Source organism: Chaetodon trifascialis, chromosome 3, assembly GCF_039877785.1.
Source record: "Chaetodon trifascialis isolate fChaTrf1 chromosome 3, fChaTrf1.hap1, whole genome shotgun sequence".
Classification (NCBI taxonomy): Eukaryota; Metazoa; Chordata; class Actinopteri; order Chaetodontiformes; family Chaetodontidae; genus Chaetodon; species Chaetodon trifascialis.
In genome coordinates this window covers 32,506,175-32,578,263 of record NC_092058.1, presented here as the reverse complement: position 1 = coordinate 32,578,263, position 72,089 = coordinate 32,506,175, and the positions used below count along the sequence as shown (strand labels likewise).

The window sequence follows — 72,089 nt, the reverse complement described above, 5'->3', positions numbered from 1 at the left end:
GAGCTGATATTGGACAGTGATTATTCAGGAACTGGATTTCGACGGCGTCGGTGACAGGCGAGGAATGGCTTTGGATGGTTATCTGACCCGGACCAGTGGGTTAGCAGCAGGCTGCAGGGCTTTAGCTTGGTTGGTAACCGCGAAGCAAGACTTTAGATTTAACAATAATAAGATTGATAACCTCTTTGATGGCCAGTTGAAAAGTGTCTCCAAAATTATTATTACTTGACGAGAATTTACTGAAGACAAAACAAATCATGCGGCTTAGCGTGGCGAGTAAAATTAAAGTTTCAAAGAGAGTAAACTAGAAAAGTACATCTTCTGGAGAATGAAATCAGTACGAGAGACTTAGAAAACGACGGAACAAAACCAAAACAAAACAAAAACACAGACAAAAAGGACAACTAGACAAGAAGAAACAAAAAGACAACTAAAACTAACTGAGTAACGCGCACTGCCTTCTTGCTGCGTCTGCAGTCGTTTAAATCTCGCTCCGGGGCGGCTTAATCATTAGACCGTCCTTCACAAGATGGTTTGTAGATGCGCAATTTCATTTTATGAGGCGAGGAGTCACTAATGATTTACACAAGAGGCTCATCTGCTTCTCACTATGGTCAATCACGTATATCTCAAACGGACGATTTCAATGGCATTTTAACACTGTTTATAACAGGCATTAGGCAGCTCTTATGAGTGGATAACAATCTTCAACAATAATCAAGACAACAATTTCTAACACTTATTGTAATACGTGTATGATTGTTCAAGGGATAATTATCATAGCATATTAATGAAATTATAGAAAGACTACATTTGGCCGAAATGATTATCACCATTATGACTACTCCTTAAGACATGTCTCATAAAGCACAATCAACTTAAACACTACGAACCCTAAGATGACAGGATGGCTGCGTGGTGGAACCTCAGACAAATTTTGTAAGAAAGTAAAAATCACAGCTTTGTCATTTTATAAGCTACAAACACGGGAAAAGCATTGATATTATACAGATTATGCTCTTAGTAATGTGAAAACATCCAAAGTTAAGTCAAATATAGAGATTCAGTTATTCTGGTATGCTAGAAGACAAGGCACCCAGATCTACAAACAGTTTGTTTCAGGGCTATCCAATTTACAACCCATCAGCATGATCTGGTTTGTGGATTCCTCTGAGGCCTGGCCTTTGTTCTGCCGGTCAGTTTTATTGTCCGTATGTTGGCCATCATGAGGGAGCCTTATGATCCTCATGACAAACATTGTGAGCAAGGTAGTCTTTGATGTGAAGGTGTTGGTAATTTCCCTTCTTGGTAATAGCATTGGTAAGATGTCTCTGACCCAGACATCCTGTTTCCTTTTAATAACCTCTACTTGTGGACATTCCAGATGGTAAATGATTCTAACAAGTTAGTCTGTTTTAGTCTGTTTTACAATTACATTTGTCCTGAGAAATGCAGAGAGGAGAGAAGGTCAGTTAGAGGCCAGTTCAGCTACACTTGTCACCAGGACAGTGGGTATGGGAAACCAAAGCGAAGGTATCTGGAACTGTACTCCAGCACCACACCACTCCGAGGTCATACTTGGTGGGTTAACCTCAGGGGGTGGTGAGACAAAACCGTCAGCACCTAATACCTCCACACACACCTGCACAAAACAGAGGTTCACCACTGCCACAGCAGATGCCAGAGCCATCTCCAACACAGGCATCCTGGTCACCTGCTGTGGTACCCCAAGTCTCACCTGCAGAGACTCCTGCTCCCAGAAACAGGTCTGGGAGAGCCATCATTAAACCTATTAAGCTTAACTTATGAACTGACATGCACCAAAAAGGACAATTTGAAACCTGAAACTAGGAAATTTTGAGAAAAAGAAAGAAACCCCTATTTTATTTTATGTTATGGACATTTTATGTCGATTTGAGGTGGTTTTGAGCACTTTTAAGTTAATACCTGAGAATTAAAGAAACGGTAATTGTTTGATTACATTAGATTGGATAACCACGAAAGAGTCTATGTTTACAGTGTTCTTCTGTTCAGGATTTAGACAGGAACAGACCTTTCTCCAAAGGAGGCAGAATAATCCTCTGAGTTCTGATGAGCCAAAGGTAGTCTACCCTTTGTTCTCTAGAAAGGGGAGATGTGGTATGATTGTATGTTGATTCATAGTATGGTTTATTGCTATGGGAGTTCTTGAGTCATGTTGGTCTGATGAGCTTCTTACTTTTTTAATTCTGCTTTAAGAACACGGCATATTCAACAGCTACTTACTCGATAAAATTTGGTAAAATTATCTCTTAGTTGCTAGTAGGTAATACCTGATAATTACTAATAAAAGCTAATATCAGTTAGTGACCATTACTTATTCAGATAAGGTAAGATCCCCCCCCCCCAAAAAAAAAAAGACGTTCAGATGGTTATCATCTCAATGTTTTTAATTCATAAAATCATCAAAAAAAAAAAAAAAAAACAGAGTAAAGTGCAACACAACAGCTTCACACAACATTTCAAGTAATGAACCTGTTTTATAACTCACAAAATTAACAGCTTCAAATGTTGTTTGAACATATCTTCCTGTTTTAGGACATCGAGATTGCTTGATAAGAAAAAGGAGTAATGAGGAGATCAGAGAGAAGAGGAGAAGTGAGGAGAGAAGAGAAGAGGAAATGAAAGAAGAAGTGAGGAGATCAGAGCAGAGCTCCAAGGGATGTCCAATCACATGATTTTCTTGTATCCAAACTCTTACTTCAGTCTCTTCAGCTTTACACAACAGTGACTGACCAAATCTGCAGTCCAGGTGCATTTATACAACAAATAACTGAATCGCCTTGTTTACACGCAGCAATGATCCACCAAATGATCAAAAACACAGAATAAAGTGCAATACAACAGCTTCACACAACATTTCAAGGAATTAACCTGTTTTATAACTCACTAAGCTAACAGCTTCAAATGGTGTTTCTGGATAATTGACTAATGCACACACGCAAACTCTACAAGGTCATTCCTGTGTATGTACAGTATCGAACATCTGTATAAGGATAGAATGAAGATGAACACCAACATTCTTTAGTTTCTGTGCTTGCTCTCACTCTCAGAGATAGGATGAGAAAAAAAGAAACAAACAAATGGGGAGGGGAAGAGGAGCGTATAGAGGGAGAGATCAAATTTCTTTAGGCTACACTCATGGTATTGACCAGACTGGCCACTTTCTATCGGTGTTCCCTTTCTGTCTGAATCTGGGGAAATCAGAGAGCAATGGAGTGGGCTGAGAGAGGCTGTGACATACGTATCCATCTGTACATATATATTTATATACACTCACAGAAATTAATCATGGTAGAGTTTTATTTTTAAGCATATAAATCTATTTGATTTTATTTAAATACTCATATTGTTCAAATTTATGTATTGAAATTAATTATAATCTGTATAATTCTTTCAATTCTAAAATATATTAAATGTAATTACTTAATACATATTAACATGGTTTAAATAATCAAAGCTGTGAAACAAACAAGATTCTTTTATTTAAAATGTATGTGATTGGTTTACAAACAACTTAGGGGAAGTGAAATCGGGAAACTGGAAATGACATCATTATTTTCCACTGGACACTTTGGGTGCTTTCCATTACGTTGAATTGTGCCTCCTCGTCTCCTCTCTCCGTCAACCCGGAAGTCGTTTCCCCTCCGCCATGATGAAGGATCTTCCAATTGCTTAAATGCACCTGAAGGAGACGAGGAGCGAGGAGAGAGGAGGCTTCTGAAGGAGATCAGAGTGAGGATACACCGGTGTAGCCTACGCTGAAGTCTTTAATTATTTAAGGGGCGTGTCGTATGTGGCACACGTTTGAATCATGGCGGGAGCAGGTCTTCACAAATGTAATCTTGATTCTTGTTTCAACTGTGTCCTTTTAACAATTGTATCTGTCACCAAGAAATTAATGAAAATTCTTGGTATATCACGGTTTTTTAAAGCATGCCTCTAACAGCATATAATTGAAACCTCATCAATAGCAATCAGGAGTAGAACACTCTGACTGCAGATCTGACCATAATATCACGTTTTACAGCTTTTACAGCTGTGCAAACGTCATCAGTAATTGACGTCGCTTCGGACTGACGCTGTGGAGCGAGGATTTTTTTTTTTTTTTAAACTTTATTAACAAGAACAATGACACTCAGACGTATACATAAGTACATCAAATTGAGAGAACAATCACACCTCCTATAAAATTGAGATTGCATAGAGGGAAAGGAAATAAATAAATAAATAAATAAATATAAAAAAATAAAAGATGAATGAGGGAAAAAATAAAGAAAGAAAGAATGAATGAAAAATGAGTACTTAGATAAATGATGAATAAGGAAGGAAAATCATATTGACAAGTACAAGTAGGGGTTCAGGATAAATTGACAGTTGTAATCAGAGTATACAATTTGACTGCAAGGGGAGTATTGATGTGTTTTAGACACTGTTGAAATAAGGAGATTTCATTTTTAAGAGCAGTCCATGAAGGGGGGGATTTTTAAGAATTAAGAACTTAAGAATTAAGAGTTAAGAAGTTAAGAATTACACCAACTTGAATGTTTTGAAAAGACCATGAATCTATGTTGATGGAGCTGGACGATATTAAATCATGGAGAGACTTCCATATATCTTGAATGATCTCACATCCAAAAAATAGGTGCTCTATCATTTCTACATTCGGTTTGCAAATATAACAGTTATCTACAACTAATTTAAATCTTTTGTTAATAAATTCATTTGAGGGATAAATGTTGTTGATGGTCTTAAAATGTATTTCTTTACATTTGGGAGGAACTGGGAATTTTAGATATTTTGTACGAATCAGAATCAGAATCAGAATTCCTTTATTGATCCCCGAGGGGAAATTGTTTTTTGTACAGTGCTCCACACATAACAGAATTACAGATTAGAATAAAAAAGAGAGAAAGAACAGGAAGGAATAAATATAAAGGCAATATTAAGAAACAGAATATTAATACTCAAGATATATGTAAATAAGAAATATACAACACAAATTAAGAAATATACAACACAAAATATGCAACACAATGAAATGTACAGTAATAAAAATAAGTAATGTACTGAGTATATTGGATGTGCACAAAAAATGTGCAAAATGGAATCAGATGTGCAAAGTGAGATTGTAAAATATTCAACAGAACAGACCAGACAGTGACAGTGAAGTCCAAGGGCCATTCAGAGGGAGGAGTTGTACAGGTTAATGGCCACAGGCAGGAATGATTTCCTATATCGTTCAGTCCTCAGTTTTGGTGGTATTAGTCTCTTACTGAACGTACTCCTGTGCCTGGCCAGCACATCGTGAAGTGGGTGTGAGACATTGTCCATGATAGTCCTTAGCTTATTCAGCATCCTCCTCTCTGACACCACCGTCAGAGAGTCACACTCCATCCCCACAATGTCACTGGCCTTGCGGATCAGTTTGTTGAGTCTGTTGGCGTCTGCCATCCTCAGCCTGTTGCCCCAGCACGCAACAGCATAGAGAATTGCACTTGCCACCACAGACTCATTAAAAATCCTGAGCATAGTCCGGCAGATGTTGAAGGACCTCAGTCGCCTCAGGAAATAGAGACGACTCTGGCCCCTCCTGTAGAGAGCGTCAGTGTTCTTTGCCCAGTCCAGATTATTGTCAATATGAACCCCCAGGTACTTATAATCCTCCACTATGTCCACAACGACCCCCTGGATGGAAACAGGAGTCACAGGTGCCTTGGTTCTCCTCAGGTCCACTACCAGTTCCTTAGTCTTTGCCACATTTAGTTGCAGATGGTTCTGCTCACACCACGTGACAAAGTTGTCCACAGCAGCCCTGTACTCATCCTCATCGCCCTTGCTGATACATCCAACTATTGCAGAGTCATCAGGAAACTTCTGAAGGTGGCAGGTCTCTGTGCAATAGCTGAAGTCTGTGGTGTAGAGGGTGAAGAGGAAGGGAGAGAGAGAACAGTCCCCTGCGGGGCCCCAGTGTTGCTGACCACTCTGTCTGACACACAGTGTTGCAGGCGCACATACTGTGGTCTGCCAGTCAGGTATTCCACAATCCAGGACACCAGGGGGGCGTCCACCTGCATCGCTGTCAGCTTGTCACCCAGTAGAGCTGGACGAATGGTGTTGAATGCACTGGAGAAGTCAAAAAACATGACTCTCACAGCGCTCGCCGGCTTGTCCAGGTGGGCATAGACACGGTTGAGCAGGTAGATGATGGCGTCCTCAACTCCAAGTCGGGGCTGATAGGCGAACTGGAGGGGGTCCAACAGTGGCTTGACCAGGGGCCGGAGCTGTTCCAGGATGAGTCTCTCCAGAGTCTTCATAATGTGTGAGGTCAATGCCACAGGTCTGTAATCCTTTGAGTCCCTGGGCCGTGATGTCTTTGGCACAGGAACGAGGCACGATGTCTTCCGCAGCATGGGGACCCTCTGGAGACTTAGGCTCATATTGAAGACATGTTGAATAACTCCACACAGCTGGGGGGCACAGGCTTTGAGCACCCTGGGGCTGACACCATCAGGGCCTGGAGCTTTGTTAGAGTGGAGTCTCATCAGCTGTCTTCTCACCTGGTCAGCAGTGAAGCACACTGTGGAGGTGACAGGTAGGGGAGGTGTGGTGTAATCCTCTGGTCTGTGAGTGAGGATAGTCTGGCAGTTTGAGGAGGTGTGAAGAGGGCTCACACAGGAAGATGGGGGGGTGTGAGAAGGAGGAGAAGGAGGAGGGGGAGGGGGAGAAGGAGGGGGGGAGAGGGGAGTGGTTGATGATGGTCGTCCAGGACAGACAGCAGCGGAGTCAGAGGCAGCATGAGCCAGGCCTGAAGTGTCGAATCTATTAAAAAACAAATTCAGCTCGTTTGCCTTGTCAATGCTGCCTTCAACTCCTCTGCTGCCTGTCCCGAAGCCAGTAATGGTCCTCATACCACTCCAGACCTCTCTCAAGTTGTTTTGCTGGAGTTTCCACTCCAGCTTCCTCCTGTATTTCTCCTTAGCCTCCCTGATTCTCACTTTTAGTTCCTTCTGTATCGTTCATACAGAATAGCTGATATTTTTGATTTATCATAATCTTTGAGAGTAAGTGTGCTTTTGGCTATACTTGGATAGAAGGTATTAACTAAGTACTGCCTTAGAAATTTATTATTACATTTGTCATTAACAAGGTCCATATCCTCTATTTTAATTTTGTGTAGATTGGGAGTTGGTATGTTTAACATGTTCTTTATTGAATGAAGGAGGACTTTTGGGATATTTTGTGTGACTTTCTTGTAGATCTCAATGGAGCAATTAGTGTTATATTTTGCATTAAAATCATCCAATACAAGTATTTCTCCAGTCCCATCCATTAGATGTGTAATTGACCAAATTTGTTTTACCATCCAGTCTTCCATGAACATAGACCTCCTTCTGCTCAGTATTGCTCTGTTGTTCCACAGTGGGACATTATGAGGGCTGAAGTTATGTTTGAACATCATTTTCCATTGTAGTAAAACCTGCTGGTGAAATTTAGAAAGTTTCATGGGTAGTTTGGATATTTCAAAATCACAATACCTCCAAAAATCAATACCTCCAACTTTGTTGAAAATAAGATTGGTAAGGAAAACCATATCTCATCACCATTTTTCAAAAAGGATCGGAGCCAGTTAATCTTTAACATTCCATTCATAATTTCAAAATCAATTGCTTTTATGCCACCGTCCTGATAGTCCTTCACCAAGTCTCCAATTTTGATATAGTGATGTTTATTTTTCCATATGAAATTAAAATTTATTCTATTTATTTCTTTTATAATCCTTGGTGGGATTGCTAGAGAGTATGCTGGATAGATTAACCTGGATAATGATTCAATTTTGGTTAATATTGTTCTTCCAAACAACGTTAAGTCCCTTTGCAGCCAGTTGTTTAAGATTTTTTTACATTTATCAATCGTATTTTGAATATTCTCTTTTTCACTAGTGTCAGAACATTTGGTTACCCAAATTCCTAAATACTTCATCTTTTTAACAGGCATATCATACGGTGAAAGGTCAGAACAGTTATGTATACTCATGAGTTCACACTTGTCCAGATTCAGATGCAGACCTGAGGCTTGGGAGAACAGTTTAATTGTTTCTAAGGCCAATGGAATTTGTTCTTTGTTTTTAAGAAAGATTGTCGTGTCGTCAGCAAGCTGACTTATAATTCATTTGTGGTTGTTTATGTCTAATCCTTTAATGTTAGAATTTACAACAGTTATAGCTAGTAATTCTGTGGCGGCAATAAATAAAAGAGGTGAGATGCTGCATCCCTGCCTGATGCCTCTTTCTACTCTGAATCTGGAACATGTACCTTCTGAGAGGGAAACACAGCTGTTGATATCAGTATACAACATGGCAATCATATCAAGAAATGCGTCATCAAACCCAAAATGTTTAAATGTATTAATAATAAAAGCATGTTCGATTGAATCAAATGCTTTGTGAAAGTCCAGAAACAACATGAAACCATCATCTTTGATTAAGTGATTGTAATCAATGAGATCCAGAACCAGGTGGATATTATTATGAATTGACCTTCCTTTAAGAAATCCTGATTGTGTTGAACTAATTATTTTAGAGATCCCTGTTTTTAATCTAGTTGCCAGGACTTTTGTAAAGATCTTGTAGTCCGTGTTTAAAAGTGTTATAGGTCTTAGGTTACTGAGAATTTTCTTATCTTTTCCAGGTTTTGGTATCAGTTTTATTACACCTTGTTTCATTGTTTCCATTAGTTCTTTTTGATTAATGCATTCAATTAAAGCTTGGAATAACAGGAGTTTTATATCTTCCCAAAAATGTTTATAGAAATTTGTTGTTAATCCATCTGGCCCTGGTGAGCGGTCAGATGCCATGTTTTTAATTGGACAGTCAAATTCTGCAATTAATAACTCCTCGTCACAAGCTTCTTTAAAATTATCATTAATTATCGGAATCAAGTTACTGATTTTATCAAAGAAGGCTGTGACATTTTGTTCTGAATATGAAGATTTATATAATTTACTGTAAAATTCAAAGACTTCTTTCTTTATGCGTTTGGGATCTGTACATTCCTCTCTGTTAATTAGTAGACTACATATTGAATTATATTCTTGTCTGCGTTTTTCTAAATTGCAGAAATAAGCCGTGTTTTTTTCCCCTTCTTCTATCCACCTGGCTCTAGACCTCACATATGCACCCTTGGCCTTATTCAGATACATTACATCAAGTTTGGATTGCAAGTTATTAATTTTTTCTTTTTCTACCTCAGTCCAGTTCAATCTGCTGTAAAGATCCATTAGTTCTTTAACTACATTTGTTTCTTCTGCTCTCCTTTCCTTTTCCATCTTTTTACCAAATGCAATTGAGTATTTTCTGACACTAAATTTTAGATATTCCCATTTTAATATCGATGTACTTATTGTGATGTCATTTTTAATATCCAAAATTAATGTTTTAATAGAGTTACAGTATTTCACATTCTTTAATAACTGAGAGTTAAATTTCCAATAATCTTTAAAGTTATTATTTTTATCCATTTTTCTTAGTTTCAAATTAATGGTACAGTGATCACTTAAGGGAGAATTAGAGATCGCTGTTTCCGCAACGTATTCTGAGATTGATCTTGAAATCAACCAATAATCAATACGTGATCTGACTTGACCATTAGGTTTGTGACAATTGTCTAGCATCTTTGTTCAAGGTTCTCCCGATATCCATTAATTTATTGTTGTTAATAAAATTTTCCATTAATGGGTCCCTGAATTCCCCTGAAAGTCTTGAGGGCCATCTATCCATCCACTCATCAGGAGTTTTGAAATCACCACCAATCACCATATAATCAGTGGGGAATTTTGCCTGTAGTTCTTTTATAATCAACGAAATTTGATGTAACGTGCTCCTATTTTTTGGTTCACTGTTTTACCCATAAATGTTGACCAGGATAATAACAACGTTGTCAATATTCAATTCAATTCAATTCAATTCAATTCAATTCAATTCAATTCAATTCAATTCAATTCAATTCAATTTTATTTGTATAGCGCCAAATCACAACAGAAGTTGTCTCAGGACACTTTCCATATAGAGCTGGTACAGACCAAGCTCTTTTATCTACAAAGAAACCAACAATTCCCCCATGAGCAAGCACTTGGCGACAGTGGCGAGGAAAAACTTCCTTTTAACAGGCAGAAACCTCGAGCAGAACCAGACTCTGGGTGGGCGGCCATCTGCCTCGACCGGTTGGGTGAGAGAGGAAGAGCAAGAGAGGGAGAGTGAGACAGACAGACAGACAGACAGACAGACAGACAGACAGACAGACAGACAGACAGACAGACAGAAAAGCAGTCAGAGAGAGAGAGAGAGACAGAGACAGAGACAGAGACAGAGAGACAGACATGCAGTCACAGTAACAGTGACAGTGGATGTAATAACAGCAGTAGCAGTTGCAGTGGATGTCAGGCAGGGCCAAGGCAGGAGATGCAGCTGAAATCCACAATCCAGATTCAGCCACTGTCCATGGGAACCTGCAAGACGACAAAGCACAGAGACTCCGGGGAAGGAGCTAAGTTAGTAACACGCCGTGGTAGGACATGAGAGCGTGCGGATGGAGAGGGACAGAAGGACGGAGGAGCTCGGTGTATCTTTGGATGTCCCCCGACAGTCTAATCCTATAGCAGCATAACTAGGGGCTGGTCCAGGACAAGCCTGAGCCAGCCCTAACTATAAGCTTTATCAAAAAGGAAAGTTTTAAGCCTACTCTTAAATGTAGAGACAGTGTCTGCCTCCCGGACAAAGACTGGAAGATGGTTCCACAGGAGAGGAGCTTGATAGCTAAATGCTCTGACTCCTGTTCTGCTTTTTGAGACTTTAGGAACCATAAGTAGACCTGCATTCTGGGAACGCAGTGTTCGAGTAGGGCAATAAGGTACTATGAGCTCTTTAAGATAAGAAGGTGCCTGGCCATTTATGGCTTTGTAAGTAAGGAGGAGAATTTTAAACTCTATTCTAAACTTTACAGGGAGCCAGTGCAAAGTGGCGAGTATTGGAGAAATATGATCTCGCTTCCTGGTTTTTGTCAGAACACGTGCTGCAGCGTTCTGGAGCAACTGGAGAATATTCAGCAACGAATTTGGGCAGCCTGATAGTAAAGAATTGCAATAATCCAGCCTGGAAGTTACGAATGCATGGACTAGTTTTTCTGCATCATTTTGAGACAAAATATGCAATATTCAAAGCGCAAGCAACCCAATGTCCATTTTCATCTGCCTTATTACACAGTATTTTACCAGGACATCTGTTGAAACAGATGGCAACTCCAGCCGAACAATTTGTCCCATGACTGAAAAGATTTTTGTCCCCGCATTGCTGTGACCAGAACTTAACATCAGAGTCATCAGAAGAAAGATGCAATGTGCTTGCTGTCCCTTGCAATACAAAAAAACAGCTTTGCGCTTGACAGAGTCTTTAAGTCCTTTAAGATTTATGAAAAAGTTCTGGGAGGTGGAGTAGAAAAACCTTTGAGTGGGTGGTCCCATATCCAGAACTGTTCCACTATGTATTCCTTCCCAGAATCAAAATTCAGTCCATACCTGGAGTCTTTTCCACAATGCGCTTGCCTTCAATGAAAGCAAATGGGCCTCTGAAGCCTGCAGCCTTGCCCTCCTTTCTAGCCTGGTCGATTTTTGGCCATAATGCTTGTCTGGACCGCCAGTCCTCCTGAATCAGGTCTTCAGCAAAGCAGATCCCTTCTTCTTTACATACCGGTGAACCCCTCGTGCGTCTCCAGATGTCATCTCTCACTATGCGTCTTGCAAATAGGATGATGATTTGTCGATGTTTGTTTTCCATTGCTCTCCCAACTCTATGGACCACATCGACCGCTTCGTTCATCTTTTCCTTTAGGTCTGGAGCAATTTTTCCCAGGAGCTCCACCACTTCTGCTCTGATGTTCTCATTAACTCTGTCTTTTTTCCCTTTAATGCGGAGGCACCATCGTCGCTTGTATCTTTCTTGGTTCAATAGACGATCCTTGATGTCATCATTTTCTTTCTTGAGTGAGTCGATTTGTTTTTCCATGTCTTTAATTTTTGTTTTGCATTCTTTTAGCTCCTCTGAGTTAAGCTGCACTGACTTAGCGATGGTGGACAGCATGGTGCTATGTTGTTGCATCTGTCTGCTAACTTCTTCCATGCGGTCGTCGACACGTTTTCCGAGGGAGTCAATGGCTTTCAATATAGCGTCGGTTGATGTGATGCAGTCTTCTTCTTGAGACATACCTTTCGGTTTCTTATGCATGTGAGTTTTTTCAGGAGTGTTGGCCGGACTTGTCCCCCCTCTGTCTCGTTTGTTGCCACTAGCATTAGCGTTAGCCGTTCTCGTCGAGTAGTCGTGCTCGTTTGCGTTCAAACGATTTGTGAACGGGAGGTTTTTCGCTACCACAGGTTTCGTATGGTTGATTTTGCTCATTTTCGGGCCTTTTTCACCGATTTCTTTCTTTTCCTGTTTATAAAAGTGGACTATGTAACTTTAAATACTTTCAACTTCGGGACCTTATGCGGAGCTCAGACGGATGCGACTGCGCAGATCGCCATCTTCGCCAGAACTCCCGGAGCGAGGATTTTTCATTTCGGAGTTTCGTTTCCTCCATCCTCACGTCCCTTCCTCGCATCCCTCTTTCATGTCCTCGCTGGGCGGAGCTAAGACGCGAGGAGAGGAAGCGAGTGGAGGAGATGAGGAGACCAATTTATGGAAAAAGCACCCCATGTTGATCATCCAACAGCCTGTGGTGCCTCAGGTTTAATGGTCAGTAATCCGAGTCATCCTTTGTCTATCCACCTGTTTATTATTCGTGCATTTTTTTTAACATATTGCATTAATATCAATTTATTGATGATCAAATCTACGTAGTTTGTGATGCTTGTAAGCAGTTTTATCTTTACTACGTCGTGTGTACTGATGCTCGCAAGCTAACGTTAGTTAGCAATTCACTAAACCATTAGCAGCTGCCCACAGCTCTGTCTGCGTTGGCAAAAAAAAAAAAAAAACTTGTTCGGTGGTCTCAACAGTCAGAATATGTAAGCTAAATGCAGTCAGCTAAATACAACCAGCTACCTTGCTAGCTTGCTGCCTTTCTACATGGACATTGGACAAAGTTCCACACAGTATTGTTTGTCATGCCATTAGTCAGAGTAACATTGGCTAGCTGCCTTGTTCATCTTGATGTGTAGTGGTGGGTAGCTTTTGTTAAATAGCTGGCTAGCTAGCAAGCTAATGTTATTCTGAAAATGATATATCAAAAGTCAAAAGTTAGCTAGCTAGATGGCTGCCTTGTCATGTGTACAATACCAGCCAAATACACAACTGGATATAGCTTTGCTTCTAACTTATCTTTTCTTTTTCAAATACCCAACACTAATTATTCTTTTCATGCTTCTCCTGTGTTCTCACCCTTGTCGGTCAACCTCTTAGATTTAGTGAGTATAGCCTAAGTTACAAAGATGCACTCTCCAAAATGTAGTACAATTAAAATGTGGTTCATATTGACTGACAGTTCATGTGATTTTAAAATTGCTTAAGATATCAAGGCTAAAGTTTCAGTGGGACTACATAAATACATTGATAACAGAAAATTCAAATGGACTAATATTTCATTTCTAATCTTGCAGAAGGTTGGATGTGTGGGTTTTTCAGTAGTGTTGTAGATTATACATGCACTTTGACAACTGATGTTTCTGTAGCCAGCAGTGGCTAAATGGGGAGCTTGTTGTGTGTGTTACTAATAACATGACTGATTTATTGTTCTTTGTATTCATTCACAGGTGCTGTGTGAATGTGGCCATGCAAATTGTGTGACAGTTTACTATCTTCCAGGTATAAGTTGATTAAAGATTTTAGGCCAAGACATTTTCACCATGGCCGTACATGCCAGTATCCATGTGTATATGTAGAGTGTCCTTGCACATTCAGAACCTGGAAGAACCTTTTGAGTCACATATATCAAACACACAGAAAGTTAGAAACAGCAAGTGCTCAGTCAACTACGTTCACATGTCAGACGTGGGTGTGAAGAACTTTCAACTGAGAAGGATTACTTTAGCCATACTTATCAACATCTCAGACAGTATGAAAATGTAACTTGTTTGGGGGATGTGCATTTCAGACAAAAATATATGGTACTTTTAAGTCACATAAAAATCAGAAACATAATCCCCACAGTCTCAGATCAGATTTTAAGGCAGGTGTAGTTAAGGTCACTGTTCTGTGGCTAGTACTAATGATGGGCTCTGGTTTTATAGAGAGCTTTTCTGGGCCATATATTTGTCGATTTTGTACTGCCCAGAAAGTAGAGATACAGTCAAAGGATGTTCATTCAGGTGCTTTTTCTCTACAAACCAAAGAAATACATGACGTACATCTGAAGATTGCACAGGATACTGAAACGAGTTGCTGTGAAGTGAAGAGAGCTTGCCCTTTAACTGAACATCTTCAACATTTTCACGTCTACTCGTTTTATCAGGAGTTGTACAGTTCAGAAAATAATTTTGATAAACATATTTGCAATAGTTTTTTAAATTACATTAAACTATCTCGCCTTAGTGAAGATGACTCAGCAAAACTGGATGACCTTATTACATTACAGGAGTGTGAAGCAGCTGTTAAAGACTTGGACTGCCTGGAATGGCCCTTCCTATGGTCAGTCCCTTACAGAAAAACCACAAAAATGTCTTCCGGGGAAAGGGTGTGTGTGTGTGTGTGTGTGTGTGTGTGTGTGTGTGTGTGTGTGTGTGTGTGTGTGTGTGTGTGTGTGTGTGTGTGTATTGTGTGTATTGTGTGTTTGTGTTGTCTCAGTCCTCTGGGTATCCTCTAGCAGGCTCCCTGTTTTGGGATTGAAAGACAAAATCAGATTAGGGCAGTACAAACACCAGACTATTCTATCAAAGTAAAGGTTAATTTCTTTTCTATCTGGATTACAGGATTGGTTCTGTTATTTTCAAGTGATGACTGGTCTATGTAGAGTAGTCAAATATATAAACAAGCACAGATCCTGTGCAGACCCACAGCAGGCCGCTTAGAAGCCATCCAAACTCGATTCTACGAATCAAAGTATCATCAACAGTATCATATACAGTATAAATAGGTTACCCTGTTTCCCTCTCAGCTCGTCTCCTGGTGTCTTTTAATTTTTGTGCCACGCAGGCTTTGATTTCAATTGTGTCCAATGGCTCCGTGAACTTTTTTGACATGGTCTGTAAGAAATGAAATGCTACTAAATTTACTCGGGGTTCACCAATTAATTCATGTTGTGTAAGATAGGTGTCAGTGAGGATGCTAATGAAAATAAGGATGCATCAATGAGGATGCTAATGAAAATAATTGAAAAAGATTATGTTTGCATCCCACATGTGCAATGTGTAGGTGTAAAGCCTAAATTAGCAGCTAGCTATTACTGAGTTTCTAATAAGCAGTCTCAAAAATACAGGAATTATTTGAAATCATCATTTTGGCACAAATAGTCTATGTAGTATTGCTGCGTGGTGATGAATGAGTGTGCTCAGTCTATTCAAAACAGGGTTAGAATTTATCTATATTTTAAATATAACTAAATGTTGTTTCTAGAGCAGCAACAGTAATGTTTACAACAGCAAAGTTAAAACTGCATATTTAGATAACGCAAAGCCTCGTTGTAAACATGTAATATGTAAATATGTGGATTGAAGGGCATCGTATATTTCACTATGAACTCTGCTGTCGCCGGGGTCATTTCACGGTGTTGTTTTGAATCTCATTCAAAACACTGCATGAAAAGTCACATTTCCGTCAATTTCCGTCACTGTAAATTGCCGTGGAAGTTCTCCCTCAGCCACTGAGACCATGAGGTGTTAAAATGCAAATATAAATGCTGCAAGGCCATACAAATGCAAATTGGGATTTTGTGTTTGTGTGTGTGTGTGTGTGTGTGTGTGTGTGTGTGTGTGTGTGTGTGTGTGTGTGTTCTGTGCCTACAGAATACAAAGATTTTTTTTTTCATGAGGATTTAAAAGTGTGTTTAAATAATTTTATAGGTTACATACAGGATAAGTGTCCTGACTCTCAAAGGTCTTTAATTTTCCACTTAAATTGCTAAATCAAAATTGTGAAAATTAAAGCATCTACAGTTCTTGGACACTGGTCACAATTTTTTGCATTTTGCCACCTCAACACCAGATGAACAATGCTTGTGTGATTAGCTTGCAAAATTCCAGCAAAGTCCACTGATGATTCTTTAAGTAGGGATAAAAAGGGAACACACCAAAGTAACTTTTCTTTTTTTTTATTTTTGATGATGTCACTTTAGAAAATCAATTTAGACAATCAAAGTACCTAACAAAATCACAGCATGTTTTTCATTTACGCAACAAAAATGGTCTCGCGAGAAATTCCGAGAGCGCGACCTCGCATATGATTGGACGCCTCCTCTGACGCAATGACGTCGGCAGAAAACAACCTCGGCGCGTCTGTGAATTGAGCTTGGATTAGATAGTTACGTTTCGGGTCCTGCTGAACTTTAACTCTGTTCATACAATGGCCGGACGTCGTCTTCAGTTCTTCCCAGAAGGCACTCCTCTGCGACGAGTGGACGGCCTGGCTGCGGAGCGACCATATCCAGAAAGTCCAAACAATTTAGAGAAGAAACTGCTGAGCGTCTTCAGTGGATTGTCTCGGCTGCTAACGCAGCTGATCGCGCAGTTGGCGAGGAGAATGACCGTGACAAAAGCCAGACTGCTCGCTTTGGAGGAGCAGCCCCGACCGAACTGCAGCTGCGGAGACGAAGAGACGGGTGTGTAAGTTACGTAAGTGACGTTAGCATTTAGTACCACATTGTGCAGTTTTTATGGCGTCAAACCCTTATTATTCTTATTGCACTACGTTCCGAATGTTTGGTAATCGTTCACGTTACATTTAACATTACAATGTATTTTGTATTTTAAAGGAAAAGGTGCGACGTCTGCACAATAGTGACGGAAACGACAGGCGATATGAACCTGAGCAGGGGTAAATTAATAAAATACACAGGAAATATTCTGCAGAATATAAGTAAACGTAAATGTTGCATGACCTGTACTTTTTGTGTTTTACAGACTAAACTCGCCCCACAACGAAACGGTGACGTCATATTTGATGGCGACTTTAACTGGGAGTCCAGACATGGATGGTGTGGACAGCAGTCTTTTAAACCCTTTCTGTTGTTTCTTGTTGTTGTTTTTACTGAAGTCTGTCTTAATTATTTCAAACCAATATATATTTTCTTCCAATGGCCTGTAAGACATATTATGAGATGGTGTGAAGGAGCTTCAGGTATGCCCAGCCAGCTATTTCAGTTCAGGCAGCGACTGTGAAGATTTCAGCTCGCAGCAGACAAAGAAGGAAGCGGGTAAGAGTCCCATGAATGCCACTTTATTTTCACAACAATGTAAAAATGGGCTGAATTTTATTTATTATCTGCATTGTTTTTGACAAGCATGCTCACATATGTTATCATGTGTTATTGTTTCTTAGCAGTACTAATATTATATTAACACCTGTATGTACAGCTGCTGGAAGCAAGAAGGAGTGTCCTAGCTCTCCAAACTCTGCCAGACACTGCAAGAGTGGCGACACACAGCAAGAGGCTTCGCATCGAGTCCCCTTCAAAGCGACAGGCGCCAACTCAGTATGACCCAGGGGCAGCAAAGAAGCATTTCCAAAGGCCTTAGACTCTTTTTCATGCACCATGGACCAGCGGCATGGCCCAACCCAGAGTCTCTTATCAGTGAACCCCTCTGCACATTTCCTTGCTTTTTTCCCCCAGTAGTCACTGAATTTCCTTGGTTGATCCTTGTTAATGTGTGTGTCACAATTTCATTAAAGACTTTTTTTCAAAATGTTTCTGTCAACTGTGTTGTTTGTGTTCTACTGTGTGGTAGTGTAGAAGGTGGATCGCCAAATAAATCAATGAATCATCAATCAAATAAAATATATGTCATTTATATTTTACATATACATAAATAAAACAATATAATAACTATTTTTAATCTATTAATTTATTATATAATATATGAATTTAATATATATTTATTATTATTATATTATTTGTGGCGCACAGATGACCAATAGCAGCAGAGTTGTCATCCAATCACATGATCACTCACTCATGTGATTGGAGTTGCTATCCAATCACATGATGGTTTCCTTTTAAAATGCCTGTGGAATCATCCAATGGTTGTTTGTGAAGTCAGCAGGCCACTGAGTAGATCAACGTCGGTAGCATTCATGTGCTAATTAGAGCTATTCGCACCTTCGCGAAGGCGCGATTAACCACGCCCCCCACCGACAGATGGTTAGTTTCAGACGATTTTCCGAGCCGGCGAAGTTCCCCGTAAACTTGCCGTAAATCGCCAAAAATCAACGAACTTCGTGGGGATTTATGGGTCGAAAATGTGGTATTTCATGCAGTGAAAGGAGTTCTGCTCTCTAACATTTCTGTAAAGATGGGTTTTTAGCAATGCAATCGACACACATGGCCTTGTGATACTTTTTAAAGCTACAGTAGAAAGGGCCGTTCTACACAATACGTGACTGTCAAAACAGGTCCAGACAACCATACTGTTCCTCTTTGACACTAAAGTCACCTCTGGCTCGGTGTTCAGTTCTGGGGGGGAGGGGAGCTGGCAACTAGCATGCCATCACCAAACATTCATTAGAAGAAATGAAAAGACAGCAGAATTTAAGTAAAGATGATCAATTCATTGCTTACAAGAGGATTTGGGCAGGCCAAATGTAATGAATGTATGAGAAACACTGCATGGTCCACAAATGAAATCACTTCTCCTGACTATGTAAGTGATACCTTTGTCTCTCCTATTTGGTTGTGAAGAGGGGCTGGGTGGCTGCTAGAAGGCACCAGGTGGCTGGGGGCAGGCTGAGCTGCCTGTATAGCATCTTTCACAGTTTTTGTGATTGTATCTGCTGGCCCTACATATAAATCAGAGGGAACACTTACCTATTCAAAATCACTAATTGAGTTGTCACTTAATATAGTTGTAGTATTATTATTATAATATTGTCATGGAAATAGGTTGCAAGGGCTCCCCTCCATACTTACCCTCTTGCATTTGAAGGTTCAACCTTCGCAACTGCCTGATCTCCTTATCCTTGTCATTTATCCACTCCTCAAACTCCTTTAGGTCATTTTTGTAGTCCCTCTATCAGGTGTGAAAGAGAAGATAAAGAAAGAAGAGGCTTAAATGGATGGAGAACTTTGGTAGTATCTCGTGATATACTGTAAGCCCATAATCTGTGATGCTCTGTTATCTGTTGCTCTGGTTGGTACAAGTGGAGAAGGTGCGTTGTAATCCTGCTGAAATGTTTTCAAGCGAATTGCTTTCTCTATGTCATTAAACAAACAAGTGCAACACCAAAATCAGGTGTGAAAAATTGCACACTTGTTCATTCAAACTGAATGGAGTGAATATACTAATATTTTTGGAATCTGCAGACTTCAGAGGATGTGCAACATGTTTGTGTTGGGCTGGGACCACTTATGGCACCACCAATTAATTTAATAAGTATCAATGATAACAGGCAGAAAATCAGTAAGTAAACATTTTTTGGTTTTCCCTTAATTGCTGATTCTGCCTTTATTTGCTGCCTAGTTTGCTGCCTAGCCACAGCATGACTGAGATCTCTGACAACAATCAGTTGGGTGCTGCAGCCTATTTTACACACTGTTTCTACTGTCTTAAAAAATAAATAAATGAGTAAAATAAACAACTACACACAAAAAACGCTTAGTTGTACTTTTAATAAGATGAACTGTTACATTTACCTTTGGTCTTTTTGGAGTCCTGTATGGGTCCTCCTGAAAAGTCTGAAAAACAAGTGTGGGGGAAGGGTGTAAAAGGTCAGCAGTTATGGTGATGAGTATAAGACTGAATAGTAACATGTGTACTGCCCAAAAGTTGTATACTCAGGTTTGTAAAAGCATAATGATAAATGTATGACATAGACAACAAATCATCAGTAAATTATGTCACAAATGAAGTAATCCAAATAATTTAAATAAAAGGTAACTGAAAAAAAAGTAACAAGAACATGAACATATGTTTGTACAGCATTTCTGTACCTTCTGGCGTTGAGGTGTGTCATCCTCATCATCAGTGACCACTGAACTTTTGCTAATGCTCACGTAATGCTAATGTTAGCTGGCCTGTGGGACGACAACTGCCGTTGACATTACACGTACGTCCTGGACAGCTTCCACGCCAACATCATTCACCAATATGTCCCGAGTATCGTTACTAGTAACACTAACGTTACTATTACTAACTAGCTAATCGACTTGATTTCTCTAAATTCTCTCACATCAACTCACAGCATCACTCGACTGACAGCTCACCCAACAGCTGAGCTGTGATTGGTGCCTTGAGCTTCACATTGCATGCAGGGAGTAGTAGTTTTTTTTTGCATGTCTGAAAGCCATGAAACAAAACGATACAGTTTTCTTAAAGAACTGCGAATATTGATATAACGTTATGGTAGCATCGCCTGCAATCTGAGCGATCACCTGTGCGAGGAGGGTTTTTTCCATTTCGCATACATTTTTAATCGCCCTCAACATGCTCGTTCCGCGTCCTGGACAAGCCCTGTTGATGTATTTTTTTGTTCGAAAGGAACTTCTCCAGATTAGGAAACTGACTTCACAACTATTCCAGTTTGGATTTCTACAACATATGGAAGGTAAGGAATCACCTTTTTGTATATCAGAAGAGTTCACCCTAAAAAAAAAAAAAACAGGAGGTGCGTTGAAATTCGAGGTGTTTGAAAGATTTTATATGCCGAATTTAATAAAACACCCTACCACTTAATCATATATATATGTTTATATGTATATATGTGTGTGTGAGTACACACACACACACACACACACACACACACACACACACACACACACACACACACACATATATATATGTAGTGTGTAGGGGAACTACCTTGATTTGATGTTGCATTCGTTGATGAAATGACGGGGCACCACCTTCCTCAGCTAAGAAGGACTGCAGAAATTAACTGCTATAACGCTGATAAAATACTAACGAATGGACTAACAGTAAACCAGTCTGATAATCTGAAGTGTAAACTCTGGATACAGGGATCGTATATATTCAGTTCAAAAGGACACCGTCTAACCAGGACTTATATCAAAATATCATTTATTAAGCAGAATTATGGATAATGAGTGATGTATCAGGAATAATAAGACAGAAGATGGTAGGTAATATGACAGAACACACAAGAAACTTATGGCAACACAATGGTAAATAAATTGGTGAGAAGTAGTTAGAAGGGAATAATGGGGACGCGAACATAAAGTTAAGGGAATAAACAATTAATGGAGAGAATTTGGACGAATTGACCGTCTCTTAACCTCACGGACCAACTCTTATTCAAACCCGCTTAGCGTGCCTACTTGATTGCTGGCGTCCCGTTGTGCTCTGCTCCACACTAACTCGAAGACGTTCCAGATGTTCGTCTGTGGCTCGATCTGCTTGGTGGTCTGGTGGAAGGCCCAGGCACCAAGGTGAAGAGCTGATGTTGAACGGGGGCGACTCTGGAACTGGTTCTGCGGTGTCGGTTACAGATGTGGGACGGCTCCGGATGGTTGTTAACTGGACCAAGGATCAACAGCTGGCTGCAGGGTTTGGTTCGGTTGAGTCGTGACGGATTATTTTAGACTGATAGTACAAATTAAGAGTCTCTTCGATGGCCGGTCGAAGAAGGCTACAAAATTAGTATTACTTGCCTAAATTTACTGATGTTAAAACAAAACGTTTGGCTAAATAGAAAGTTAACTTGAAAGCTTACGGCAATTATAAGAATACGTCTTCTGAAGATAACTTAAGCTACACGGAATGGCTTTGAGTAGCTCGAAGACGAAAAACTTAAAGAGCAAAACGACTGTGCAAAACTTAAGACAAAGAAGTAAGAAAAAGAATTCAGCTGAGAGTAACTAGACGTAGAAAAGAAGAAGAAAAAAAAAAACAGAACTGAATTGAACTGGACTACACGCAGTTTTTAAAGGTCGCTCCGGGGCGTGTCAAAAGGGCAGGCCATCGAACACGTGAGACGGTTTGTGACGCGCGATGTAATCTTGCCTCATGGAGCTGGAATTAATCAATGATTCATACGAGGGGCTCATCTGCTTCTCACTATGGTCAATCACACATAATTTCAATGACAAAATTTTCAATGACATTTCAACATTGTTAAAATTAGGCACGCATTAGGCACTTACTATGGTTGGGTGACAACATTAAATGGTAATCATGGTACAGTTTCATCCCAACATGTATAATGACTCAATGTATAACTAATACAAAAATAAAGATAAAGGAATAAAGAAAGGCAGACTATATTTGCCAAAAATGATTATCACGATTACGATTACTTATCAATAAATGTGCCAAGTCAAGCATATTCAATCTGACGGTTAGGAACCTCTGGATGGCAGTATGGTTTTGTGGTGACAATTCAGACAAACTTTTATAAAACCGTTAAAATCACAACTTGGTCATACTTCAGGTGAGAGATACTGGGAAAACACCAATATTATGCGTACAATGAGTCCTGTAGGGTGAAAACATCAAAAGTTAAGTTTAACATAGAAGTTTGGTTATCCTGGAGTATTGAGAAAAAGCACACAGCCTATGCCAGAAGTTGCTTCGGGAAGGACCAATTTACAACCCATCAGCATTATCTGATTTTTTTGGAGGTTCCTCTGGAGCCTGGCATTTGTCTCTCCAGACGGTTTTATTGTCTTGATTTCCCATGGGGCTATCAGGAGAGAATTAGCATTGCCATGAGAAACATAGTGTGGAGAAGGTGAGGAGAAGGCAACCTTTGATGTTGAGGTGTCTGTGTCTCTGGCTTCCCCGAAAAGAAAACATGGAGGAGATTCCTCAGGGCCAGACATCTTGTCTCTGAAATTAACACCTTCCTTGTAAGCAAACCAGATGGTCTATAACTCGACCAGTTAGACTGGTTTACAACTCCATTTCTCTGGAGTATTGCAGAGAGGGTAAGAGAAGGTCAGTTAGAGGCCAGTTCTGCTACACCTGTCACGAGAAAACCAGCAACATGTCGGCCCGGTGCAAGTTGTGTAAACAAAGGAAACCTTTTTGTTTTTTAAACAATTAGTGATTTTCATTTTTTTGCAGAATATGTAAGTTGAAAACATGAAGAAGCCACTCCATGTTTCATGTAACAGTATTGGGGGCCTTAAAACCATAAACTTTGTATTTGAATTTGGGTTGTTTTAGAGGAAATTGTCGGTCCTAGTTGGGGGTGTGGCGATGATATGGTATGGTAACATGATTTCCACATGTGCTCCATATGTTGCAACATGGTAAAATGTTTGCTACATGCACTCCACATTACCACATATTAACAACATGTGGAAACACATTTTCCAAATGTGCTCTATATGGTACCACATGTTACCATGTGCCTCTGTGGGAAAAACACATTTAAAGTGTTAGCATCTCATCAAGCTCACGTCTGCATTTTGACCCATGGACACACACACACACACACACACACACACACACACACACACACACACACATTTCACATGTGCACACGTGTAGTAACATGTGGTACCACGTTACTATATGTGATAACATGATACCCATGTCATACCACATGTTATCACGTGGACACAAGTGGACACGTTCATTCATTAACATGATCAAGGTATTATATAAAAATCCAACAGCCGTGGTGCTCACAGGCAAAACCAGCTCTCCTCCCTTTGCTATATCGAGAGGATCGAGTCAGGGCTGCCCTATCAGCCCTCTGCATTTTGGCCTTTCTCTTGAACCACTGGCACAGGCCATCCATAGTTCACCCACAATCTTGCCAATTTCTATTGGAGGAACGCACCATCACATCTCGCTATATACTGACAATGTCTTATTGTATCTAAATAATCCAGTGCAATGTATTCCACATGTTTTGTCAACTTTTGAAGGTTACGGCAGGCTTTCCGGCTTTAAAATAAATTGGCAGAAATCAGTTTTACTACCCTTGAATCAGGCTATGTGTAATGTTCCTATCCCTGCATCCATCCCAGTTTCTAAAAACTTTACATATCTAAGGATAGATATCTACTCTTCCATACAGGCAGTAACTAAAAACAGCTTCCTCCGCCTCCTTAATATTGGTGCAAACATCAGCTATAACTAAATTTATATAGAGTGGTAAACGACCCCACATTAAGCTCACAACAATGCAGCGAGAAAGGAAAGCTGGTGGTCTTTCTCTCCCGAACTTTAAATTATATAACTGGGCCTTCACGCTTCGACCTTTATTAACCTGGTTCCAACCTGATGCTAAGGTATCATGGCGAGCTCTGGAGGAGCAGATGTTAGCTTTTTGCATTCTAATGCATTCTAATATCTCAGTCTATCAGTGTCGTCTGAGGTTTGGTCCTATGATTTCTTATTTGTTATTTGCATGGAGGAAGTTGGAGAAATTAGCGGGTTGCTCTTCTGGATGGGGCCCACATTCTCTTATATTTAACAATGATAGACTGTTGATTGACGGTCATTCAATTCGTTTTCCTGACTGGGAAAGAAAAAACATTTGTACACTTAACAATCTCTATGGGGAAGAGGGGTTACTTACTTTTCAGAACATTTGTATTAAATATGGTGTAACCCGTACCTCCTTTTTCTTTTATTTACAGATGAGGTCTACTTTAAAAGACAATGGTATCTCCTTGCAAAGCCCTCTTGCACCACATTCAATCTGCAAATTGTTCGATTCAGTTAGTAGTACAAGTGGTCTTGTCTCAAGACTCTATCGGTTCATGTTGCAACACTCTTACAGACCTCTGGCATTAGATACAATATGGAGGAGAGATGTCCCAGACCTGAAAGCCACATTTGACTGGGATAGAGTTTGGGTTGACGTCAGTCTAGCTTCCAGATATCCGGACCATCAACAAATACATTACAATTATATACATAGAGTATATTTAACGCCTAGGAAACTTCATTTGATGAAAGTTATAAATGATCCTACATGTACTTTATGTTCTTCCCAAATGATTAGCAGTTATTTTCACATGTTTTGGGAGTGTACCCCAGTGGTGGAATTTTGGAAGATGGTTGCATTTAACTTACTTGGGTTTGACACGGGACATGAAGAGAGCATTGCTGGCGGGAATTACAGCTGCAAAAAAACTAGTTGCCACACGCTGGAAACCTCCACACTTAGGCTGAATCCCATTTCACCCCTTGGCCCTCCCCCTTGGCCCTACCCCTCCGTTTTGCGCGTTCACGTGGAGGGGTAGGGGTGTCCCAATTCCCATTATGACGGAGGGGTAGGGGGAAATGGTAGGGCTATGTACCCCTCCAAACGGAGATTTTTCCGAGGCACACTCCAAACGGAGGGGTACAACAGAATTCTCAGAATGCCTTGCAAGACCGGTATTTTCTCCATGAATGAAGTTTTAAAATGTACGAAAACCACTTTATTGTCTATTTTAACGTTGTTTCAATGTGTAGTGGTCATTTTCCTCGAGAAAAAAAAAACCCCGAAAAAAATCGATAGTAGTCAAGGCTTCAGTTATGTGGTTACCGTTGCCAGCCTGAATGCCACTAGCGGTGCTCTGTGGGCAGCCCTGATGATAATCTGCAGTGATAACGTTATCAATAATAACTTTGGCAACCTCGCTGCTGGTATTCAGTTACATTGATAGCGTTGTGGGATACAACATGCAGGAATGTCATACACAAATCGAATGTGACGGTAGCATTAGCTTGTCGCATCTGCCTACGTAAGAGGCAGCGGCGACTACTGATGACGTACGCGATTGTCGAAGGGGTGTCCGAATTCGGAGGGGTTGACTTTCGGCCCTACCCCTTGGCACTCCGTTTCAAGGGGCAAGGGACAAGGGGTAGGGCTAAGGGGTAGGGGTAGAAAAGAGAAATGGGATTCACCCGTACTCTCCTTCCAAGCATGGTTTTTAACATACCTGGACATTGTTTATTTAGAGCTGTCAACAACTCGAATACATGGAGCCAAAGAATCCGCAATAAAGGCCTGGTACTCACGTCTGACTGCCCTCCATGTGTTTCAACTGTAGTGTATGTTGAAAGTTTGGAGTCTGGATCCAGGGGGTGGGTGGTTATTTTTGGGGGGATTTTTTTTTTTTTTAATGTTTTTTCTTGTCTTTTATTTTTCTAGATTTGTTGTTCTCTTTCCACACATTTGTACATATGTTTAGGTATGGGTCTATGTGAATAGATATTTTTTTGACTCATTGGTTTACTATGGATCTATGCCTTTCTATATTTTTCTGAAAAAATCAAATAAAAAAGTTGATCACAAAAAAAAGAAGTGAGGGATCTCAAAGAGTGGATCTATATGGCTGATTGGGAATGAACAGTCTTCCCCAAGTGCCCTAAGGTGCCAATAAAATACATTATCTGGATGATATTTTTGGAGTCTGGACATATTCAGAGGCACAGTTTCAAAGTTTCATAAGCATTCTGAATAGCCATCATGATTCAATTAAAATCAAACACAATATACAAAAAGAACAAATAGAGTTTTTAGACACGCAAGTCTACATCATGAAAGACCACACCGACAGGTGGAACCTGGGAACGAGAGTTTATTTTAAACCCACCGACACCCATGCGTTGTTGCACAGAAACAGCTTTCATCCTAAGCATACCTTCAGGGGAATCCCAAAATCCCAGTTGATTAGATTCAACAGGATATGCACAAAACAGGAGGATGTGGATATTGCAACTAAAACACTCTTTCGGGCGCTAAAAAAGAGGGGCTACAGTAGGACCTTCTTACACTCCATTAAAGTGGAGGTGCAACAGAGTAGCTTGGAGGGGAATCAGGAGACTATCAGAGTGGAACAAAATAAAAACATCATCCCTCTGATAACCACCTTCTCTTCAGCCTCAACAAGAATAAACTCTGTGGCAAAAACCAACTTTGCAAGACTAAAAAATCATCTGGAGCCATTGTTGGACTTTAAAATCATTTCGGCGTTTAAAAGCTGAATAAGTATGAAGAATAAAAACTTGAAAGACCTTTTAGTTCATGCTTCACTACAGGGAGATAAAACACAATCATGTGCACCTGAGAGCCATTAAATATATCACAAATAAATACACAGATTTGAGTGCACCAGTTTGGCAAAACTTCCAGCTGGACTTGGCAAATCTGGTTTATGCAATTGAATGTAGGATCTGTGGTAAAATATATATTGGATAGACTAAAAACAAATTGTCACAGAGGTTGAAACAACATATTTATCACTTGGATCGAACAATAAAGAATACAGAATTGTATACACATTTTCGGTTACATGGTGTGGAGAATCTCATGATTGCAGGCATGGAATCAAAAACTGGCTGGTCGACGGCCCAGAGATTGACAGCAGAAAGACGTTGGATCACCAAATTAAAAACAGGTGTGCCCAACAGTTTAAATGAAGTTTAAAAAAAATATTTTCTTTTCTTTTTTTGGGAGGACTTTCAAAAGTGAGGCTCAGTTCCAGTTGTGAAGAGCTATGCCTTTTGTTTTTTCAAGTTGACAATAAGGATAAAAAACAACCCTGTTTAAAAAGGAGGAAAGGAAAAGTTTCAAAAGGGAGGCTCGATTCCTAATAGGAAGAGATACGCTTTTTGTTTTTTCAAGTTGACAAAAAGGATAAAAAACAACCCCTCCATGTATATATAAAAAAAAGAGAAATATAAAAACAGTGTATGCTGACTGTGTATGCTGACACCTCCCACATCAGCTCTCATCCCCTTAATCTAACCACTCCCCCATCTTACCCCTTGCCCCCTTTTTTTCCTAATCTTACACACACACACACACACACACACACACACACACACACACACACACACACACACACAAGATTTTTATTTTGGTTTAACCTTTTTAATTTTTTAATTCTCTTTCTTCACTTACTTATTACTTATTATTGAAATATTTATTCTATTTATAGGTATGTATATGTATGTGTGTATAGATGTGTGTATGGGTGCATGTATGTATGTGTGTACATATGAGTGTATATGTATGTGCACGTGTTTATGTATGTGTGCAGGGGTGTATGTGTATAGAGATATACATTTTTATGCATGTAGTATTATTATTAGTGATATGTGCCTATCACTGAACCACTATTGTTTCGCTCTACGCGCATGAAAATTTCCAGAGTTGTAGTGCCGCTTGCGCTGATTCTCACAATGTGCCTGGCTAAGTGATAGGACTTACGGTTTTTGACTTGTGCATGTGTGTCTGCACCTGTGTCTGAGTGGGTGACATCATTGATCAGGCCACCTCAAGTTGCTGTGGCAACCTCAGCACTCCTCTCCCACACACACATATGTAGCTTCAGCTGCAGCTGTGCAGCTCAAACGACCAGCTCCTCATTAAGCTCCGCAGTGGCTTGCTAACCAGCCACAGCCTAGCCTATTACTGGTGAGTTGTAAGTGTTAGTGAGGTAATGAGTGGTGTTGGCCTGGTAGCATTAGCCACAATGCTAACATGCTAATGCTAACATGAGGTCCTATGAACTTGTTGGTGCATGGAGGTTTGACTATTGATGTCGGGTTGTTGTGCTAACATGCTAATGTTAGCATGCTAATGCTAATATGCTAACATAAGTTAAAATGAATGTTCATTGCGTTCTAATGATGGTTCAGAGGTTTCAATGTGTTATTTGACATGCTAATGTTAGTATGCTAATGTTAACATGCTAACACGATAAAATAATTGGTAAAGGCATTCTAAGGGTGTTTGAGACCTTCTCAATGTGATTTTTGACATGCTAATGTCAGCTTAGCATTGTCGCCGATGCTGAAATTGGATCTTATGAACGGGTTTGACTTGTAATTTCGGGTTGTCATGCTAATATGATAGCACTAGGCACACGCACGCGCACAGCCCGGCGTTTGTGCACTGTATCACTCTCCAAATTTCCCGCCGAGGGGAATTTGTCTAGTTAAGCTCTGCAGTGGCTTGCTAACCAGCCACAGCCTAGCCTATTACTGGTGAGTTGTAAGTGTTAGTGAGGTAATGAGTGATGTTGGCCTGTTAGCGTTAGCCACAATGCTAACATGCTAATGCTAACATACATTAAAATGAATGTTCATTGCGTTCTAATGGTGGTTCAGATGTTTTTAATGTGTTATTTGACATGCTAACATACGTTTAAATGATTGTTAAAGGCATTCTAATGGTGGTTCAGATGTTTTTAATGTGTTATTTGACATGCTAATGTTAGCATATCAATGCTAACATGCTAACCTAGGCTTAAATGATTGCTACCGGCATTCTAAGGGTGATTGAGACCTTTTCAATTTGTAATTTGACATGCTAATTTTAGCTTTGTGTTCTGTTTTTAGTATGGGACACTGTCAGCCACACGCCCCGGCGTTTGCCACATGGCCTGGCGTTTGCGCACTGTATCACTCTCCAAATTTCCCGCTGAGGGGAATTTGTCTAGTTCTTATTAAAATTCACAAATGGATCATTTCCAAACAAGAGACCTCTTACCGCAGCCGGAGCCCCAGTCAATCCTTGCTTTTAATAAAATGTATTTTATAAAAACCTGTGAGGAGTTGGTGTCATTATTATTAATATTATTATTGGATTATCATTAACAATTTTAGCAAGAACAAGCCTTTTTACTTTAAAATTGGATTTTTACAAATGTAAGGTTTTAGACAGAGAACATGGCACTATGCATGAGTTTATTTTAACCCTGTATATATATGTGTGTGTGTGTGTGTGTGTGTGTGTGTGTGTGTGTGTGTGTGTGTGTGTGTGCGCGCGTGTGTGGTTTTCCCTTATTTAACTTTTATCTTTAGCACTTGTGTATATATATTGTGATTTTTACTAGCACTTGTTTGAAGGCACTTTTTTTTATGATTTTAGCACTTATGTTTTACTAATCCCTCTTTTTTTCTGTCTAACCTCTTACATTTATACCCCAGCACTTATTATTTATTCTTTTTTGGTATAAAGCTTGCTCTTTTTCAAAGTAATGACAGCCCTAAAGGTTACGGCAGAGAGAGATAAACACACAAGTTCCCACTGCCGGCCTGCACCGGGGCCCATCCAATCCCCCCCTTATTTTCTTTCTTATGGTTTTCTTATCCATCCATTATCTATACCTCCTATCCCTTTCGGGGTTGCGGGGGGCTGGAGCCTATCCCAGCTACAATGGGCTGATCCACACCTCTAGTAGGTTTGGATCATTGTCCCCTAACCTAACCTTGGCAGAGCCAGATTTTGTCAAAATGGGTATTGATATCTATTTAATGAGTATATTACTTTTTTTTTTTTTTTTTGACATAGTGCTTATATTGGCATACTTAAAATGATTACTTATCAAGTATGACCTTTATGGAAAGGGGTTAACTGATGAATAAATTCATTCAACCACTACCGTTGCCCTCAGGCAACAAACCACATTTTTAGATCCCACACTGGCCATTTAGAATTTAGAATGAAAAATTATACATTTTTTCAAATAATACTACCAGACACATCTCTATCCAATGAAATGACGATTTGAAGTTGGTGTGGCCTTTTGTTTGGGGTGGAGCAGTCCTTTTGGGAAGTCAACCACATTGCCACACATGTGCATGAGTGTGCAAGGAAGCATGTTTGATTGTTTAAATACTTATTTTGTTTTTATTTATATACTAAAATTGTGGTTTTTCATTCGTTGCCTCGGGGCAATATTGTGCAGTTAGCCCAATTATTTTCAGACAATATAATGCCTTAGCATGTGTGTGTATGGAGATGTGTTTGTATGCATAAATGATCATAGTCAATGTTTTTCCTTTACAATCTACTGATACTGATACAGGACATGGATATAAAGACATTTTATGGAAGGAAGCAGCAGGAATGTAAGGTTGGGGGGGGGCATGCAAGTGTTCCTGTTGCATTTATTATTTCTAATATGTATATGTATGTGCATTGTGCATAATATGTGCATTGCTTCATTATTCTTCTGTTCAGGAGAAAACCAGCCTCAAGACAGCAAGTCTCCACAACGCCAACACTGATGCCTACCCAGAATGGCAGGACCAGCTGCCAATAGCTGATGACATCATGTCCCCCTTCCAATACTTCAGAAAGTTCTTCTCTGAGGAGATTCCTGAAGTTATTGTAGAGGAATCCAATTTGTATGCAATTCAGTGTGACCCCAACAAGCCCCTCAAACTTACCACCAATGAATTAGAGCATTTCCTGGGCAATCTGGTCTACATATCCCTGTTTGGTCTGGTGGTAGCATGGTGGTACAGTGGCAACACTGTCACCTCACAGCTAGAAGGTCCCAGGTTCGATTCCCACTTGGGGCACTGTGGGCGCTGAAGGCATGTCCTCCACCATGCCTTCGGTGCCTGCTGCCCTTAGCTCGAGAGGAAAGGGGCCTTTCTGTGTTTGCATGTTCTCCCTGTGTTCACCTGGGGTATCCTCCATAAAATTAAACCCCCCTCTAAAAAACATGCATGAAGATCACCACCTGACCAATGGTGACGAAAAAGAAACTGAAATTTTCAAATTTTATGATTGATGTATGATCAGGAACCTCAAAGCTCAAAATTTTTTTTCCCCCCAAAAATTAAAAAGTCATGCAGTAGAGGGTTAAAATGATTTCTTATCAAGTATGACCTTTATGGGAAGGGGTTAACTAAATTCATTCAACCACTAGGGACAAGTGCAAGTGAACACCTGAGAGTAGTTGATTAATCGGAGGCCCGATCGGAAGCCCTTCCCACTTCCGGCGTGTTTTGCCTTAACACCCCTCTCACCTGTCTTACAGTGGGTGCTTTTCATTCCATAAATTGGTCTCCTCGTCTCCTCCACTCGCTTCCTCTCCTCGCGTCTTAGCTACCGCCCAGCAAGGACATGAAAGAGGGATGCGAGGAAGAGACGTGAGGACGGTGGAAACGAAAATCCGAAATGAAAAATCCTCGCTCCACAGCGTCACTCCGAAGAGACGTCAATTACTGATGATGTTTGCACAGCTGTAAAAGCTGTAAAACATGATATTATGGTCAGATCTGCAGTCAGACTGTTCTACTCCTGATTGCTATTGATGAGGTTTCAATTTTATGCCGTTAGAGGCATAACAGAGGACGGGTGTGTGGTAGATTAAACCAACAGCCTTGTAACCTTGCTTTAAAAAAACATAATATACCAAGAATTTTCATTAATTTCTCGGTGACAGATACAATTGTTAAAAGGACACAGTTGAAACAAGAATCAAGATTACATTTGTGAAGACCTGCTCCCGCCATGATTCAAACGTGTGCCACATACGACACACCCCTTAAATAATAAAAGACTTCCGCGTAGGCTACACCGGTGTATCCTCACTCTGATCTCCTTCAGAAGCCTCCTCTCTCCTCGCTCCTCGTCTCCTTCAGGTGCATTTAAGCAATTGGAAGATCCTTCATCATGGCGGAGGGGAAACGACTTCCGGGTCGACGAAGGAGAGAGGAGACGAGGAGGCACAATTCAACGTAATGAAAAGCACCCTATGTCAGTCCTCTGATGAAGCCGCATGGCGAAACGTCAAGACCTCGACTACTTCTTTGAAACTCCACAGGAGGACCACTTGAACCTACGAAAGTTGAGGAAAACTACACAAACTGAGCAAGGATTAACACGGTCCACAAGGGCCTTTTTTGGGAAAACTCAGCACTTAAGGAGCAGCCACGTGGTCGGGTGGTGAGTGCAACTAAAGACTATGGACAACAGATATTTATATTTGCTGACACCTTGACACTCCACCCACTCTGTCTGAACTATTTTAAAACTTTATTGTGGCTCGCCTGTGAATATTCTCATTCATCCAGATCATTGTAAGCTTCAGGGCATTCAATCGATCGTAACTGGACTTTGTCAGTTTGTCTTGGAAGATGTTTCGCCTCTCATCCGAGCAGGCTTCATCAGTTCATGCGCACCGGACTAGATAGGACAGCTCTAGTCCAATGAAATGGTGTTAGGTTCAAGTATTTATACTCTGAGTGAGGCCAACCCCCAAAATCAAGGATAGTATCACTCTATTGTGAGGCAAACGATCCCCCATTAAGGCGGGGTAGGGTGCGACCCTTGGGTGTCAACGACAGTCGTCTGCCTCGTTAGTGTCCCATGCTTGTTTATTTCATGTTTATTTTCCTTTTTCTTTCTTTTTTTATTTGGACTCAAGTTTCCCTTCAAAAACGTCCTTTCTTCCTTCTAATGTCAAAATCGGGGAAGTGTACCATGTTTGTCTGTTGTTCCTCCCTCTCATAACCTCCTTTCTTCAAGTTTTAGATTGGTCTTCCTATTGGAGTTTTGTCTTCTCCCTAAAATAACCAAAAGACAAAGATGTATTGTTGTTAAACAACTTTTAGCCCATCGTTTTTACAAAGCACTTTTTTTTCTCTCTTTCTTTGTTGTTTGGTGTTATTATTCACTCTTTAATGAATTTCTTTATAGGTATAGGCTTCGGCTGCCGGGATGTTACCCTGCAGATACCTATTATTATTCCATTGTTTCTTTTCAAAATATTACTTTTATCACAAACATAGATTTTAACCACAGGGGGATCATCCCACACAAACCTGGTTTGCAGCATTCTCCGCAATTTATGGTTTTATCTGCTAGATGGCACCCATTAATCATTCCAGTATCCTGGGGAAGAGGCCTGACTTGGGTGAGTCTTCACAATGTTTCACAGGTAATATGAAACCAACTTCAACTCAGAAGTATTCACCAAATCAAAATGCCTCTTCACTACCTGATAACACCAAAAAATATGTCAGAGTCCTACAGGCGGTACACCACGCTGAAATTCTAACAGAAATGAGCAGAAAAGACATCTTACCTCCGGGTTTACAAAAACATGTGGATAAACTCAGTGCATCTATTAAACCATCATCTCCTAACAAGACTGTAAAAAACCTGATTAGAAACAACACTACAATCTGGATGGAGGAGAATATGGTAATTCTACGAGAACACTATGATTTGGTTTTGGCCACAGAACTTCAGAACTTGGACCCTTTTGATATGAAATTGTAGGAATTAGATGACTTACTAATCCTGGGAATCAGTCTATGAATTGTAAAACTCTTTATGGCCCTTTGTCACTGAGGGGAGAAAGAGGATCAAAGGACATTCAGTGGGGGACACTGGATAGAGGGGGAAGGTGAAGGTACAATTCACTGTACCTGAGGAGTTTATGGTATAGTATAAACCCTAAAGAAACAGGATGAGTGAACTCCCCCAAATGGTCATTGCTCTTTAGATTTATGATTACCAGGTGTGTGTGTGTGTGTGTGTGTGTGTGTGTGTGTGTGTGTGTGTGTGTGTGTGTGTGTGTGTGTGTGTGTGTGTGTGTGTGTGTGTGTGTGTGTGTGATAACCAGTTGTCCTTTTCCTGCTAACAGTATAAAAGCCAAGACATTGTGGAGATCTGGAGAGAACACTCTGCATGAGTCTTCCCTCCATGCTGCATCTATTAAAGAGACCTGATTCATCACACTGAGTCTGTAATTCTTCAGAGAATTAGCAACTCTCAACAAGTAACACAGAGAATTTCCCTTACAAAATCCTTTGAAAAAGCGGTAAATTGGGCAAAAAACAGATACAAAAGGAAACTTTCGTCTTCCTCGTTTGAGACCTGTAGAGACTTATTGTCACAACAAACATCATCAGTGATTATTGATACTGTAGTTGATGAAGACTCACCTGAATTTCCGCCTCTTCCACCAGCAGCACAGCCGGATAATCTTAGAACCTTCGGTCCACAGCCGACCCGGACAGAACCAACATCAATAACCGGACAAACCACTCACAATGTCCTTCAATCTCCCATGTCCACTTGTTCACAAAATTCACGGGTAAATACAAAAAAAAAAAAAAACAGGAGCTGATAGATGAGACTGACAGGACTCTAGACAGTAGTGTTGATCAGACTGTTGAGACTGAAAGAGAGACAGCGGTCCAAACGACTACTGAGACTCCCACACAACCTGAGACTATTGACACTCGAGACAATGACACCGGTTTGGTGGAGAGTGTACGACCTCACAGACAGACAAGGGTCCGACATCGACTGACGTATGATTCCTTGGGCAACCAGACTTCAGTGGTAGTCAGTACTCATGAGGTTACTCCAATAGAGGTCACATGTCATGATGATGTAATGTTATTTCCATTCCATCCTTATTACCAAGAGGTACAAGAGCACTTTTTACAAGTGGATAGGTTGAACAGAATGAGTGTAATGTGATTGTAAAAAAAATTGAAATCCAGAGATGAGATTTATTTTGTTACACATGTCATGAGGACATGACAGTTTCAGTGGGGGGAGAGTGTAAGAAGAAGAGTGGAAGAGAATGTAAGAACATTACTTACAAAGCTGCTGTCATCCTCAGGTTTCTACTGGCAACATACATAAACCACTGCACCCAGGCCATATAGATTGTTTTGGTTTTATTATTATCATTATTATAATTAGGTGTCTTGTGTTTAAACAGTGTTGTACCCATTACTTGTCTTAAGGTGTGGGATTCACTGAGTGTTTGACTGTAAAGCTTAGCAGATCAGAGTTTGATACAAATTCTGACAACACTGTATGCATGGATTTAAACTGGGTTATATTTTAAAATACCTACATGACTTACTTACTCACATGTGTGTTAGTTGCCTCATTTGGGCCTGATGGGAAGCTTTAAAAAGTTTACATTCTCATACTTTTTTTTTTTTTTTTTTCCATAGTAAACATAGTAAAACATAAAGAAAAACATAAAGTTTTACTTATTGTAAACTTCGTCCATACAAAATAAAACCACTGCAATCACTATTCCATATGATCAACAAATGGAATAGGGTGGCAATTACAAAGGTGACTATAACTAAGTTCTTTAATGGTATAATTGTCACTGCGCTGTTGTGTTCTGTTCCCAGAGTGTGGCATTTTGTAACAAATGTCTTCCTTTGTACACATCTGTAGAATGTCCTTGGATTGTCTGATCTTACATACAGTCCGTCAGCTCTGCGTGAGCAGAAATTGCTGACAGGATACACAACGGTGATGTTCTGGAAGCAGCTGTTGTCTGGTTTTGCTGTGGTGCTGCTGGCTGTGGTGACTTGCTCCTGTGGTGGTTGTGTGCTCTCAGGAGAGACAGAGCTTGTAGGGAGAGATTCAGTGGGAGTTGTTTCCTGTGTTGACCAGTCTGGGGAAAAAATATTGAACAGCATTGAAATAAATTTAACAATTGTTTAACACTAGAGAACAATTGTTTAACACTAGAGGATGTATTTTAAAGGTGAGTCTCACGCATTTTACTCATGAAATTCTGTTAATGCATCTTGAGCTGTACTGCTCAGCCTGTGAATATAGTTGTGTAAAGATGTTTGTGGCTCTGGAGGAGTTTTGTAAAATAAGACTTGGCAAAAAGCCAAAGCTGTTAAAACTGATGACAGCATCAGAGTTACTGTACTCAATTTGAGCTTGAACAGAAGCCTGCTGTACAAACTTGTCTTGGCATTTGGACTTTGAAAGACAAGGGCAATTTTCACTAGAAGGTCTCTATATTTAACTTTCCTTTTTGATAAAGCTTATAGTTAGGGCTGGCTCAGGCTTGCCTTGGACCAGCCCCTAGTTATGCTGCTCTACACTGTAAAAAAAAAAACTGTAAAAAAACGGTAAAAGCACTGGCAGCAAAGTTTCCAAACGAATACCGTAAAATTACAGTAAATAACAATATCACAGAAGTATGTACAATAACTTTAAAAAAACAGAGCAGATTTTTACAGTCAAATATAATTAAAATACAGCATATAATAGTTGATAAATGCCCATTATACTGTAAAATATCATACATAATATGTCAAAAAACATTAAAAAACAGATAACCTTCAGGTTAATCTCTGTAATTTTACAGTATTATTAAAAACTGTAAAAAAAACGGTAAGAGCACTGGCAGCAAAGTTTCCAAAGAGATACCGTAAAATTACAGTAAATAACCATATCACAGAACTACATACAATAACTGTAAAAAAAAGTTGATTTTTACAGTCAAATTTAATTAAAATGCAGTGTATTAGTGATAAACGCCCATTATACTGTAAAACAACATACATATTACGGTAAAAAACATTAAAATCAGATACCTTTCAGATTAATCTCTGTAATTTCACAGTATACATTATTTATTTTAGGAAATAGCCAAGTCTATCTACAGTAACTTCATGTTAAAATACAATTTTTTCCATGTACAATAACAAAGTTAGAATGTATAAAAAAGAACTAGGTTCATAAAATTTAGGATAACTGTCTGCAAATTAACAGTATTAATCTGTCATTTTATAGAATTTGTATATTAAAAAACAACCATTGGACAGTGGAAAAACAAGCTAAATACATTACAAATACATCGAAAATAGCTACATTTAATGCCTCTCTCTTTAAATTAAGGGTATTTAGTATTTATTTAATGGAGTGGTCTCGTCTACCTAGAGTAATTTCCTGTTTATTTATTGTTCTTTCATGTACAATCACTAAGAAATAATGTATAAAAATGCTAAAAATGCATTAAACGAGCGATGAATGTCTGCCCATTCACAGTATTAATTTGTCATTTTAAAGAATTACGAGATTTAAATATGTTTATTGGACAGTAGAAAAAAAGCAGAATATATTAAAAACACATCAAAAATAGCTATATTTAAGGCGAATCCCTGTAAATTAAGAGTATTTAGTAGTCATTTCATGAAACTGTTTTCTTATTGTGGTTTCCCAGAGTACAAAAACAATGACACAATGTATAAACAAAATATGCACCTTTAATCAAATAGGAATTTCTGCACATTTACAGTATTAGTTATTTTAAACAATTGGACAATGGAAAATTAAACACTGTACATCAAAATACATCAATATGTACATTTAAGGATAATATCTGTAAAAACTTCACTTTAGTATTTTTAACCCTGGGCCCAAATGACATGTTTTCAGTCACAATCCGATCAGCTTTCAGCAGCTGCTCCTGTGCTCAACAAGTAAGTTACATTGACTAGACCTCCATATACAGGGCAAAACTGGAAACACCCTTCATCTATAGGTAACATCAGCATAAGAACTACCTACCTACCTACAAAACAATTTAATTAAAATAATAAACACGTACTCGGGAGTTTTTTTGAGTTTGGCCCATGTTCCACTTGACAACATCGAGAGGGTGGACTTTAAGTCCTATACTACAGCCAGCCACCAGGGGGGTGATTGAGATGTTTTGGCTTCACTTGAGGAGCTGTCATGCTGTCCATCATACTGTATTACTATTGTGTGTACTATTACCATGTACTACCATGTACTATTCATACAAAGCATGTTAGATTGATTATGTAGTGATCCAGCTGCATAGTATGTGGATTATGTAAGCAGGAAACGCCCGTATGTATACTAAACTATCAAGAATTTTTGAGTATGCAGTGTGAGTTGACTGCACATACTCAACTTAATGCATTGCTAGCCTGATAATCAGACCAAATTGCCATTTCGTTTTACTGCATTATCCAGTCTGACTGCTCTCATAGCAGTCGTTAGCATAGAAGCTAAGTGTAAAAGCAATTTCTCAAGATACAAGTTGCCATACACAACTTTTGGAGACAGATGGACCTCGCCCAGAAGCCATCACAAGGGATGTGCAGGGGTAATACAACTCTGATATGAGGTGCGATGGGGTATATTTCATCCCCGACATCCCATTTCCTAAACCACATCTAAACAGAGCTAAATGTCTCTGGTGGATTAAGCTGTGTGGTAGACCGCAGTCAACTCAACGTAAAGAAGATAAATAAGGATGTCTACATTTTTTATAAGTAGGGTTTACGCCGATCTGATATTTGGCATTTTATGCAATTTCTGTGATCGGCCGTAATGTCTCAATTCACCGATTTGATCAATGACATTGTTGTGTTGAAACTTTTTGCAGATGCTCCTGTTGCATAGATTACAGATGGCTTGTGTTTTATCTGTCTCATTTACTCCAAAGAAGTTTCATGGCACAGACATGTTTGTTTGTATCTGAGAGCTAATGATTTAAAATTGAAAAAACTTTATTATCCATCTTTGTGGCTTTTGGTTTGGACTCCTGTCACTATGTGACGGACAATAAAGTTTTTTGAATCTAGAATCATTAGCTGTTGGACGCAACATCCATGCTGTCAGATACAAACAAACATGTCAGTGGTGTGGAACTTCTTCAAAGTGAGTGAGACAATTTAAAACACAAGCTATCTGCAATCTATGAAATGCTACAGTACCTCGTGGGGGAGCATCTGTAAAAGGCATCCCGCTTATACCATGGTCACTTACTAAAGAAATAAATGTTAAATCAATTATTAATAAGTTAATGTTTGTTTTCTTCCTTTAAAATCATAAGTTTTTCACAAGAAGCGGCTGAGTGGACTATTTAATATCTCTTGTTGTGACGCGTTGCCATGGTAACCGGCTCTGGCCGCAGCTGTTACATTAGGCCTAATCAGTGGAGGGAAGTGAGATGATTGCTTAACGTTATGTTAAGTGATACAAAGTATCATTTCAGAGGGCAAGTGCACCTCTTACCGCTTGTGTGTGTCCTCTACTGCCTTGCTATTGTGATTAATAAACTGTGAAACAACGTATGTTAACGTATGTTCTGAGTTTCTGTTGCCACAGTTACCAACTAGCATTTGAGCCAGCGCAATCGTTGTTTACTTTGAAATATTTCCACACAGCAGACATAAGCAGCATATCACGCACCTCAGCTTCAAAACAAACTGCTGCATTGTGCCGTGTTCCGCGCATGCGCTGTTCAATGGCGTCTGTCACAGACCCGCCCTGTAAACATTGGTATTTAATAAATACTATTTTATTCTCATTTATTTTTAATCACTAGCCCATATATTGTAAATGTGATTAAAAATAACAATAAATATACATATGTATATATATATATTATTTTTCCGATACCTGATCGGGACATAACGTCCGATATCAGATCGAGTCTGCAGTCACATGATCGGCCCCGATTTCCGATCACGTGATCGGATCGGGACAACCCTAACCGAAACGGATGCTAAAGCAAACATCTTTAGACAGTGCCCATCCGTGTAGGCGTGACAGTGAGATGGCAAGGGGTGGTACAAGGAAGCTTATGGAATTTATGGTGCTGGCCGACCTGCCTTTCAATGTTTGCTGGCATACTTTGATATAGACATATTGCTACCTCACGCGATGAGATCATGATCCATTATCAGTTTATTTAAACTCACTGATCAGCTATCGGCCCAAAAATCCTGATCATGTAAAGCTGTGTAAAGTCATAAGGTAAGTCAACACTGCATATGTATGGTATGAATTCTTTTTTCACTGCAGTGAAAAAGAAACCTATCCCCATGGGATGGCGATTAAAATTTGACATAATTACATAGGTTTTTGTAAAATATAATAGCAGAATCTACTTATTGCATGTTATTTGCAATAAGAGTAATTTTGAGGCCTTTTTCTCAATGCAATGAATGTGTAGTAGGAGCTGGACTCTGTTCCACAATTGCCAAGCACAGGAGCAGCTTATTAAGATGCACAGTAATATTTGGACTTAGGTCATGGCCATTAAACTTTGTAACTATTTCTTGCAAAAGAAACAAATGTAAAAATCATTTTAAGACACATTTAATTTGGGCAATACATACTGTGTGTGAGAAACTGTTGTCAGATCATTTCAAACTGTCTGTTCACTTGCTTGGCTGCTGGGGCCTCCTTAAATATCTCTGATTGTCCATCTAGGGAAAAAACAGACATTTGTTTAGACATTCCATGTGAACCTATTGGCGTTTTACAGACAAACATGAGAACTGAAATTAGCATTTCTAATTTGAGTTGTTTTTTTCTTATCATACATTACCAAAGTATTTACAGGAATCCTGAAGTTAATTTCAATGCCTTTTCAAAAGACCTTCTAAAAATATTTTAAGACCTCATCACCACTTCAAGCTGTAATCAGCAACACATCTTTAACTTACTAAGCAGTTGTAGTTTGCAATTAAATTTATAAAGCACAACCATACAACAGAACTCAGATAAGCTGGGAAGGAACAAAGTTCAAAAGAACAAAACAAACCAAAGGCAAGGATTGGACTGAGGAAGAACTGATATATAGAGAGAGAAATTTCCAAAAATTTTCACGTCAAATTTACACGTTGAGTAATAAGGATTGTTCCAGATGTCAAATGTCACAGGTATGGTGTGTGGGATGCCTTCTCCTGTTTTGCTGCGGAACAAATCTACCTATGGGTATCAATAAAGTTAACTTGAACTTGATTATGCATAACAAGCTGATCTGGCAAGGACTCTGACTGTGAGAAAAACTCTTAGCCATCTTTCCTGTGTATCACTGAGGAGAGGCTTCTATCTGGCCATTCTGCCATAAAGCCCATATCGGTGGACTGTTACTGTGATGGCTGACCTTCTGGAAGTTTCTCCCATCTCCACACAGTGACCATCAGGTTCTTGGACACCTCTCTTACCGAGTCTCCTCACCCCTAATTGCTCAGTTGTGCTGGGGGGCCAGCTCCAGGAGGAGCCCTAGTTGTTCCAAACTTCTTCGATTTAAGAATTATGGGACCACTGTGCTCTTGGGAACCTTCAATGTAGCAGATTTGTTTGTAGCCTTCCCCAGATCTGTGCCTTGACACAATCCTGTCTCTGAGCCCTGCAGGCATTTCCTTCCACCTCATGGCTTGGTTTTTGCTCTGATATGCATTGTCAGCTCTGAGACCTTATATAGACAGGTGTCTGCCTTTCCAAATTATGTCCAATCAATTGAATTTACCACAGCTGGGCTCCAATCAAGGTGTAGAAACAACTCAAAGATGACTGAGAGAATGGAAGCAACCTGAGCTTCATTTCAAGTGTTATAGTAAAGGGTCTAAAAAGTACAATGTGATATTTTACATTTTTAATAAACTTGCAAACATTTCTAAAATTCTGTTTTCACTTTGTCATGAAGGGATATGGAGTCTAGATTGATATTAAAAATGAAAATTTTCTGAACCCATTGTATTTTACAAGCTAACCAGGGCCATGCAGAGACCTCGAGGGAATGCGTTAAAAGGGGGCACATGGAGGAATATTACACTAATACCACGCACCAAGCAACCCATATGCAAACAGAATGTAACAAAGAATCTTACAACAAACTAGGGCTGAGCAATTAATCGAAAAATAATCAAACTCTAATGGACTCTGTTGCCATGACAGTAAAAGTTGCATATATTTAAGGAATTTGAAAACTTGTCTACAGTGATCATGTTAACCCAAACCATGATATTTTATAGCTTCAATCAAGTGGGTTTTGTGCTTAAACACAACTAGACTTTAACCACAGTGTCACACCAGTGTCACACCAACATCATTGTTTTCACTCTCAAAAGACACTATGTGAAAATATCACAAAATGTCCAGGTGTGAGGGCAGTGTAAAATACAAAACAAACTGAAAATACACAATTGTTCATCAAGGGTGGAGATAAACGTTCATTAATCATAATCAAGATTAAAAGTTAAATTAATCGAGATTTTGACTTTTGTTATAATCGCCCTGCTCTAAAACAAACCGATGCTACTGGAGAGGGACTATAATTTGTTTTCTCTTGTGTGTGTGTGTGTGTGTGTGTGTGTGTGTGTGTGTGTGTGTGTGTGTGTGTGTGTGTGTGTGTGTGTACACTTACTTTGGCTGTGCAAGGTGAAGCATCAAGGAGTATCTGTTTTCTATCAAAGCCAACAATGTGCCACTTTACTTCCTAAGAGAGACACAAAAGAGCAGATATAAAGAGTGATAAATATTCTCTTTTGAGATTACACTCAGCACATTACTCCCATCAACATTATATTCTTAAAAGTAATATTTGCTCAAGTGAAAACGAAAAGTTTAACAGAGCAGCAAATATGGTCTTACCTTCTCCATGTCGAAGTCTCCTTATTTACAGGCATGACATCAATACAAGCAGTTCTCAGACACATATGGGGAAACAGGAGAAAAAAGTCAGCCTGGCTCTGTGCAAAGCTAATAAAAGCTCACAAATTAACATGTACCAAAAATTCTTTACTACCAATATGTCATTTATCTAAGTAGTTCATATCATAGCAGGGATGTAACGATTCACTCAGGTTACGAGTTTGATTCATGATTTTTAGACCACGATTACGATTTTTCATGATTTCTTTTAACAAAATTATTTTCCAGAAAGATGACTGATTTTTTTAAATTTTTTTCTAATTTCTGTTCCGGAAAATCAACAAAAAAATCCATTGTACTGTATTTTCTTGCCTCCTTTTCAATACTGTATCAAATTAAACAATTTCTATTCCTGAGGAGGTAGACACAGTAACTGACTGTAAGGCACAAACTAAGGCAATTCTCCATTTCTGAGGTAGGTACAGTAGGTTAAGTTTCACTTTTGGGACCACACCGGAAGCGTTTTCAAATTAAAAACACTAGCTCTAGCGTCTCTGTGCAAGGAATCCCTTCATTTTTTAAAACAAGGCTTTTATTTTGACGGTCATTATCAACAGAAAACTCAGTGTAAAGCGATACAGCTGACAGCAGGAGACACGCAGCCTGTGCAAACGCAGCTGCAGCCCTTTTGACTCAACAAACATACGAGGCGCACGCACACGCAACGCACACGAAGATAAACGGTCAAAACTAATTTGCCTATCAGCTGTTTCATCACAGAGACCCCCCCCACCACCACCACCACCAATTTAACTCGTGATCTAATTTTTAACCGGCCCACGAGTAATTGTTACATCCCTATATCGTAGTCAAGCTTTCAGCTTCATGCCGAAAGTCCGATACAAGAGGAAGTGAAAATATCTACAATCACATAAGAAATCTAATAAAATAAAATTTTACACACACACACACACACAAAATAAATAAATAAATAAAAATGCAGAAACCCACATACTTGTGTTTGAGAAACACAGAAACATATACATGTCTCAGTCTCTCTTGCCTGGCTGCTTTCAGCTCCTGTGTGACATGGATAACGTGTGTAAATGCACTATACTAGCAACCAGTGCTAACAATACACGTTTGCATAACATGCTACACCACAACTATGCGCCTCTACAAGTCTAGACGCATTTCTTTTCAAAGTAATAGGTTTATGCATGGAAATGACTAAAAACGCCGCTCCATACACACAGCATTATTACGATGACCTTACAGCTGCTTCTGAACATTTGAACAGGACATTTCCAACACAAAACAATGAAACTACAGACAGCAGAGAAAACAATTACCTTCGCGTCGAAAGTCCGATACAAGAGGATAAAGCAGTATCCGATACGCAGTTGGACCACATTCAAATCACAAATAACAACTTTTATGAATATACATCAGCAGAGAACACAATTAGGACTAACCTCTGGCCATGTTAGAAAAGGCTTTGCCCGAAAGCACGCGTTAACAATTAATACTTTAGCTGTAAAATAAATGACCCGGCTGCCATCAGTCACTTAGTCACAAAACCATAGCTATCCGTTAATAATAGCTTATGGGATGGTAGCAATTTATCAGAGGGACGCTAACGTTAGCTTCAAGGCTGTCCACTCCAGGTATGAAAATGAATTAGAATATCGTTCACATGCGTTATCTGGGACACTTACCTCAAAGGGGCGTTTGGTTGACATGTCCGTTGTGGCTTTCTTTCATACATCCTCCTTACAGATCACGCGCCCACGAGGGCAAATCTTTCACGTGCATCACTCATGACATGCCTACTATTAACCTGATTGGACGGACACTTGCTTGGTCGGTTGGTCGTTATGAGCGGGACGAAGCAAACTGGAAATAGGCGCCAACTTTGAAATTTGAATCTGCCTAGTCTGATTGCATGAGGTGAATGACGTGCGTTTCTAATTAAAACAATTAAATAAATGAAAAATACATATATATACACATATATAAAATACATATACGTGTGTGTGTGTGTGTGTGTGTGTGTGTGTGTGTGTGTGTGTGTGTGTGTGTGTGTGTGTGTGTGTGTGTGTGTGTGTGTGTTGCAATACTTCACAATTCTGAGGAAAAGTTGTTGCAATATTTTATGAAAAAGTTGTAGAAAGTGGTAAACTTTCCATGACTAATTTACAAGAATAGCCCCACTGATGTTACATAGTTTAGTCTAAGTTAAGGGTTTTTGGATACACAGAGTTTGGTCAGTTCCTAATGTGCACTTCATCAATTTATCACTTACCACAACCTGAAAATGAGCACTAATATCTGTACATGAATAAGACACTGCATGTACAGTGGGTACGGAAAGTATTCAGACCCCCTTAAATGTTTCACTCTTTGTTATATTGCAGCCATTTGCTTAAATCATTGAAGTTCATTTTTTTCCTCATTAATGTACATACAGCACCCCATATTGACAGAAAAACACAGAACTGTTGACATTTTTGCAGATTATTAAAAAAGAAAAACTGAAATATCACATGGTCATAAGTAGTCAGACTCTTTGCTGTGACACTCATATATTTAACTCAGGAACTGTCCATTTCTTCTGATCATCCTTGAGATGGTTCTACCGTCATTGGAGTCCAGCTGTGTTTGATTATACTGATTTGACTTGATTGGGAAAGCCACACATCTGTCTATATAAGACCTTACAGCTCACAGTGCATGTCAGAGCAAAATGAGAATCATGAGGTCAAAGGAACTGCCTGAAGAGCTCAGAGACAGAATTGTGGCAAGGCACAGATCTGGCCAAGGTTACAAAAAAATTCTGCTGCACTTAGGGTTCCTAAGAGCACAGTGGCCTCCATAATCCTTAAATGGAAGACGTTTGGGATGACCAGAACCCTTCCTAGAGCTGGCCGTCCGGCCAAACTGAGCAATCGTGGGAGAAGAGCCTTGGTGAGAGAGGTAAAGAAGAACCCAAAGATCACTGTGGCTGAGCTCCAGAGATGCAGTCGGGAGATGAGAGAAAGTTCTACAAAGTCAACCATCACTGCAGCCCTCCACCAGTCGGGGCTTTATGGCAGAGTGGCCCGACGGAAGCCTCTCCTCAGTACAAGACACATGAAAGCCTGCATGGAGTTTGCTAAAAAAAAAAAAAAACACCTGGAGGACTCCAAGATGGTGAGAAATAAGATTCTCTGGTCTGATGAGACCAAGATAGAACTTTTTGGCCTTAATTCTAAGCAGTATGTGTGGAGAAAACCAGGCACTGCTCATCACCTGTCCAATACAGTCCCAACAGTGAAGCACGGTGGTGGCAGCATCATGCTGTGGGGGTGTTTTTCAGTTGCATGGACAGGAGGACTGGTTGCAATCGAAGAAAAGATGAATGCGGCCAAGTACAGGGATATTCTGGACACAAATCTTCTCCAGAGTGCTCAGGACCTCAGACTGCAAGGTTCACCTTCCAACAAAACAATGACCCTAAGCACACAGCTAAAATAACAGAGTCGCTTCAGAAAAACTCCGTGACTGTTCTTGAATGGCCCAGCCAGAGCCCTGACTTAAACTCAATAGAGCATCTCTGGAGAGACCTAAAATGGCTGTCCACCAACGTTCACCATCCAAACTGACAGAACTGGAGAGGATCTGCAAGGAGGAATGGCAAAGGATCCCCAAATCCAGGTGTGAAAAACTTGTTGCATCATTCCCAAAAAGACTCATGGCTGTATTAGCTCAAAAGGGTGCTTCTACTAAATACTGAGCAAAGGGTCTGAATACTTACGACCATGTGATATTTCAGTTTTTCTTTTTTTAGTCCATCCATCCATCCATTTTCTATGCCGCTTATCCCTTTCGGGGTCGCGGGGGGGCCGGAGCCTATCTCGGCTGTCAACGGGCAAGAGGCAGGGTACACCCTGGACTGGTCGCCAGCCGATTGCAGGGCACAAACAAACAACCATTCACACACACACACACACACACACACACACACACACACACACACACACACACACACACACACACACACACACCTAGGGGCAATTTTAGAGTCACCAATTAACCTAATGAGCATGTTTTTGGTCTGTGGGAGGAAGCCGGAGTACCCGGAGAGAACCCACGCATGCATGGGAAGAACATGCAAACTTCACACAGAAAGGCCCAACCCGGGGTTAAAAAACATAAAATCAACTTAACCGCACGCGCTAAATAACCTACAATTTTGTGGAAATAACTACGGATTTATGTAATTTTATATACATTTCTTCATTACAATTATTGGGAAAGATCTGTAAAATGACATCATATATGATGTAAAATTACATTTGAATATAAAAAAGACAAGCTGCCTTTAAAAACATACTAATAATGTAATGTTACTATGGTTAATTATGTCTAATTTTAGGGGTAAATGTTTAAATTACTGCTAATATACATTAATCTACAGTTATTGTCTTTTTGAAAATGGTGATAAACCTGTAAAAAACAAAAAAATATATTCAAAATTACAGTGGAATGTGTACTAATACAATACCATATAAATGGTAAAAAATTTAAATTACTTCCAATATCTAAATGTACAGGCACTTTATAGTTTAAAAAAGCAAAAATCTGTAAGAATACAGAATACTCTCTGTAAAATGACATTATTTAAAGTGCACTTTCTGTAAAACAATGTATTTTAAATTGTCTTTTTACAGTAATGTACAGTAAATTACTTTACAAATACTACTTATTACCTCTAAAAAAAACATAAAATCACCTTAACCACACATCCTTAATGAACTGCAATTTTTAATGTAAAAACTACAGATTTCTGTAATTTTACGTACATTTCTTCATTATCATTATCAGGAAAGATCAGTAAAATTACATTTGAATATGAAAGAAATATGTTAAATTACCCTTAAAAAACATAGTAATACTGTAATAATAAATTATTAGTGATTAAATGTTATTCTAAAGGTAAATATTTAAATTATGGCTAGTATCTGTTAATTTACAGTTATTACATTGTCTTATGGAAAAAGGTGGTAAACCTGTAAAAACATACAGAAAATTGTATGTAAAATTAGAGTTAAAGGTGTACAAATACAATAAATTGTCATTAAAAAACATAATATTAATGTAATCTTACATTATGGTTAATTAACTGTAATTTTAAACATAAAACCTAAAATTACTAAAAATATCTGTAAATCTACTGGCATTTCATTGTTTTATTGGAAAACAGGAAAAATCTGTAAAAAAAATACAGAATATTTCCTGTAAAATTACATATTTTTTTTACAGTGTAGGATTAGACTGTCGGGGGACCTCCAAAGATTCAAGCTCCTCTGTTCTTCTCTCCCTCTCCATCTGCATGCTGTCATGTCCTACCACAGCGTGTTGCTAACTTAGCTTCTTCCCTGTAGTCTTCGTGCTTTGTCGTCTCACAGGTTCCCATGGATAGTGGCTAAATCTGGATTGTGGATTACAGCTACGTCTCCTGCCATGGCCATGCCTGACACCCACTGCAACTGCTACTAGTATTAATACATCCACTGTCAGTGTTATTGTTATTGCATTTCTGTCTGTCTCTCTCTGTCGCTCTGTCTGTCTCTCTCTCTTGCTCTCTCTCTCTTGCTCTCTCTCTCTAACCCAACCAGTCGAGGCAGATGGCCGCCAACCCAGAGCCTGGTTCTGCTCAAGGTTTCTGCCTGTTAAAAGGAAGTTTTTCCTCATCACTATTGTCAAGTGCTTGTTCATGAGGGAATTGTCGGGTCTCTGCAGACAAAGAGTTTAGTCTATAAGAGCTCTGTATGGAAGGTGTCCTGAGACAACTTCTGTTGTGATTTGGCACTATACAAATAAAATTGAATTGAATTAATAAAAAGATGTTATTTGTTGCATTTTGGAAAATGTAGTATTTCATGTTTCTGGTTTTTGGCCTAAAATAGGAACTCCAAGTCTGCTATCTCTTTATTTCTATCATTCTTTTTTTTCCTTTTTTTTTTTTTTTTTTAACTTGTGTCTTGTGAGACCCAAACCTTATGGAAATGCAATACTAAATTGTTAGATTCTCGCTTGATGCTTGATTAGCTGTCTTATTGTCAGAATATATATTACTGGCAATGAATGTTTAGCCTTTTTGCCTACATTTTTGTTTTTTATTAAAATTTTACTTTTTATGATTTAACTTATTGTTGTGTCTTCCATTTTTCATTTTCACAGCTTCCATTATGTCCTTTCTCCATCCAATGGAATAATTTAATTAATTTATTCATCCTGTATTGTTCTTAATGTGAATAATTAATCCGCAGATGCTCCCATTCAAGAGGATACCAAACTTTTGATCAGCTTTTGAACCATGACAAAGGCCACAATGTGGCCCACTGCAGACCAGTGATAGTATGAGCTGTCTTTCTGACTGTCAGAAATGCCTTTTGCTAAATTCCTTATGGAAACAAGAATCCAAAACTGAAGCAGTTGCTGATCACTTGCAGACCCTACCAGCTAGTTAAAAGCAGTAAGAAGTCAGCCATCAATAACATTATAAAACAGAGCAGCCAATAAAATAGAATAATAAATAAAGAAAATGAATAATATAATCACTGCAACCACAAGAGGTCCTTGAGCATACAGTCATAAATGTGGAGAAAAAATATTAGACTGATGGGTCCAGTAATATGTGAGATTAATGCGTGCACGCACACACGCAAAGGCATGATCCCCTCCAGTTAATAAAATTGAAAGTTAAAGGTCTTACATTTATGTGTAAGAGCTAAAAGTGAAACAGAATCACTAACTGCACATTCATTCATCATATTACATAAATTGATTACAATTTACCACTTAAAAGTATATCATTATATCATGTGTATGGTATAATTAGTGACACGCTGCATAAAAGCACAGTACATGGACTTCTTTAATTGGATTTTGAATTGAGGACAGTGCCTCTGAAAATGTTTGAGGCCATGAATTGAATTAATGTCCCTGGAATAAAGAAAGTATGCAGTAATGTAGCCTCACCTTCACTGAGTTTATGCTTTAGATGGGATATGAGTGGGTATTCGCCCTGTTCACAGAACTGTCCAGAGAAGTCATCCATATCCAGTGTCCACACAGCAGCTCCTCCCAGCTGCCGGCTCTTCAGATAGTCCACCTGTTAGACAATCAGAGGGAGGACAATAATGGAGACAATAACTCACATGGAGAGAAATTTATTGAAATCTGTCCTTTTCCACAGCAAAGCCATAAACTGTACCTTGACATCATAGCTCCTCTGGTTATCAAAGCCGACCCACTGATTGCCTTTGACAGCATATGGAACTTTCTGACCATCAATCCACTGAACTGAGGTGCCTCTCAAGAAGGAGCAAGTCTGATAAAGAACAATAGAGTGTCTGTCACAGTAATTATGTGTGTTATGTTCATGCTGATGAAAACGGAGTAATACTAAAGCACTTGCAGCTGTAGAGGTAGTAAGACTGTGGTTGACAGTAGCAGAGGTTAGCACTGAGCGATAAAACGATAACTATATGTCTCGCGATAGACACGTAATCAATATCAATAAAAAAATGTGTTCGATAAAACATTTGATTTTTTTTTTTTCTTTGTCGGAAGAAAACAGAAGTTGTGAAGCAAGGTTGGTTGCATGAACAAAGGCACTTGCTCTCAGGTGGTGCTTTTCATTACGTTGAATTGTGCCTCCTCGTCTCCTCTCTCCTTCGTCGACCCGGAAGTCGTTTCCCCTCCACCATGATGAAGAATCTTCCAATTGCTTAAATGCACCTGAAGGAGATGAGGAGCGAGGAGAGAGGAGGCTTCTGAAGGAGATCAGAGTGAGGATACACCGGTGTAGCCTACGCGGAAGTCTTTTATTATTTAAGGGGCGTGTCGTATGTGGCACACGTTTGAATCATGGGGTGCTTTTCATTCCATAAATTGGTCTCCTCGTCTCCTCCACTCGCTTCCTCTCCTCGCGTCTTAGCTCCGCCCAGCGAGGACATGAAAGAGGGATGCAAGGAAGAGACGTGAGGACGGAGGAAACGAAACTCCGAAATGAAAAATCCTCACTCCACAGCGTCAGTCCGAAGCGACGTCGATTACTGATGACGTTTGCACAGCTGTAAAAGCTGTAAAACATGGGGTGCTTTTCATTACATTTAATTGTGCCTCCTCGTCTCCTCTCTCCTTCGTCGACCCGGAAGTCGTTTCCCCTCCGCCATGATGAAGGATCTTCCAATTGCTTAAATGCATCTGAAGGAGACGAGTAATCAAGATTACATTTGTGAAGACCTGCTCCCGCCATGATTCAAACGTGTGCCACATACGACACGCCCCTTAAATAATAAAAGACTTCCGCGTAGGCTACACCGATGTATCCTCACTCTGATTTCCTTCAGAAGCCTCCTCTCTCCTCGCTCCTCGTCTCCTTCAGGTGCATTTAAGCAATTGAAGATCCTTCATCATGGCGGAGGGGAAACGACTTCCGGGTCGACGAAGGAGAGAGGAGACGAGGAGGCACAATTCAACGTAATGAAAAGCACCCAGTGAATGCTGCAGCGAGTGAAGAAATCGATAAAAACAGGGAAAGTCAGCTCGCCAGTATGGCTGTTCTTTGGATTTTATAAGTCAGACCATAGTCAGACCAATGTGGTCTGTAAATTATGCAAGACTGTCGTCCCCACCAAGACCGGTAATACCACAGTCTTGTTTAACCACCTTAACCGCGTTCAACCTTTGGAGCACAGCCGTATTCTCCAACGTCCAACAACATCTGCAACTGCAGCACCACCGCACAAGCAGCAGACCACCATGCAGAGGTACTCTGCTTCAGTGCCTTATGACACATCATCTAAAAGGCACGAAGACATAACGGAGGCGGCGGCATATCATATCATAAAGACACACCTCACTGAGCACTGTGGAGAAGCCAGGTTATAAAAATCTCTTACAAATGCAATAAACACACTTGCAATAAACATATAATTGAATAGTTCATGTATGTTTAGAGTAAGAAGAGTGACTAAAGTAATTCATATGTCTAGGCTGGTTTTATAGTTCAGTCAATCTTACTGTAGCTACTGTCAATCATGTTTGTTTGGTAGCACGGTGGCACAAGTGGTAACACTGTCGCACTACACCTGGCCTCGGTGCCTGCTGCTCGAGGAAAAAAAGGGGCCTTTCTATGTGGAGTTTGCATGTTGACCCGGGGTTTCCTCCTTAAAGAATCCCCACTAAAAACATGCAAGAAGATCACCGTCTGACCAACGGTGATGAACGAAAATGGGTCCAGATGATGGCACCGGCGTGGGCTGGCGGCTGGCAGCCCACCGCTCCTGGTCTGCCGCGGAGGAAAGACGGACCAGGATGGGTCAAAAGCGGAGAAAATAATTTCACAAATGCATGGCGTGTGTCTAGTTTCCTCCTCCTGTAACATGTGTGCAGTGATCATTAAAAGTAAAATCTCATCTCTTTTTTGTATGTTACAGATGTCGAGTCTACCTCAGTTTCTGCAATGTTTACAAAACACTGTACATTTTTACACTTCTATTTAAATTTATTATTTGAGTGTTTTCCATGGTTGTGCTGACATTTCCTTTCCTTTCTGCCTTGATAGCTGAAGGGATTATAATCAGAGGAAGGTTCAATTTAAAATACAAATGTTTAAATTTAATGTATTTTTCGCCTGATCCTTATTTTAAATAGGTCATAGAAAATATGAATAATTATCAATATCAACCGATATAAAATACTTATATCATTATACAGTTTTCAGCCATATCGACCAGCCCTAGCAGAGGTAGCAATGGTATCACTAACACCAGTAGAACTACAGTACAGCAGCATTGCTAGTGATAGCACCCAGGTAGATGATTAGGCTGTGTGAACACAGAACTGCAGGAGCAATTGACAACCTGAAGCCCATGAAGACACAATAACACAATAAATTACTCAAAACCCGATTAAAGATCTTCCTTTAAGTTAGCACAGTTTGAAACATCAGGTCTGACATAATGTATATTTACAGGCCATGCAGGCCATAATTTTCAGAATAGGTACTAGAGCTCATTTGTCATGACTTTTCCTCTTTTGTGTTTCATATGTTCTCTGTTTCTCTGAGTTTTCTTGTTCTTTTTGGGGAAGAATTTCTCAAGTAAATGTAGACAGTGGAAAAGATGTCAGCATAACAGACAGCAGAGAAATATGAGTATAATACCTACCTGAATGACATCACTGACCAGTTTCTTAATCAAGGGATGGAAGACTGGATTTGTGTTACTGTAACTAGAGATATAAAATCTGACTGTGGGCAATGGGGAGGAAGCCTGAGCAGAGCTAAGCCAGACCAAGCAGACAGCACTCCTTATCTCTCTTCTTACTAATGAAACAATACATTGCAACAATGAGTTTATTAATTGCATATAAGAAGTAAAACTAGCAACTGAGACCATCTCACTTGTGAAAACAGTGTAGCATTTTGTATATGAAGCTATATTAAAGTTCCTTTCACCGTAGTCTTGTTCTGGGCAAAAAAGAGTGAGTTCATATGACAGTAGCCGTACAGACTCACTGCAAAGTGCTGAGAACGTTCAGTGCTAGGCTTACCTGTGTACTGGTTATGCCAGTTACCAAAAACTGCAATGAAGCATACTGTGATGACTGCTTAGTATAGTGGCAATAGTGATGTCAGCAATGTTAGCATTATCAATAGCAGTGTCTGTGGTAAAAGTTGAAATGGTTACTAATGTGATTATGTAGTTGCATATATGTGTTCTTGTTACCTCATAGTAAGACCAGATACCAATCTGCTGGGTGTAGGGCCCGGGGCAGGCAGGGCCACTGACTGGGGCTCCCAGGCCCGATGCTGTGGTGGAGATTGTAAAGGAACGAGCATGAATGGGACAACCTAGCAGCAACTTCCCTGCTGGGGCTCCTCGCTCCATCCAGTACTGAATAACATAATCCTGAGAGAAAAGAAAGGGAAGAGTCATTAACCAGGTTAACATTTTCTATCAAATCAATTTACTTCCCTGGGTTGAACTTGTGATATGATGGTTGCATGATACCTAGAAAAGATCTGGTACTATCCTTTAATGTAAACTGTAACTTACTCTTGTTTTAGCAGCAGAAACACACCTTTTCAGTGACCTTGTTAACACACAGTTGCTTATTTACACATCCAGAAGTTACGGAGCAACATTACCTTACATTTAGAGTCCTGAGAATTACCATACAGCTCTACTCTTAATAATAAGTCAGTGTTGGGTGTTCAGCTTTGCAATGGCATGAAAGTGGCCAAAAATCAGTTAAATTTGCCAAACAAAAATGTTGGAAGGGTATTTATAGTATATAGTTCAAGATGTGAATATATAATGGGTTTGTTTTTTGTTTTGTTTTTTTAAAAAAAGGGGGGTAATTACTATGTTAGTGCTGTTTTCAGAGTACAGTGAACTGTGGTGGGCTGTCACTCGATCTTGACTACCATGTAGGTCAAAAGTCTTAACACTGATGAAGTCCAGGTACCTAAACACACACAAAATCACACCCATAGAACAAAGAAAGAGGTGGGTTTTAAGCATAATGCGATCATGTGATGTCAAAAGAATTCAAACTGGAGTTGAAATAAAGAAAGTCTTACTTTGATATCTCCGAGGGTTCATATCCTGTATCAATAACATCTGTTTGTGCTGCCACGGCTGCAGAGAGCATCAGTTGTGTGTTACTTCCTCCTACGTTCTCAGCTTCATAGGCCTCTGAAAGCTCCTTGAAATCAATAGAAATTCATTTGCAGTTTTTCTAGTTACTCAGATCAACAGATCATATTATGCTTCATATCACTGCAAACCGCTTTTGATTTTCAGCCATCTTGCCCTCAGCCCGGCACTGTTGTTAACTTGTAATACAAACCATCACACTGAGAATGTCAGTAACATTCAGCAATATACTCTCTCTCTCTCTCTCTCTCTCTCTCTCTCTCTCTCTCTCTCAGGCAACCAAACAATATCCATTTGCCAATAGTGAAACAAGATCAAGAGTCCATAAACAAAAAGTATTAGGGTAGCAAGCCTCAGTTTTGAGCATCTGATTTTTTCATTTGAAACTTTGAAACTAGTGATTACATTCAAGCCACAGAAATGAGGCACCGTTTTGTAACTTATTTCAACTTAACAACTAAGACTGAAAGATGAAACATTTTAAAGGGGGGGTGGGGGGGTGGGGAGCAGGCAAAGAGCATCTAGCCTAACTGTGACCGCATGTTCAAGAAAAAGAAAACACAGGAAAAGTGCCCATCTGCATGCCCCTATGCTAGATGCCACATGCCCGTCTAGTGGAGAAAATGAGATGTTGTGCCACAAAGGCTAGCTTACATTCTAGAGATTGTTAGTGTTTTATGACAAAAATGTTGTAGGTGTAACTTTACTGTAAATATGAGTCACATAGTCAATAAAACTATTTTAATTTTAAACAGGGTTTGGAACTCTTTCAGAATAAATGCATCACAACTTTCTCCCCCACCACATGTTGGGGCCTTTCTTTAATCTTCTCTCCAGCCTCTGAGACAGCATGGTCTCCACTGGTCTCCCATCAGCGTACCTTGCAGAGCAGAGTGAACCTCTGCTTGTCCTCTGCAGGACTTCCACGAGCAACAGGGTACTCCCAGTCCAGATCCAGACCATCAAAGCCATGAGTCCTCAGGAATTTGATTGAAGACTGGATGAATGTCTGACGATTAGCTCGAGTGGACATCATGAAGGAGAACCTGCAGTAAATGGTGAGAAAGTTGTTTGTTCTCCGAAATGACAGTGTGACGTGATAATGAACTTAAGTGTTTTGAAGCCCACTGAAATATTTGGATTGAATGACTGACATTTCACACATACATATATATATATTACTTTGACAATTGTAGGGCTGCAGCCAACAATGATGAAAATGGATTATTCAGTTGATTTTTATAAATGATTGATGTTTTAGTCTATACAGCATCAAAACAATAATGAATGCATATCTGGAGTTCCAAGTTTCAACAGCAAAACACAAATGGCTGACTTTGCTTGACCAACACTCCAAAACATATTGATATTTTTTATTGGATAATGAAATTTATTATTATTATTATTATTATTATTATTATTAGTAGTAGTAGTAGTAGTAGTAGTAGTATTTGGCCTGCGATAACTCTTGTAATTTTGCTACTTACGAATCTGATACATACAAGTAAATTGGTGTGTACTTGCAGAGATTTAGAAATAAATGTTTTTGCAGATTCAGTTAGCATTTCAAGTTACCTACACTGGCTTAAGAGGGTTATAGTCTGTCAACATACTCTGCTAAATAGTCATTCTTTGCAGCCAAACGATCACTTGGGAAAGCAGTAAAAAAAAAAAAAAAAGTTCCTCTGCAGCTATTCTTGCTTTCAGTCAGCAGATGGAGAAGTTTCATAAACAATAATAGACATCAACTCACTGAGGTCCATCGTTCTCCTCTCGAACAGACAGTAAAGTCTTCAGTCTGGGGTTTCTGTTCAGGTACACACAAAGAAAATGAGCGGCTGATTGAGCAGACATTTTAAATCCCATATCCACAATTTTAATGGACCAACTCTTACCTGTTCTTGAGCTCAGTGAATGATTTGTAGAGGCTTTTCTCATTCCACTCATACTCAGTTATCTCATTGGCATGGCTAATAATGGCAAAGGCATAAACCAGGTGGGTACAGAGGAAGGGGTCCATGTTATCTGGCAAGAATTTCCCCACACCAGTTCTGTACCGTGACCAGTTGGTAAAATAACATACCAGTTTGGCTGTGGTTGCTGGATGAAGGAAGAACAAAACATTATCTGAGCGCACAGTACTGATGTTTAATTAAAACATGAGTTCCTATTGCTTTTCTTAAAATGTGCCACTTACCAATCTGAATGAAGAACTGTAGAGCCACTGCAAGGGGCATAACTCACATGTTATTACAGTTGAATTAACTGCCATATTTAGCAGAAACAAGTACAGTACAGTACAGTACAGTAAAATGATACAATTATAGGAACAACACATGAAATTTCTCACCAATTGTGGTTGCTATTCCTGCGTTCATCTCAGCTGTTCTCTGCTCTCTTCCCAGTGGGAGTTTCCCATCATGTCTCGCCTAACGCTGTGGGACAGTTACAGAAAAATAGAAAATGTATCCACCGTGTAACGTCACTCCAGTCTGACATCTCACATTACAATGAGATCACATGCAGAAGTATTTGGTGCCCTTAATACTGTTCTTAAAGTATCTTTTTTTTTTTTTTTTTTAATTTAATTAGAAGAATCAGGAACACACAATAGAAATACTTTTTCAAGTAAAAGTCCTGCTTTAAAAATCCTGCTTAAGTGAAAGTACAGAAGTATTTACTGAGACATAGTCATAAAACTTCAGTAGGCTTATATTACAGGTAAAATGAACCCGAACTGTCACAGAAGGAAATGATCAGTGTAAGTGATGTTCATTTAGAATGAAAAACATTTTTTATCCAGGAAACTTCCCATGAGGAAGTCAGACAAGGCCATAGTATGAGTACATGTACATAGCAGCTTCATGATTTGTTACTGTGTTTGTTACCATTTGGCTAACCATGTTCCTGGGGTTTAGGCTATTTTCAGACACAAGATAGACAGTCACCAGAAAATGCCTTGTTTGTTTTGTTGTTGCAAGCACAGAGGTCACTGTTCTTCTTCTGTTCTATGAAAATAAATGGACTGAAATCAGTCTGTGTAAGAAGTTGTGAGTATAATTTCATTACTATAATAAAAACAGATCAAGAGCCGCCTTATTTACACCTTAAAAAAAATTGACCCTGACAGAAATCATAAAAAACTACAACAGAAAAGTGTTTTGTTGTACTTTCTTTTCTTACAGGTGAAGCCCTTGGACTTGACTCATGTTGAGCTGGTGCATCATAGCTGCACCTGTGTGGCTGGATTGGTATTATGTAACCAGTGTGTTGCTCTCCTGTTCCTGTCAGGACATTGCTCCCAGCTCTAAATCCCAGCAGTTCTCCCAGGCCTCAGCTGTACAGACAGCAAGCAGCAGTGGCACGAACCAAGAATTCTGCCAGGTCTGAGAATAATCTAATTGTCATTCAAATACTGCAGCTAAACACAAATCACGCTGCATACAGTCCTCATCTCATCATTTCTACATATTGCTTAATTTCACAGGGTGTAAAACAGGCCCTGTAGAGAAAATGGCTCTGATGTTCACGAAGCCAAACCCTGTTCACCATCTCATCTGTGCCAGGGTCAACTGTTTGCCAACGTGAATGCTCCTGCTAAATCTTCCAGATAAATTGTACTGCTTCACTGGAGTGTGAACTATAAGCTATAGTTTTTGTGTTAAATATTGGGTAGTTTGTTATGAATACTCACTTATACACGTTTTGACAAGATAAAATTAATCCATGTTAACATAACCTACAAGTGTCAGTTCAGCTTGTACTGAATTTTGTTAATGAGCATGGGAAAATCTGTCAAATCATCAGGGTTGTTTTTTTTTTTTTCGTCTTTTACAAATATAAACATTGTTTTACTAATCTGTATCTCAATCACTGAAAACTACAGTTATTCAGGATTTAAAACAGGATTCAAATAACACAAGGAATACTTCTCAACCTTCATTATTTTATTGATATTAAGTGTAATATGTCAACAGGCATTACAGGCATCTTTGTGTGTTGGTAGAGAAGCAGAGGTCTATTCACTTTTATCACTTGGATCATCGTATCATCCTCTGCATGCACCACAGTCATACCATTACTGAGTAGCTGACCCTGCACCAGCTAGTGGTGCACATGCTGCTGTTTTGGATACCATCTGTGTCAACGTGAACAAGCCTGCAAGCAAAATAGTTTACCCTGATAGATGATCTTGTAGCCAGTCAGTGGTAGACTTGGGTGTGGTTGTGCATCGTGGTGGGCAGAAGTTCCTCTTTTTGTGCCCGCTCAAATGAAGTGATACATCATACTGAGTAGATAACCACACCCTTTCTTCTGACAGTGTGCTTGTCATTCAACGAAGTAATGAGGCACTACTTATTAAGGGTTTTTTTTACGAGGAAAATGACCACTACACATTGAAACAACGTTAAAATAGACAATAAAGTGGTTTTCGTACATTTTAAAACTTCATTAATGGAGAAAATACCGGTCTTGCAAGGCATTCTGAGAAATCTGTCGTACCCCTCCGTTTGGAGTGTGCCTCGGAAAAATCTCCGTTTGGAGGGGTACATAGCCCTACCACTTCCCCCTACCCCTCCGTCATAATGAGAATTGGGACACCCCTACCCCTTCACGTGAACGCGCAAAACGGAGGGGTAGGGCCAAGGGGGAGGGCCAAGGGGTGAAATGGGATTCAGCCTAACTAATCAGTAAAAAAGTGGAATGAATGATTAGTAATGAGTCATCACTAGTCACTAGTTTGTGCCACTCAGCAGTGGGTTCAGAGTTCATATAAAATGATACATGAAGAAAGTGGTCAGTATGCCTCCTAACAGATTTTCATGAAGTAATCATTACTTAATGACTTATTAATATAGTATCTCAGTTTCTGTTGTCTGGTACCTCATTGTTATACTACACTATATAGGCCTCAAGCTTTGTGTACTGTATTGTGAGGTGCTACTAAACTGCTCACAGCTGATGTTTTTCTACCTTAACAGAAGCACTGGTTCAGGACAATCATATTCTTTCCACAATTTAAAGCGACTCACTTCCAGATTTTCACCTAAAGCATTTTTAACATGAAACCCATATTTGAAACTCAAAGCCAAACTGCCCCTGCATGTTTAAATATCCATCAGTGTAATGATGATATGCTGTTGCTGACAGTGCTTGACAGACACAGGCTGGCAGGACAAAGAACATGTCATGCTGAAGTGTTATGGTTTTACCTCTAGGCTAAGGTTGATGGATGAGCAGCAAAGATGGCAGATGATGTGCAGATAGAGTTGTTGTTCCATCTGTCAATTTCAGAATCTTGTTTTAAAGTAGAAAATACAACTGCTACTACTGTTATTTACAACTGCAACTACTGTTATTACATCCACTGTCACTATTACTGTGACTGCATGTCTGTCTATCTCTCTCTCTCTGTCTCTGTCTGTCTCTCTCTGACTGCATTTCTGTCTGTCTCTCTCTGTCTGTCTCACTCTCTCCCTCTCTAACCCAACGAGAGGCCGCCCACCCAGAGCCTGGTTCTGCCTGAGGTTGGCCTGTACCAGCTCTGTTTGGAAAGTGTCCTGAGACAACTTTTGTTGTGATTTGGCGCTATACAAATAAAATTGAATGGAATTGAATTGAGGGCTGCACGGTGGCGCAGCAGGTAGTGCGTGTGCCTCACAGCAAGAAGGTCGCCAGTTTGATTCCCGGGATGGGCCTTTCTGTTTGAAGTTTGCATGTTCTTCCCGTGCATGTGTGGGTTCTCTCCGGGTACTCCGGCCTCCTCTCACAGACCAAAAACATGCTCATTAGGTTAATTGGTGACTCTAAATTGCCCCTAAGTGCCCCCTAGGTGTGAGTGTGAGTGTGAATGGTTGTTTGTGTATATATGTTGCCTTGCGATCAGCTGGCGACTGGTCCAGGGTGTACCCTGCCTCCCGCCCATTGACAGCCCCCCTCGTGACCCCAAAAGGGATAAACGGCATAGAAAATGGATGGAATTGAATTGAATTGAAAATGTTTTAATTCTGACTCAAACCTCTGCTATATCAAACTGGCAAAATGGCAAAGTGCAATCTAAGTCTTCTGTATTGATGTCACCCATGGTGTTTAAGTGACACCTAAGCAGCTGCTGTCTGGGATTCAGTTTTCATTTAAAATTAATGGTTTCCACAGCCTTTGTTGTGCAGAGGTGAGTTTTGGTAAATCCTTCCTTTTCCTCTGTGGGATGAAACACCGCTCACACTCCTGGAGATCAATATTTAAATCTGTGGACTCAGCTCCCAACATGCACACAGTGAGGCATTGAGTCTATTTATTTTGATACCACTGAGAGCTTGTGTTTGAAAGTTTCAGATCCTGAATACAAATGAAATGTAGACAAGACATTTTTGCTCAACATTTTTGAATTGATAAGCAATGCTCCTTCATACTTTTGATTTGGCAAGGCAGAACAATGAGAAGGTTGGAGATAGACAAACACCACCAGGTCATCGTAATCAGTGTTGTGCATGAACATGCTAAAAGAGCACATTCATTGAACATGTTTATGTTTTTGAACGTATCCGTTTGCAATTAATGAGTGTGTTAATGATACTCTGTCTCTGACTGGCTTACGGTGATATTCTTACCCAAATCCTAACAAATCTCACTTCTCACATTTAAACCTAACCAAATCAACCAATGAAGGATGAGCCTATCAGAGGCAGAATAGGGCAGGTCATGACTTTCCCATCCTGGGAAACAATGCTGGCCTGCTGAGCACAACTAACAATTCAGACAAATTGAATATGAATGAATATTTGAAGGACTTTTATAAACAAATCAGAACAAATTCCAATGGGAAAAAATCTCACATTTTCAAACAGAGTAAAACAACAAGATCAGTCACATCACCATCAAATTTGTGAAATGACATCCAGTTGAAAAATCCAGCCAGTCTTGGGAAATATCTCCAAGTCAGTGATGATCACAAGAAATCATTAACAAAAGTTAAGACCAAAGTTCCTACTTCCTTCACCCAAGTCACACTCACAGCATTATGTAAACCTTTGTTTCTCAACAATAAGCAGACAGGCTTGTAACTTAGATTGTAGAAGATCTGTAGCCTTTGCAGCTCACCCAATTGTGTAAATTCACAATTCCAATTCCAAAAAAGTTGTGACGCTGTGACAGTTTTCTGAAGTGTTCCTGAGCTTATGTAGTAATCTCTTTTATACAATCATGTGTTCACAAAGTGGTGAACCTCGCTCCATCCTCGCTTGAGTGGTGAACAACTGAGCCTTTTGAAGATGCCCCTTTCATACCCAATCAAGATACTATCACCTGTTAGTAACGAACCTGTTGAAACTTACAAAAAGCAATGACGGTGAAGAAGTTGTGTTAGTTCAGTGGTTCAAAATTTCGAACTGTGAACTATGAATGTGAACTAGCTTATTTTAATGTGTGTGAAGTAAGTTACCTCTTGTGAAACTTGCACAACACTGTAAACATTGATTTATGGCAGCAAAGCTATTTCAGTGTGTTGCATCAGGAGGGCTTGTTTCAGTTCATTCACTGTTATTTGACCTTATATCAGATCCGTTTACCATTTTTGTCAACACTGAGTTTGAAATTGTCTTGCGATCTTCCTATCATGGTGCAGAAATTCAATACGCAATGAGGCAGAGTGCAGCTTTATCACCTTGAGGCAGAGCCTGCATGCAATTCCAATAACATCAGGTGCTGCTGCATAAAATTGCAGGTCCAGTTTTAGGGTAGGATTCTTCTACTCTCTCAATGGATATGCACTCAGAAGCAATTATGCCCTCTCTGTCTGTCCGTTCACCCACAGTAACTACTGCCTGCAGTTTCCTCTCAACATTACCCTTACAAAAAAGTTGCTAACCAACTATCCCACAGACTGTGGGAGATTCTGAGTGACTGCAATGCTGCAATACTGCAATGTTTCTGTTTTTTTTTGTTTTTTTTTATGTGCTTCTTTCTGCAGTCAACTATCTTGGCATTCTTCATATCAGAAATATTATTCTTAAATTGTCTTATAGTGACCTCAAATCAAGTACCTTTGCATTTTCTTAAAAATCAGCTTTAACCTTAATGGATTGTTTGAAAGTAATTAGTGAAGTTGTAAAGTGGTCCTTTACAGCAAAAATCTATTTCTACATAACATTAACAGCAATGATTTGAAGATGTTGTTATTGCTCCTAATTTCTAGTTCCAAGCTGTTTACAAAGTGCTGAAGGGCTGTGTGATATTGTGACGAGGAAAGTCGAATAACAGGTAACACTTTCTGGCAGGCAATGATGAGAGATATTCTGCCTCCATCTCCTTTGGCACAAACATCATGTGTCACACAGATACTGTGGTGTTGGTGCTGACACGCCCCTATCACTTGCCCAAATATAAATGCAAAAGTCTTCAGGCAGAAATAAAAGCAATGCTGAAAACAGACACAAACAACTCCTACTGTGACTGTTATTGTACTATTATACAAATGGGCCATGTTATATTCTTAGTCTAATGTGATAGTTCTCAAACTTTTTCTGGCATGCCCCCCATCAGAGGCCAAGAAAAGTTCACAGACCTGACCCCACATTTGTTTTAAATCATTAACAATGATAGGGGAAACAACTGATAAGAAAGGATCCAAGTTAAATGTTAGTGAAAGAAAGGTCAGCATGATAACTTCAGCAAATTCGTCATTGCTTATTTTCCCTAGATAAAACATATTTGTTCAATTTAGTTTGATTTTTTACGGGAGCTTTAATGAGCACTGTTATGTTTATGTTCAGTGTTTCACAGTAGAACATAATGTGCCAACAAATGTGCTAAACTGTTTTTGTATTGTGGATTTTTTTTTATATTTTGGAAGCTGCATTTTTACTAACTTCATGTGTACTAGCATCTCAGACTAAACACAGCACAGCAGTTATAATATCAGAGGCTTTTATAACTCTGGAAAATAGCAGAGGCAAAATATTTTCCCATTTGCCAATGATCACAAGGTAAACAGGCAAAGGTAGATGCTTCTTCCTTCCCAGCTTTTGGTTCTAAATTGCTGTTCTATGTTTCTTGCTACTTTACTGTACAGACACCACTGTCAATCAATGCAATAGCATGAACAGAAGTGTAAGGAATGTGTGCCATGCCAGATGCACCTGCATGTTTAGTTAGATCCCACTTGTCAGTTGTTTTTTTAATTTTATTATTAGTCTGTATTTTGATATTATGTTATTTAAGTTTTGTTGTTGTTGTTGTTGTTGTTTTGTTGTTAATCTTGTTTAAAAATGTATTATTATTATTATTATTATTATTATTATTATTATTATTATTATTATTATTATATTATAGAAGGGATTGCTCCTAGCTCCATTAGTAGTCTGCTGTATCATGCCACTGTGGTAGGTTGATCTACAGTATAATAGGCTCTGTTAAATTACTTCAGTAACTTCTTTTTTTTTCCCTGCCAGTAAAAATATGGTTTATGAATGCTGTATGTTAAAGAGGGCTTCCAATTCCAATTCAGCAAATACCATAATTTTGCGACACTATTGGTTGAGGTAGTAGATGGAACATTCAGTTTCCCTCCTTTCTTCTGCCTAATATGCTCCTGTCCCCTCTGTCTCTTGTCTGTCTCTCTGCTGTTGGTCTTGTGTGTCTATGTGTTTACTGCAGGACATTGCTGGCAGGTCTGGTCCAGCCCCTTTCACTCCTGACACAAATCATGCCATCAAGACCCACCTGCCGCTCAGGGTTAGACCTTTAATATCAAATTGTGGTGTATGAGCTCTGTCCTTTCAGCTGAAACTTAGTTAACACTGTAACCTGAGTGTTCTGTAAACCTCTGTTTATTCATTATTAAATAATACAAAGACAAGTTTGTCTTATTATTCTTTATGGAAAGTTCTCTCAAATGAAACAAAAGACATTCCACCACAGTTAACACTTAGGGCCAAACATAGCACTTGCAGCTGTCTTCGAACACAGTGCCGACTCCACACATTGTCAGATATGTTCGTCCGCCTGAACACACGTAGAAGCTTCTCCTATCATCCGGGTTGGCGTACATGCCATCAGGCTTGTCTTTGCAGAAGCTGTGTCCTGGGACAGGGATGGTGGTCTTGGTGGATGAAACACTGGTGGTACCACTGGGTTTAAGGGTTATTGTGGAGGCTGATACAGCAGTGGTAACAGCAGGTTTCTTTGTTGTGGTTGTGGTTGATGAAAGTGGAGGCATCTCTGTGAGCGGTGGAACAACCTTATATGGTCAGTTTTGGATGCATATGGCTAGTGTAAAGGGCATCACAATGGTTCCCAAAAACCTGCCCAAAACTTAATGTTGCCCACAATAACTTAATATTCTTGTCTTACCTTGACAAGCTAGGACCATATTGAGTAACAAAAGATGAAGTAAGACTTACCAACATTTATGAGTTTGCGCAGATGGGACAGCAGAGGATGACTTCCTGTTCAACAGAACTCTCCTTTAAAGTCATCCAGATCCAAGGCCCACACAAAGGCACCACCATACTTCATGTCCTTCATGTACTGGACCTGTGGATTTCATAAATATCAGTCAACTGCAAATGAAGGAAAATTTAATCCTGTATGTCTTGAAACCTACACTGCAGATCAACTATCTATCTGCAAAGCCAGTGTATTGATATGCCACATACCTTGATCTCATAGCTCTCCCTGGTATCAAATCCTACCCACTCATTGTTCTTGCTGGCATAGGGCACTTTCTGATCATCAATCCACTGAATGGTGGTGCCCTTCAGGAAGGTACAGATCTGAAAGACAGGATTAGAGAAATGTTGTTGGATTGTTCCATTGTCCACTGTATTTCATTTTGTTCAGATGTTACCTCATAGTAGGACCAAAACCCAGCTTCACGGGTGTATGGACCAGCCGATGCAGCGCCACTAGCTGGGGCTCCAATGCCAGTGTTTGATGATGTCAGACGGAATGTGCGACCATAAGCAGTGAATCCCATCATCAGCTTCTCCACTGGGGTGCCATTGTCTCTCCAGTATTTCATGGCAAAGTCCTGAAATAGAAATGGAGGGATGAAGAATGCAGACATGATTAACTGTATTTCTTAATGCATTCTGTGGCAGCTGTTCTTGTTGGCAATCAAAGTCATATTTAATTGAAGATTGAATTGGATTAACTGGATATTTGTATTCCTGTGCCATTTGTGCTGTAAACATAAACAATGCATCATATATCTGAATTAAATACTGGTTTGTCTGTCTGTATGCTTGTCAGTCACAGGCATGTGTCATAGGCTGTGACTTCATAATGTCATCCATGAATGTTAAAGGCTCAATAGCACCACTATGTCTCTTACAGTGTTGAAATAGATGAGATCACCGCTGTCCTGTGAGCCACGGTACAGTGGGCTGTTGTGTCCAGTGAATCGCTCCCAAGCTCCGTGGAAGTCATAAGTCATCACATTGATGAAGTCCAGATGCCTGGAAGTGCATATGCCATTCTAATTAGGGCAATCTACTTAGTCAAACTTTTCATCAGAAACAAAGATTGATTTAAAAAAAATCAGCATTTCCAAAAAACTAATAAAACTAAAAAATCTGCAGTACTTGGCTATCTCAGCAATCTCATATCCTGCATCGATGGTTCCCTTTCCAGCAGACGTTGCAGCAGTCAGCATGAGCTGAGACTTGTTGGTGGCCTTGGCCTCAGCTGCATAGGCTTCAACAAGTTCCTGCAAATGAAGAATACGGAGGCACTTTCTAAAAAATAGTGTTATCAATACAATTTTTCCGAAGTGAACAGATCTTGACCCACCTTGCAGAGCAGAGTGAACCTCTTCTTGTCCTCTGGGGGACTTCCACGAGATCCAGGATACTCCCAGTCCAGATCCAGACCATCAAATCCATGAGTCCTCAGGAATTTGATTGAAGACTGGATGAACTTCTGACGGTTGGCTGAAGAGGACACCATGACGGAGAACCTAAAGAAATTTGTTAAACAATAATGGGTAAAATTATCCTGAAATGCATGCAAGATCATGAGTTTGGCATATATCAAATTTCTACCTTTATCTAAATCTAAGCCATATCATCCTTTTGTAAACTAACCTTTAATTCCATATTTGACACTTGAGATGTTTTTAAGGAAGTATAAATTTGATAAACGAAGAAATACTCACTGAGTTGAGCCAAAGTTCCATCCACCAGTAAGGTTTTCAGACCTGGGTTCCTTTAAAACATATGTTTGTTATGATTTGCATACCTCAGAATATTTGGGTTGACAAACTCTTGTTTATCACACAGTGTGTGTACATAGCTAAAATTGGGATTTTTAAACATCACATTTTACTTATAGTCATTCACAGAGATATATTATACCATTAAAAGACAAGTTCTTACTTGCTCTTTAGGCCATTGAAGGCCTTGTAGAGGGTCTCATCATTCCATTCATAGGTAACCAGCTCGCTGTTGTTGTTGATGATGGAGAAAGCATAAATCAGATGGGTGCACAGGAAGGGATCCACGTTCTGGGGCATGTATTTCCCAGTGCCAGGTCTGTACTGGGACCAGTTGGTGAAATAGCACACCATCTGGGAGGCAGTTGCTGGAGATAAGTGAAAGCAAATCTATGGTCACCATTGCATGTAATGTCTATTATTTTCAAACACTGTAGAAACTCTGGTTGCATGACCATGTCATAAGTATAATACTCAAGATTAACTTACTCAGGTGGCACATTACCAGGCACAAGCCTAAAAAGAGAGATTTAGAGATGAATGCTTTATATTTTGGAAGGATAGCATGAAAATACAAGGCTTGTATCATGTTATCATGTGCATCATGGTGATGTAAAGCACTGAATCCTGATGACTGTTTACCTGCCAGTATTATGAGCTTGGTCATCTTGATTTCAAAGCTCACAACTTTAACTTCTTTTTTTTCTAAAATAAATAGATTGATATGTCATGAAAAAAACAGATATTAAAAATTAATATGATTACATATTCATTGGAATTATGAAATTATTCTAATGTATAACTTGACACGAACTATTATGAACTCAAAGCACAAGACCTATGAAACAATTTTAAGGCGGTGCTTCAACAATGACTTGAACCATCATTGTTTCTTTGGAATCTTCAGAGCTTGTTGTTCTCATTTAAATCAAACAATATCAAGTTATTTCAGTTACCTTACAGATTTCACACATGAATGTGGATGTTCCACTGTTCCACTTCCAATAACATGAATTTCAGATGTACGTATTTCTAAAAAACATAATTTCATCATGAGAGAAGAAACATCTTATTGATTAATATCTTGAATTGAATTTTGTGGACTTTAAGTGCATTTTCACTGTAAGCACAGTCTATAAGCCCCGGTTTGCAGGTGCAACAACATCTGGAAGAAAAGAAAACCCAGAGGAAATGGAATCATGCTAAACTGGAGCTAAATATCTAAAGTCTACACTGAAGTAGCTCTCAGAAACACAAGAGAAGAGAAGAAAAGAAGTGATACTGCTGAATTTCCAGTGCAAGCTTACCTTGGGATCTCAGAAGGAACCAATGTGTACTAGTTTTCCAGCTTCTTATATACATCCCACCTCTGTGGAGTAGCCGATATCAGTTCTCCTCGCATATCATGAGAAGGAGGTGGGCAATAATGATATGTGTATGATAGTACATTGCACATACAGAAAAGGGTAAGATAAATAACATCAGTTCAGGCCTGATGTTACTTAAGACAGATTGTGATAATCCATGGTATATGGTTCTGTATTTCTGCAGACTCCATTAAGATCATTACATGACTTTGACTCAAGCTGCTCAGGACTGTTCAGTCGAAGAGAAAATTTGCACCAAATGAAACAATTTAAAAGTCATTTTACTAGGAAAATGCTGTTAGGATCCTGTTTTACTTTGGTATCCTGAATTCCTGTTTTATTTTGGTAGCCTTCCTTTGTGTGTCATAGTTCTCTTTACTTCCTATATGTTTCCCTCCTTTGCGATTTGTGATTGAGTCCAGCTGTGTCTGTTTAGTTCCCCCTCTATTTAAGTCTGTGTGTTTCTTTTGTCTTTGTGGGATCATCCCTGTTGTGTGCAGTTTTCTTGTCCCTGGTTTCACTGTGAGTATTTTGGCCTAGTCCTTGTTTTTCCCATTTTGGTTTTTGGATAGTTGATTTTTGCTGGCCTTATCTAGTAGAGTAGATTTTGGTTTGCCTGATCTTTTTGTTAAATAAATTTCCTGGACATTCTCCGCTCAGCCTTTGGTTTTGTTTAAGTCTGCATCTTTGGGTTCACGCCTTAATTTTTCCTTGCTCCACAACACCAAGTCATAACAAATGCAATGGACAGTAAAGCAAAAACTAAATCAATACATTTCTAACCTGTTACTGTGACCTCCTGAAGACTGTGAGCAAACCACAAATCAAGCTATTTTTCCATGTTTTAGTCAATTGTTAGCAGATGTTATTGATTGTTGCCACAATAACATGCCTCAATAATGTCAATGAGCTGTTCAAGGACAATGTTGCCTCACTTGTTTGAAATGATCCAAGACCCAAATTCTTGTGCACGTCTGCTATTTGTGCTTTGATATTCTCTGATGTTTACAAAGAGCTGATGCAGTTGTATATATGCATTAACAAAGACTGCAACTGGATCACATAATGAGATGTGTAAAAAGCTCTGTAAAGTACTAATTCAGATTCATATAGTACTGGACTGGTGCATGGCATCATCATTTTCACACCATGTTGGTATAGGGAAAATATGTATTATGCAGAACATGCCATGGTGTTACAATCCATTCATACTTTTGTAGAAGCATACAAATGTGCATCAAAAAGAAGAGGAGCACATTTTTGAAATGATTCTTAGAGTTCCACAGCAATTAAATTTCTAGGGTCTAGGAGGCAACAAAACAAGCTGCAAACACAACACATATTGTTAATATTTGTTGCCAAAACATTTGCCTACTTACATATCCAGCAGACATGAGCAACTGTTTTATTGTTTGGTTATGTGATGGTTATCACAATGAATGGCTCTTTTCAAATAGTTGTTTTGCTGATAACACATTGGAACACAAACAAATGATTCACTTTTCTGTTGATAACATAGTTACTTATGTATATACTGTAACATATTTGATATTGTTTTGTATTTTTCAAAATGGTTTCATAATGTTCACTTAAGAGAGAAGAAGAGAAGTTCTTGTCTTACTACTACTGCTGCTGCAGTAGCAGCTCCTGCCTCATAAAGACATAAAACTACAGCTGTTTACAGCTACTCCCTGTTCATCTTTTCTTTTTGATGTTTGAAAGCTGACTAATCATTGTGTAACCTTGATGATACTGATTATGATTAACAATATTATTGTTATTATGAATGTTATTACTGTTGTTGAATGAATGAATGTTGTTGAATGCACATGGTCAGTCCAGACAGAAAATGTACACTAATACAAGTGTGGCTGTAGTCATCATTGGGCTATCAGCTGTCAGAAAAGATACCACTACCAGTGCTTGCAAAACAGAAGTTTCCAATGGTAAGTTGAATCATGCTGTTATGCTACCTGCCCCATTGTCAAGAAAACAGGAAAAGACAGTAAAGTGAGATGTAAAAGTCTTGTACACTGGATCTCAAGTGTTTATTATTGACATGCAGCCATGTGTGTTACATGTCAGTGTATCTGACAAAGGTCGTGGGGCTGTCTTGTATCAGCATCAAAGAGGAGCAGTGAGAGTGATAGAATATGGATCACAGACACTTACTGTGAAGGAATTTTCCACAGGCAACACAGAGACCACAGACAGTCACGCATTTACACAACACTTCTGGATCATTCTATGAGATGGTAGACAGGAAGTCTCTCCCTGACTCAGTTACCATGGTAACCAAGGCCTAGATAAATAAGGGGGATTGCTCAAGTATTCACATTTGTAATAAGGAAGTATATCAAAGTGGCCTCAGTTACTGGGGTGGAAGTCAGGGCATACATACCTTACACTTAGTTAGACTTACACTTAGACTGCTTCTTTATTGATCCCAATGTGGGGAATTATTTTGTGCAGTAGCATTAACATACAGGCAAACATAGAATGTATACACAGTATTTAGAAAAAGGCAACAAGTAACAAGTGACAAAAAAATGTAAGCAGGAATAAAAATAAAAATATAACTAAGTTAAACTAAATATATCATTATATAATATGTATTATAATGTAGAATACATACTGACCCTCCTCTCTGCCTCAACTGCTCTACTGTATTTTACTTTTGCTATTGCACATAGCTCCTCTAACGTGAGAGACATGTCTAGCCTGAAAAGGAGAAAACAGTGCACATAACAGACACATCAGATGTCAATGAATACATCTCGGTCAGTAATCTAACGTAAAAAACACTGTCATGGTTATGAAAAGTTTTTGAACGGCATCGCTCGATGCAAGGACAACATTAGCCTAGTGTTAGATGCTATAATAAGTCTGCCAAGTACTGACGGTATACAGTCTGTGTTTACGGACATGACAAATCATCTGATATACAGGCAACGCCAGAGGCGGGAGATACGCGCATTGATGGACACTTCTGACACCCAATGGAGATACGTGTTAAATATATGATGTAATAAAACGTCTTTCCATTGGTCACTTGGATCCACAATGCTACCTGTTGCTGGGGGAGAATGTGAATATTCCTTAGCCAATGGAAAGTCAAAATTGTTAAAAGTGGAGATACGTGTTTTTTATCGGACAGCGACGATATTATATAATATTATAATAATATAATAGAAAATACAATAGAAATAAATATATAGACAGTATTTACAAGTAAAAAATAGCAAAAAAAAAAAAATTAAGCAAAAAGCAAAAAAAAATTGTGCAGTTTTGGATGATAAATAAATGTAAACCGTGGACTGTATGTGCAATATTGCAGTAGTGCAGATAATATGTAAAATATTGGTGTTTGTGAGGTTGATGGATGAACTGTTTAAATTGCTATTGTACAGTGTGATGCTTGTGGCAGGAATGATTTCCTGAAGCGGTCCTTGTGACAGCAGAGCTGGAGCAGTCTATTGGAGAAGGAGCTCCGCTGTCTGTCCACGGGGTGGTGAAGAGGATGTTCAGGGTTATCCATGATGGATAACAGTCTGTCCAGTGTCCTCCTGTCCACCACCTCCTCAAAAGTGTCTAGTCTGCAGCAAAGAAGAGTGCACTGGCAACAACAGACTGATAGAAGATCTCCAACATCTTGCTGCACACATTGAATGATCTGAGCCTCCTCAGGAAATAGAGTCTGC

At 39.4% G+C, this 72,089-nt stretch overlaps 2 protein-coding genes across 2 annotated transcripts; both read right to left on the bottom strand.

Moving 5' to 3' along the window:
* Positions 1-35,041: 35,041 nt before the first annotated feature.
* On the bottom strand, positions 35,042-57,047 carry LOC139328696 (chitinase-3-like protein 1). Its single transcript, XM_070958636.1, has 11 exons — positions 57,008-57,047; positions 56,706-56,910; positions 56,564-56,617; positions 55,691-55,856; positions 54,735-54,859; positions 54,517-54,619; positions 53,878-54,060; positions 50,355-50,471; positions 50,120-50,252; positions 36,134-36,326; positions 35,042-35,072 (listed from the first exon to the last, which is right to left on the bottom strand). The coding sequence occupies exons 1-11, from the start codon at positions 57,045-57,047 to the stop codon at positions 35,042-35,044; spliced, it is 1,350 nt and encodes a 449-aa protein (XP_070814737.1).
* Positions 57,048-64,735: 7,688 nt separating this feature from the next.
* On the bottom strand, positions 64,736-67,688 carry LOC139328749 (acidic mammalian chitinase-like). Its single transcript, XM_070958741.1, is given in 12 exon segments — positions 64,736-65,028; positions 65,211-65,343; positions 65,466-65,582; positions 65,657-65,839; positions 66,143-66,266; positions 66,393-66,517; positions 66,601-66,766; positions 66,965-66,992; positions 66,995-67,014; positions 67,185-67,389; positions 67,511-67,537; positions 67,664-67,688. Coding segments are annotated over 12 exon segments (1,446 nt in total).
* Positions 67,689-72,089: the final 4,401 nt, after the last annotated feature.

Coding starts and splice junctions, on each gene's coding strand:
- LOC139328696 (XM_070958636.1), bottom strand. CDS start 57,047: ATGCCCCTTGCAGTGGCTCTACAGTTCTTCATTCAGATTG. Junction 54,620..54,734: donor GAACCCTCGGAGATATCAAA/GTAAGACTTTCT, acceptor GTGTGTGTTTAG/GTACCTGGACTTCATCAGTG. Junction 35,073..36,133: donor TCACGCAGAGCTGACGGACT/GTATGTAAGATC, acceptor TCTCTCTTTCAG/TCTCAACAGTCTGATCAACA.